Here is a 72,089-nt window from a genome sequence, read left to right on the forward strand (position 1 = left end):
CAACTTAGAGTTGAGTTTTAATTATATGCGTTTATTAATTGACTTTCATGCATCTGAAGAGGATGCGTTACGTAAATCTGTGAATGACTTGTATGAAAATATCGGAGTCAAGTACGATGTTACTGCTACAGACTTGAGACTAGATAAAGTGCTCGACATTTCTCTTTTTGAGAAGCGTTTGTTTGAGCAGAAGAAATCTAAAATCTTAAGGGACTCTAAGGACTTTAAAAACAATAATGTTTTCACTTGGCCTAGGTCTCAAGACAACGGGAGTTATGTGGGTCGTTACTATAGGGCTGACAATATGAATGCTGTTCCTAAAAGTCCAACAGAAGTAATGAATGTTAATGCTAATAAGACTGATGTGATAGAGAAAGCTACAGGAAATGTGGCTAGTAATGATGTGTTTAATGTTCAATCTGTTGTTACTGACACCTCGTCATCTTCGATTGTTGATACATGTAATGTACAAGATGTTGACAGAGGTTTAGGTGAACCTAACAATAGGCATGCTGGACAGCATGTATACGCTGATGTAATAGTTAGGAGGAAGGTACCGACCACCAATGTACCTTCTAGTAATCCGGATGTTCAGGCAGTATGTACCCCTTTCCCCATAGCACAGCAACAACATATGGGGAGAAAAAGATCTATGAGCAGGGGTCGTCAAAAAAGGAAAGGCTCGGGCAACGAACAACAAGGCCCAACATTAAAGAAAATGTGGGAGAGAACGGGGGTTCGTTGATTATTAATATTTCAAAGAGAAAACTTACTATATATGAGGAACAAGTGCTTGATAAAGGTTTAAGTTTCATTCCGACTAGCAATGGTGATTTGGTAGATTCTATTGTAGCTATCAAGACCTTTGTGAGGAACATACAGTTGAAATTAAACTTTGGTAATGATAATACAGGTAAGATGGACATGGGGTTCCGCACTAACAGTGTTTATGTACCTCAATTACATCCATTATTGGATGTATTTTCTAGACTTGTTGAGGAAGATATTTATACATACTATGAGAATGGTGTTAGATCTAGTTATAAACCTAACTTGAATTTTCATCAGAGACAAGCTCTGAATACACTAAGGACGGATAAGTCCATTGTCATCAGGCCAGCGGATAAAGGAGGCCCCATAGTAGTAATGGATGTCAGTGGCTATATTGATATTATGGGTGAACTCTTGAATGATGACGCTTTCTATCAACAAGCTAATATGGCCATGGTCACCGAAATGTTGTTTAGTGTATATAGTATGTTGGATGATTTATTACTGACTGAAGCGGTGTCCGTAAACTTGTACAATTATTTGAAAGTCTGTAACCCCAGATTACCCATCATACAAGGCCTTCCCAAAGTACATAAATCATTGTTGAGACCACTCATGAGACCTATTGTTGCAGGTCAAGGGTGGCTCACAGAACCTATGTCGGTTTATATTGAACATTTTGTTAGACTTTTAGTAGATGGAATCCCACACATCCTGAGAGATAGTAAGCAATTCTTACTTGAGCTATATGAATATTTAAAACAGATAAGTGATTTTTGTGAGTATATATTAGTGACTCTTGATGTAGTAAGCCTTTTTACAATGATTCCAAATGACATGGGAGTTGTTTATATGCAGAGGTTTCTACACTCACATTCTACTTACACTGATGAGATGATAGATATGTTGTGTCTATTTATGGAGACCATTCTGCATAATAATGTCTTCATATTTGGTGAGTCTGTGTTTTTACAGAGAGATGGCGTAGCTATGGGCACTCCTTGTGCCAATAGCTACGCCAACACGGTGATGGCATATTGGGAGGAGGACTTTCTATTCCGAACCAGCGGATTCATGGAAAAGGTGGAGTTTTATAAGAGGTTTGTGGATGACCTCTTTTTCATATGGCATGGGGATGTTGAGTGCCTGTTATCATTCGTTGAAGAGGTTAACAATTCCACCAAGTTCCTGAAGTTTATACTATGTTATTCTAAGGATTCTATTTCGTTTCTAGATGTCAATATCAACAGACTACCTTGTGGGCTACTCAATACTTCCATCCACAGGAAGCTTTGATACAAGAACACCTTATTACATCGCCAGAGTATGCACCCCAGGTATGTTTTTGACAATGTTCTGAAAGGACAACTCATGAGAGCCTCTAGACTCAACCCCAGTTATGATGGGTATCAGGAAGAGTTAGTTAAACTAAGGAATATGTTCCTCGATAGAGGATACACTGATCAAGTGTTTGATATATGCTACGGGATGTTCATAACCTCAGGTCTACTATAGCCAAACCATATTTTTCTGAAAGGCCTGAGAGTATAGTTGATAATGACACAACTGTGGCAGAGGTTTTAAGAGCCCCTTTATATTATACTAAAGATGCATTATATATTAAGAATTCCCTGGTTAAACATTGGGAGGTTCTTAGGTTAGATCATGAAATAAGTGAATTGGTTGGTCCTGAACCGAAGATTGTGTATAAGAACAAATCCAATTTAAGGAGTATGCTATGTTATAAGATGGTTTTAGGAAAGAATGTTAAATGTCGTGATTTTACTTATAATACCATACCATGCGGTAGATGCAATCAATGTGTGGCTATTGACACTGTTACAACTTTTGTTAATCCTAATAATAATCATGTTTATACGTTTAACACAGGGACTGACTGCATGAGTAAGAACATAGTGTATTTTAGCTAGGTGCCAAGCCTGTACTTCATTTTATATAGGTAAAACTAGCAGGACCCTGAGAGAGCGCATCAGGGAACATTTGTATCATGTCAGACTTGGCACGGATACTAATGCCCTAGCTAAACATGTTAAGATCTCAGGACCTCAACACACCTTTATGTTTTCTGTAATTCAGGAAGTGTTTGAGAGCAGTAGAGGAGGTGACCTGATTAATCAAACGTTGGAATGTGAGATGAGGTGGATTATCAGGTGTAAGGCCAATAGACCTCCAGGCCTCAACGAGAGGGTCAACATCAGACTTATTCTTAGGAAGAGGAGATGTTTTAGACCTAAGAAATGTTAGTTGCATATTTGATTGGTTATTTTTGCTACAAGCCAGGTTTAGGCCTATCATAAATTCATTTATCAATTTTAGCTATTTAGTATTCGCTCAGGAGTTACAATGTATTTGTTCTCCATGTTCAGCATACATTATGTTGTCAGAGTCATCAATTATTATTACTTTTACGTACTTCATACATATATATATATATCAATGGTTTTATATGCAAACAGTTTTTAAGTGTTTTTAATATATATTTTTAAATGTATGCATTTTTTAATATATACTCTCAAATGTATGTTACTTCTATTAATAGATGTTTCTTACATAAGAAGTAGTCTACAGCACTTTGCACATTCAGTGGTTGCTAAGCATTTAATCATGATTTGTACTTGACCAATAGGGTTTTGATAGTGACTATTTAAACCCTGCATATTTTGTTGTGTATGTACGTCTGAGGAAGCCTTTGGGTGAAAGCGCTAACGTTTTTTAATAAATCAGAACTGATTCGTATATACTTTTTGCAGTGTTTAATTACGTGGAAGTGGAGCTGAGCTGTGGCATTATAGGAGAATTAACAGTGGCGTTTTTTCATGGACTTTGATTCCTTCTGCCAGTGACCCTGCATTTCTTGGTGTGTTTGGTTACTATTTTTTATTTTGCGGGGTCCGAGCTCCATTGGATTGGTGCGTTTATCTGCTTGGTTTATACACTCAATAATGTCGGGTACATACTTAACTCTTCTGGGTAGCAGTAAAAATGCAGTTAACAAATAACTGCATCACAGAACATTCAGAGATTTCAAGCTCTATAAGTCACATACACTCCAGACTGTATAAATGGATTTTGACTTGGACTTACCAGTGGCCAGTACCGGCAATCTCACACAATCTAAAACCAGCCCTGCTCAGAAGTGTGCACTAAAGGTTGTTGCGGGTTGTATGGGGGGCTGGGGATGGCAAGGTCATAACCTCTTTAATTTTCATCAGAATTAAACCTTAGAGGTGTGTACAGGAGGTCATTATAGCTTGTGTTGGGGCTAGGGTCAGTGTCTTCCTTGTTTCTTTTACTTTCTCAAAAGGCCATGGAGATTTACAAAGAAGGTTACTATAGCTTGTGTAGGGGGCAGTGTACTGTTTAGGAACAACAAAGTAGAATACATTACTGTAATCATTATTTTTTCACTTTCCTCACAACCACACATCAGGCACATATACAGGGGTCTGCCTTTGGGGAAGGGTTGAAGAGTAAAGAAACATGCTATCTCTATGTATGACAGCAGTCACTTGAAATACATGACTGTGGCCATCTAAACCTTTGCTTTCATCTCAATCTAACACCAAAGGGATGAACAGGCAGTAAATTACTTTTTTATAGAGATTAGGGAGCCAGGTAGTATTCCCAGATTGGATTTGTGTATGCTCACAACAGTTGTCTTGTTAGTTTATTTTGAACTTCTAATTTGTCAGCTTTGAACATTAAGCATTAGGCACAATTTATGACTTCCTTGAAATCCAGATCTTTTAGTTCAGGCTAGCCATTGGATTAAAAGTTTGGGAAAATATTCTAAAATGCATCATATATATCTATAATCCTATGGCTTCTAGGGTCTCCAGCTTAAGTGAGTTATTTCCAAAATGGATATTATTGCATTGCCTTTGTCAGAAAAAGTATATTGAAATGATACAAGGAAAACTAAAGATGAAAAGTTGAACAGTCAGCAACACTGAATTTCTTCCCTTAAGTATAATTTCTTTTAAAGCCATTATTGAATGAAAAAGCTGTGTAAAAAGAAAAAAATGCACTTTAGAACACATAGAAAGTCATGGCTTCTTGAAAAAGATAAAATGTGAGAAAAGGAAGAAAAATGCAATGTGTATGGTGATGGGCAACCCTAGGATGGGGGGAAACAGAGGGGAGCACTGAAGAATGTGTGAGAGTATGTGAGAAGGGAATGAAACAGCAGGCAGTAACTAGGGAACCATTTCACCCAAGTCCATTCCTGTACATAGTGTTATTGTAATGAATCGCTGTTGTATCTAAAGCCCAATAACTATGAATGTCTCTCTTTGTGGTGGGCAAACCAGAGGGGTACACAGGTCTGTGTTAATGTAGCTAGAGTTCAGTCTAAGAAAACTACTTCTAGCAGCATGAACTAAAAGGTTCCCTAGGAGGGGTGACATTGACAGGGTGATACTTAAACTGGAAGTGTCCTGAGGGCCCCCATCTTGACATTTGCTGGTGGCCCCCAAAATGCTAACATTGGCCCTGTCTAACTATTACACAATAATGGTTCATTCTTACAGTAGCCGCATTTCTAAGTCAATTAGTACACCTCTGGAATTTGATTACTTTTTTTCTGTGATTGGCAACTGTGGAATTATCGAAAAAGAATCTCTTAATGCTTCTTTGATAAATATGCTCAAATCAACATATATGTTCTGTATAGTTACAATTCCAAAACATGCTGTATACTGGAGTTCCAGTCTACTGGTTTTAATAAAATAAAAAAAAACACAAAGTGTAAGCACTTTCATTCTTTCCAAACATATACTAGAACTTCTTAGGACACTAATTGCCATTACCAAAAACTTTCTTTAAATACTTTAAATTACATATCACGTGACAAGTGTTAACCAGTTATACCTCAATACAATGGCTTCAGTTCTAAAAAACAAGCCAAGTTAATACTATCACATAATCATAGTGACTTAAAGGCATCAAATTTAAACTGACAAACTAATTCATGTCTATCTAATATAGCTTCAACTTCACCTCCCTGCATATCTGTACCTACTTTTTCCCAAAAAAAAACATTTAAAAATTAACACTTTTTTTACTGTTTGGCCAATGTGTTATTTTTATCAGCTTTCTTTATAGCTCTGACATGCTTGGAAATTCTGACATTTATAGATCGTCCTTTAGTTTTCTGCTTGTTCTTCTGATCATGGTAAACAACATTTACACTTTCCGCAGTTGAATCCTCCTTCATTTCCAACAGCTGTAATTAAGTAAAGATTGTTAACATAGGACTACTGCCAATATTCTTGCATTGCCTGCACCCAAAACAAAGGTATGTTCCCCATGCTTTATTAATCTCACTCCTCAGGCTACTCACTGGAATCCTATTGTCTCATTCCAAAATATTTTTACTATTAATGTCCCTTTTGTGTACATATGTTGGCATCATCCCAACTACTTGCGATAACCCTTCATGACCTCTCAATACTCCACAGTGTTTAGTTGTAATATTTCTGATATTTATACTTAAATATACCAACTCCACAGTCACAACAATCTGAAGAAGGGAGAAATCTTCCAAAAGAAGGAAACTCACTGCTGGCACACGCTTAAAAATCATATTAGTAAGTGACCGGTATTGTTACCTTTTCTTTCTCTAGTTTGAAAGTTTTTCATGAACCATTACCACCCTTAGTCCCACGTGCAAAAATGTTCACACTCATTTTTAATGCTTCACAAAAATAGTCTCTATTAGAGAAAGGGGGGATCCTTTTTCTTTAACACAGACACATTTTTTTCAATGTCAGTTATGCAGAAAGTAGCACACTACCCTTGGAAGACCAGAAGGCCATGGGTTCTATACCCACTCCAGGTGATTGAATTGCTGATACTGCAATGCAGCATAAGGAGGGTGCTGCACTCCTGACTGTGTTAACCTTTGGATGAATCTGAAACAAGATTTTACTTTCCTTATACTCAAATCAGTTACTCATGACAAACTATTTTGCTTGGTGTCCTAAATATGTTGACAATGTGTACAAAGCTCTGTTATGAACCATTAGCCCCAATTCTACAGAAGTATCTTCAGACTAAAAGTATACTCTCACCGATGTCTTGTTATATTTAGAATACTTTTGTTTCAATTATCAGTACATCTTCCCTGCAATTTGACTTGAAATCTAGACTCATGAATTCTGATGCATTTTAGATTTTCCATATCAGCTATATTCAGTTCAGTAGTACCAGCAGTACCACAAAATAATTCATTTTATGATATTGTTAACAATGCATAAATTCTTTTGAACATGCCTGTCTTTCCTTTTACATATTTGCAAATTGTTCTTTCTACCACAGCATCTACAATACTGTAGGGGACTTTTCATATATCAGTCACACATAGTACACTTGGCTTGAAATCTTACTCTTCCACAGACTCTATACAGTTCAAGCTTTCTTTCTCATCACAGTTACTGTTACAATGCATTCTCACTTTATTTCTTGTATTTGCATTTTTATTTGACACACATTTTATTTTATATACTTTAATTTCTTCAGCTATGTGCTTTTAATTTCACTCTGTGTATACACATAGCTTTTGATAAAGCAGGCCTGCTTGTCTTAAAATTGTGTTCCTTGATTAATCATTTATTATACAAAAACTATTCTGCCTCTTATTAACAGGTCACTCAACTCACTAAATTTAGAGCCTTTGGTCTGATTCTTGGTTCTAATGCAAAGCAACAAATGGCAAAATCCTGAACATCAGAAACAGTGAAAACTAATACCCAAAATACAGAAGGGTGAAATGGTTAACTGCAAGTGTTTTTGCAGGGGAACAACCCCCCTGTATCATTAATGTGGGGGCAAGTTCTCCACATCCCAAACTTAAATATACCAACTCCACAGTCACAACAATCTGAAGACGGGAGAAATCTTCCAAAAGAAGGAAAGTCACTGCTGGCACACGCTTAAAAATCATATCGGCAGTGATTTCCCATGGAAAAACAGCAATCAGCATTATATTCCTCATCATCTTTTGCTTCAGGCAACTGGTGTCCACGGAATTTCACTTCTGCTATCTTAACTATATCCTGATTCTTTAGTTCATCAGAATAAGTTATGTTTCTGTACGATCTTCTGCCCTTGCAAAGAACAAATAATGAAAACATAGCAGGGACGTTCTAGAACCATGGGAATTCCTAAATGTCTACCTGTTTATTATTATTCTGCCTCTCTCCTCTCCATGAAAGGTAAAAATATTAAATACTTACAATACTTGTTCTCCAGCAGCACATAGTAATGTAGCACACTGTATTTTTCAAGCTTCTTGGTTATTCTGCTCACAATGGTTCTATAGCTTCCCATTTTCAACAAAATTGCTTTGCATTGAGGAAAGTCCTGGTGCTTACTGATGAAGCATTTTTCTAACTGAAAATGACTTATATTTATACACACAAACTCTCATAAACAAGTATATTTCTTCACTTCTGACACAATGTAATATTTGGATACTTATCAGAATAATCAGCCAGCAACAAAGACAGTGTGGATGTGCTTCCAGCTTCCATAAAGAGGTCCAGATTTCAGGAATTATCAAGCTATCATATTTCTTTGTTATGAATATAACCCCTTATCAAGTTCCTTATTCCATCCTTGGACCTAGGCAATGTTGTTCAAACCTTAAGTATAACTCAGTTGGACTGCGATAACCCTCTAAGTCTTTGGCTTATGGATGATGATGTTCTGTATCTGCAACAGGTGTAGCATTCTGCCTCTAGAGTATTGAGATGAACAGGTTGAAGTAGACATTTATCACTGGTATTCTGGACTTATATTGACTGCCAGCTACAGCTAGATATGCATTTAAAATCTGGATTCTCACTTACCTTGTCCTTCATAATCTGTCTACTGCCTATATAAAAGGGTAGCTGAGACCCTATGCCTCTGCTGGGCACCTCTGAGACCCTAAGCCCCCAGCAGGTACTTCAGGTCATCAGGTGCTGGACTGCTGATGGATCCATGAACCCATTTGGAAATCTCCAGTAGGCTGTCATTTGTTTACCGTGCTCTAGTTCTGTGAAACCAGCTACCTTCTCTTATGTTGGTGAGTGAGTCAGAGAGACCTTTTAGGAGGTCTGCCTCTGTGAAAATAGCCACCTTCTCTGATTTTGGTGCATTATTCTGTGTATTCCTTTAGTAGGTCTTTGATGTTCTACTATTTTAGATGTGTCTGTCTGGATTGGATCCTAGCAGGACCATTGTATCTATTTTTAGCCGTCATAATTTTCAATGATTTTTATTAACTGATAGTTTCAGGCAGATTTACTCTTTAGATATATTGCCATTCAATATTTTATTCTTCATTTTTGTATATTTCTAAAACTCTTAGGCATCAGAAAATTAAAACATTCAAAAATAAATAATATAAATAAATAAATCAATAAATAAATAAATAAGATCTTTAATCTAATTGCTTTTAGAGAGAAAAGTGGACCATATAACATGAATTTAAAGATAGATACTTCCATATGCTACAGTAGATAGTAAGACTGGAGAATTGGAGAGAAATATTGGAAGCCTTTGGCTTTATTTGTAAACCATCATTTTAGTGGTACAGAAAGATGAGAAACAGAGACCAGGGGCTTCACTTGTTGAGAAACTGTTGTGCATCAGCAGAAAGCGTAGGCATGACACAATAAGGAAAGAAATAATGTAGTGCTCAAAGGGTGGACAGGATGAGTCTCTCAGGTACAGTGGTAGAATACGAAGTAAATCTAAAACACATCTGATAAGCCACAGAAAAGTGGCTTAATTTACAGAAGGGTTGATACGCGGAGGATAAACATGAAAATAGGCCATTAGTAAAGGACTGCATAAGTGGGTAGAACTGACTAATAAAAATATTGATACAGTTTTAGTTCTGCTTAGTACAGGGATAAAGCCCTAAATATTATCCATATGTTCCAAGTTTGGTTATTGGCTATTGGCACAGGAGATGGAAGAATCAGGCGAGGGCAGATGATAGTAAGCAGCCGTGGCAGACTCAGTCATCCTATGGGGAGATTGCTGTGATCATGCATGTAAAGGCTTGTACAACACCAAACTGCTCAGGACTAGGGATGTGGGTGTGGTGATTCTACGATGGCAATGGTAGCTTTCATAGCTTGGGGGGTGGAAGTACACATAAACAAGGGAAGGGACTAGGATAACCCTAGCAATGCAGGCGCTTGTGTCAGCCACCAGAGGCAGGTTTAGGGCCTTAATACAAATGGCCTCATTCTTAGGATGCTGACAAGGGTAGAAAACACCTCCATGGCTGTGTAGATGATGGACTCTCTGGTTGGATGTTGCAACCACACTAGGGGTACCCAGTAAAGGAGAACAAATGGATTCAAGACAACTTTGGGGAAACTCTGAAGATTGGGGTAGGGCACAGGTGCAGAAATATAATAAAGAAAGTTATTGCTGAAAATGTTGAAAACATGAGTCAAAATTGCTTCAAGGGATGCTCAGTGGCTGGGAAGTTTAACCAAAGCAAAGTTATTTAATATCTGAGATGAAGGCCCTGAAAATAACTAGGTGTGTAGTAAGTGGCTGACTGACACACTCAATAAAGGCAAAATATATGAACAGCGAATTCCATCATTTGCCAAGTATGTTATGCAATACAATGACAAAGGCAAAATAATCAACCACACTGTAATATGTACAAATATTATTCAAATAAATATATACATATATAAACATACAACTTAAACACACAACTAATTGGCTAATATACACCAGCAGTACCTGTATTATGCAAAAAGTACATGCAGACTAGAAATGGCAGGTTAAGATAACAAATAACCTAGTCAAGCAGTACGTGTTAAGAAACCCAACTTGCTGTTACAACTATACTAATTTAATGTGTCTCCATGGCAAGAAAAGTGGGAAGCTTGGATTCCTGAAAATATGTAGCCAAATACATGGATACAACATAACAACATATATCCATTCAACAGCAGCTGAAAAATACAAATGCTGATAATGATGCAGAACAGACTTGTGAAGTTAAATGCAAACAGAATGATGCAAGCACTAACAGACACCTTGTTGCAGTGGTGCAGTGGTTAGCATTGTCACCTCACAGGAAGAGGTTTTCCTGTACAATTCTTGGCTGGGGTGCCTTCTGTGTGGAGTCTGCATGTCCTCCCTATGTCTGAGTGGCTTTCCTCTGGGTGCTCTGATTTCCTCTCACATTCCAAAGGCAAGCATCTAGAGTATTTCTCCCTGGGCCTCTGCTCAAAATGGGCTCTGTTCCAGTCAAACTTTCCCAGTAAACAAATGTAAAATAAATAATAATGCTATATTTGTCCTTGGAAAGAGATGCAATGTGGCAGAGGGAAAGAATCAAAAATATTAACTTATACTGTATCAGGACAGCAAACAAAAATTAAGTTGCAAAAGCTAACTCCATTGGCATCGAACAGTACAGCTATCACTACAGTTAGATCCAGCCTTAGGCAAAATGCAGCCCTAGGTGTAGGGCTCAGTGGCATTCCCATTGGTTCCCCCTATGCACTACCCTCATTTCCTTCTACCCCTACATACACCCCCAATTTCCCAGAGCTGTTGCTTTCTACTGCCTAGTACATTTCATTCCTCATGATTTTTCACACAACCACCTTAACTGCAGTCACTGTTTGATTTACTCTTCCAAATAGCTACCCCATCTCCCTCAGAATCTGAAGGGCAGTATCATGATTTACCCTAGTGACCACTTATGCAAGTTATGTCCCTGTAGTATGTTTCTAATTAAAATTCTAGTACACAAGTTCTAGGACTGTCATAATGAGCATCACTTAGATTCAGTAACATCCTTGAACCTCTACTGTATATTAGAAAATGACTTTTTACCTCCCACATAGAAAAATAAGGATATAAAGCACACATATTGAGTGCCCACCCCCCAAAAAATGCATGACATTAGCCCAAAACTGAATTAGCTTAGTTAAGAGGGGAAAAACTTACTAAATATTTCTTGTTCAAAAAAAGATTTTTCTAAAAAAAACTACCCCAGTAAACAAATACAAATAAATAAAAACATAAATACAAATCTCTTTAATCACTATCTGTTCTGCATTAATTTATTCATTTTTTGATACTCATTTTATCAAATACTGGGTTGGTTGGGTAGAAACTATTAGATTATTTAATCATAACCAAGCATCATGTTCCACAAACAAGCCAACAAATAATACCTCCGTTAATAAGGAAAGACAGGATTAAGGCAGCACATAACCTTAGATTATTTCTTATACATGCATTATCCGTTACGTGCTTTACAATTTAAGATGGTGGGGATACCTGGAGCTTATCACAGACTGATTTACAATAAGTAATTGCACCAGCAAGCTTATGTGCAAAGAAATATTGTGCTCCATCAATGCAGCAGTATTACCATTGATAATTAAGTTGGTGTTATTATACTAGATGTAGTATATTGCATCTTTCAGGTCACATAGGTAAGTATTTTACATAGATAAAGGATGTACCAAAAACTTAGCTGTTTACTGCTGCAGTAAACAGCTAAGTTTTTGGTAGTATACATGATCCACCCCTGCATGGTACAGTACTTCTTTGCCAATCTGTTTCTCCTGTAGTATCACATTTTGCTTTTGAACAGGTAGAACAGCTTTTAAAATAACTTCTCCAGAATATCCAGGCAAGGTTGTTGGAGATGTTTTGAGACCATGAGAGATCATTGGTTAAGGTAAATAAGCAACTGAGCTTTGAGTGCAAGTTTCACACTTTTCCTTTAAAAAGTAGATCCAATGTTTTCCATTTTTGTCTAATTCATCCTTTGGGACTTGGATCTGGCCCTGGCAACTTCAAATCTTTGGATCCAGGGCTCTTACTCCTCCCCTCCTCATAATTCCTTCTCAGCTGCCAAATTGCCTAAGATCTCATTTGCCACATCAACCAGATGGTTGCAGAGGCTCTGAGTTCACTTTTGGGATAATTGTTTTCCGCTTTCTAGTTCCATTAAGAATTTATTATACATTTATTATAACCTTTTCACTTTTTCCTCTGTTTTCCTCCATATATATATATATATATATATATATATATATATATATATATATATATATATACTATATACTTATATCTTTCTTCATCTTATTTTAATCATCTTCTATACTAGTAGTTATAGTTACCATAATTAACTATATTTTGTGTGTGCTTAAAGTTAGAACAGGCATTGTAATATAATTAAGATTTGTGGAGTGTCTGGATTTTCTTATAATGTTGGATAAAAGCTATAAAAAGTATAGGAAGTGTGGCCACAAAATTCCTTCACTGGACTGCCACTCCCTGTGCGCATATTGTCTAGGAGCAGTGTACCTGTATACAAAATTAAAGCCCCTGTGCTTCATTTGGTCACAAAGCTTTTCAGAGTAAAAAGACAAACTAATTTTGAAGGGACTCTTTCCATCTACTTCAGAGTCTTCTGTAGTTTCTCTAGCAGCTTTGACCTTGAGGGAGAAATAGAAGGATAAAGACAAAGATAAAGAATCTGTAAAATTGAAGGAGCCATCAAAAGACAAGACTCCGGAGAAGGACACTGAAAAACCCAGAAAACTGTCCCTAGATCCCAGAGTCTCAGTGGGTCTTGCACTGAAAATACCAAATTCCTGAGATCCAAAGCCTCATCCAGCCTTTTCACTCCTGATCCAATCAGCTCTAAACGTCATTCACCCATTCTGTAACAATGAGCCATGGCTTTGTCAATTGCTTCTTCCAGGTCTGCCCATTCTTTGAGGAGTCTCCTCAAAGTTGATGTCAGGATGATGTGGAAGTTCTTCAAAAAGCAGAAAACGTTGAGGGTCCTCCCAGCTCTGTCTCCTCTGATGGAGCCAGGAACTTCACCATTGACTCTTCATTGTTTGACTCCATTTAAAGTCTGTCCTTTAGAACCAAAGCACTCATCTGAAAATCTTTGGAGCAACTATGTCAACTCTGATAGTGTTATCCACTTTAACTCTGAGTATAACTCAATCTCTCTTCATGCTGAGCCTCTCAGATCAACATAAGAGTTGGAGCCAAAGCTTCAGAGCCAATATTCAAGGAGATGGTTTGTCTCAGAAGTTGTTAGAGCCATTCTTTCCTCTCTGAGCATCGGCTCTATATAGCTTGGCTGCAACATTGACCAAGGAGCTGGGAAGGGTTGGGGTTTCAGGGTCTCTTTCTGTACTAGCTTGTAGAGAGAATTCCTCATCTCCTATATCTTCCTCAGCCTTTAAGGCCTTCCATTAGGCCCTGTCATGTTTGAATGAAGAGGTGCCTCCATACTTTTTGGATCCGACCTGACCTCAAACATTTTCTACTCCAGAATCTGCTCCTTCTCATCAAGAGGGGCAATCAGTCTCCAAAAGGCTTGGGGAAGTGCTATCTTTGACTTCTTAGTCTAGTTCAGACCCCTCGCCAGATATTCTCTAATGACAGGTACAAAAAAAGCAGATGTGCAAACAGAAACACTTAGATTCATCTTCAGAATCCATCACAGAAGATTGGAGGAAGAGAAAGTTTCCCTGAGATCCCTCTTTGGAGATGTCTCCTTCAGAGAAATTCTAGAATTAGTCAAACAGAAAGGGAGTTGCTCCACAGATGTGCCTTCCCCGGCAGAATAAGTGTTCCTGGAGGCTTTTAGAGATGGCTCTTCTACATCCTGGATGGTTCCCCCAGCACCCTTATTTATCTATTGGCTGGAAGGAGCATGACACAGCAGACCTGATACCCAAGAAATCTGACAGGACTCTTGTGGCACTGAAAGACAGACTTCACTAGAGTAAAGGTCCTCCATTGTGCCATGGTCGAAGTGGCAGCCACAAAGAAGGAACTTTCAGAGAATAATTCATCTGTCCATCCCAATAACAAGGAGTCCAAGGCCTTGGACAGATTTATAAAATGGACATATACTTCAGAAATATTTTCCCTGAGAGCACTGACCTACATGGCCCATATTATTCATTTCCAAAGAGATTTTATGAAAGAGATCACCAATTCATTTTCAGGTAAGTTGCCAATGGATATCTAGAAGACAGTGGAATCCCATCTTTCTACCTTATCTTATATTTTGAATGTCTCCATGCAACAGGTACTTGTATAGCTTGGATGTGATCATGTCATTTTAAGGAGGGCTTTAAGATGTCCTTCATCAGTGCTCCTTTTGATAGTATAACATTGTTTGGCTTGAAAGTTAAGGACACACTAACGAGAAGCGAACAAGATGAGCAAGACTTCGATGGAATCTGTGTCTCCACTCCTCAGAGAACCTTTTCCAAGAATCAGCAAAGATGGAAGAAAATGTGTTTCTGAAAATTGCAAGGTCCTACCCAGGAAGCTTCTTTGAACAGATCTCCCCATGGCAGAGGAGGAGGTAAGTTCAATGAATGTCACACAAGAGGCAGAGGCAGACTGCAAAGCCAAAGACTTCATGGACCATTTTCTAAGAAATCCTTTCAGCACTTCTGAAGTTTCCCTGACTGCCATACTCTGGAGACAGTCAGGGGGCAGCTATCCTTACACCCTCAAACCTGGACGGCCATCACTTCAATTTCTTGCGCATTAAGGATAATAACCAGAGAATATTCAGTATCATTTTGTACACTGCCTTAGGCAAAAGCAGATTCCATTAGTACCACCCAATTAGTGCAAATCTGCAACAGCAGAAGTAAACAAGCTGTTGATCCTGTGTCTACTTCAGGTTCTTTTTAGTTCCAAAAAAGACAGGGGACCTAAGGCCAATATTGGGCCTAAGCCATTTAAACCAATACATAATGCAGACAAAATTCAGATGTCACAGTTCAGTCCATTTTGCCTGTACTCATAAAGGATGACTGGATGTGCTCTATTGATCTCCAGGATGCCTGTTTTCACATAAAGATACACAGACACTTCAGGACATTTTTCTGTTGTTGTCTGGCAGGCAATCATTTCCAGTTCAGAGCTCTGCCCTTTGGACTCACCTGAGCCCCCTGGGTGTTTACCAAATACATGGCAGCAGTAACAGCCTATCTCAGACTGCAAGGGTTCCAGGTGTTCCTGTACGTAGATGACTGGCTCCTCACCATTCCAACCAAGGATCTGCTAATTCTGCAAAGGGACCTCTTACTCCAACTACTTCACCATTTTGGGATTATGGTGAACATACAGAAGAGCAAACTGCTCATGAATCATAATCTAGAATTTATCAGATGCCACCTATACACTACAACTCAAATAGCCAGTTTACCTTTGCACAGATTCATTCAATCTGCCAAGTGGCATTGCAAGTATTAGTCAATTCATCCAGTCCAGCATTCTTAATTCTAAAACTCCTATGGCTGATGGCCTCAACCACCATTCTTGTTCCTCTGTCAAGGTTTTATATGAGGGTTCTACAATAGTTTCTCTCAGTCCAATGGTCTCAATGCTATCACTCCCTCAATACCCTGATCAGGTTATCCACAGTATGCAGAATCCACATAGAATAGCGGATCACATCATCAGCATTGACAACAGGTCATCTGTTCTCTCCTATCTCCACTAGGGCAGCAATTAACTGGATGCTTCCCTTTTAGCATCAGGGGGTCATTATGAGGGGAAGATGGTTCAAGGAACATAGACATCCTTATAGACCAATCTCCACATCAATGTTCTGGAAATGAGAGCAATCCTTTTGGTATTGTAGGCATTGTAACACTCTCTTCCAGTGGGTGTCCAGACAATCCAGACAGATTATGTGTCAGTGGTCTGGTACATCAACAAACAAGGGGCAACCATGTCTTACCCATTATGTCTAGAGGCCATGTGGGTTTGGCAATGGGCGATGTCTTCCCACTGCTTTCTGCTAGCAAGTCATATCCTGGAGACATCCACTGTATTAGCCAATAGATTGAGCAGCCACATCTTATTGCCTCATGAGTGGTCCCTCAGTTCAGAAGTGGCAAACAAAATCTTCCAATGCAAGCGAACAAAAATCCACCACAGCAATGCAAGGAAACAGTTACACCATTAACGAAGCGAAATCCTTTATTACAACAAGGTACAGACTAAGCGCTTTCACCAGTAAACTGGTATCCTCAGAGTCTCCAATGCTCTGGCCAACCTTGCTGTAATCTCTTTGTCTCCTACCTGAACAACAAATGCAGCAATTACTTTGCCGTGATCCCTCCGCAAGGACAGTCACCAAGGGATGGCTTGATCTACAATTGACCTGTTGGTCTCCTTTATGCATTCCATCCATTTCCACTAATTACAAAATTCATTAAGAAAAACGGAAGGGTCAAGGCTAAGGTGATCCTCATTGCCCTATACTGGCCTCAACATGTACGGTTCCCATATCTTTGGTCTCAACTGCTCAGTCCACCCTGGACTCTGACTCACAGGCCAGATTTGATCTGTTATCATTCCTGGCATCTTCTTCTGGATCTAGACTTCCTGAAATGAACCACCTGGTGATTCCAATTCTAACGCTGACCAGGGATACCAGGTTTACAGGAAATGTTGTTCATATTCTTTCTGCTTCACAAAAATCTACCCCAGAAGAGTGTATCAAAGTAAATGAAAATTATTTTTTTCCTGGGTTATAGAGGAAAAGTTTGGACCCTTTCTCAGCCCCCTTCCCTCTATTGTAGAATTCCTGTCTGAACTATTCCAAAAAAGTTTAAGTTTTTCAACAATTAAGCTCAAGTTTTTCTTCAACTGACAGCCATTTCCAATTTTCACATAGGCCACAAGACTCCTACAACTTTGCTAAAGGTGTCTAAGGCTTTCCTTAAAGGAACCTTTCTTCTTTGCCCTCCCATTTGAGATCCTAGCCCTCCATGGGACATTATAGTGGTACTTCAGACTCTCACACAATCTCCCTTTGAACCAGCAGGTTTAGTGGATCTTAGGTTCTTGACATGGAAAAATGATCTTTTTGGTGGCATTTGCTTCTGCTAAGAGAATTTCATAACTTCAAGTTCTCTCATGTAAACCACCTAATTTGTTTTTTCATAAGGACAGAATTTTCCTAAAAACAAATCTGCCTTTCATCCCTAATGTGGCATCCAAGTCCAACATAAACTAGAACATCAATTTGCCTTTATTCTTTTCAAAATACTCTAACAAAGGAGAATATGTATTACATTTACTTGATGTTTGTAGACAACTTAGATTTTATTTACACAGAGCTAAGAACATTTGGAAAAATCATGGCATTCTCTAAATCTAAGCTGTGAGAAGGAGTTCCCGGTATGACCCTTACAAGATGGGTATTAAGCTGTATATCTTTTGTTTATGAGAAGCTGGATCTAACTCTTTCTAAAAAAACACTGACAGCTCATTCCAGAGGTGCAGTGGCAACTTCTACAGGTTTTCAACATCATTTTACAACTGATGAGATTTGTACAGCTGCTACATGGTCTACAGTGCATACCTTTGTGTCCCACTATAAACTGAATGTACAATCTGAGTCAGATCCTAGTCCCGACCAGATGAAAAATAGGACAACACAAATCTAGCATTATGGTTAGTACATCATTTTCATTTATGTCATTAAAAGTTTTGCTTGGGAAACTGTATTTGTATAAGCACATACTTCATTACAATGCATTTTAAAATTTTTTTTGAATTATTATTGTAAAATCAGGCACAATTCTATAGACATAACTGCACACAACATCTTCAACTGTTCCTAGATTAACCTTTTATCCCTTGCTACTTTGTACAAGCACAGAAAATGTATTATATATTCTACTATTTTTCTACCAGTCTAACAGTCAGGGCAGAACAGTAAGGCTATGAGCTGTTAATGAGCTTTATTCTGTAGTCTCGATTTTGATTCTGTCTGCCTCCATTTGCTTACTGTCTGTCTCTGAGTAAATCACCAAACCAGACAGTGCTCCTGGACTAAATCTGAAAAAGATCCACTGAGATCAGTGTCCTAATCTGGTAAGCAAATTCAAACTGATAAAGAAAACACATATACACGGTTATCTGTTTAGCACACGTCTTTTAGGCTCACGTAACCAAGACAACCGCATTATCCTCAGAAATTCTCAGGTATGACTCTTGTGCCCCAACAACATAAACACAATTGGTACTGTTCTAAACACTGACTAACTATAATTTTTTTCCTTGCCAAATTGGAGATTCTTCTATCCTCTTCAACATCCAGAGATAAAACTACAATGACTGACACAGAGGTTGACAAACCCATTAAACACCCAGGCTCTCACTCCCCCTTCTGTCAGTGCCTATCTGCTTCTCCTGGCCCCCTCTGTTGATGCACCTACTTTCCCTAGCCCCTTGGAAATACATGTCATAAATATAAAACTGGTATTTTTGGATGTACTGCTGCCTTTAGTTAGAATTTACAACCAGTAAGGGTAAGGGATGACAACTGGGCAACAGTTTCCAAATCTGTTAGAAAGAATATGTTTGATTTAATTTGCTCTCTTGCTTACATAATGTAGAGGATTACGACTGAGTCAAAAATCATAACCAGCTTATGTATCTGAGAATGGATCCTAAGAAATTTACCTCAGAGAGAAGTTTGAAAGAGGAATTTCTTAAAATCCATTTCAAGCTCAACCTCTTATGGCAAGAATTATGAAAAAATGCAAAAAATAATGGTAGTGCAAAGGCTCAGAAATATGGACAATTTTTAAATATTGCTCTTCTAAATTTATAAAGCTGATAGAATAGTAGACTTTTGCATTATCATTTTCTGAATGGTATGAAGTCTATTTAGTTACATTAATCCTCAATGACTTGCCAGAAAACCACAAATTTTATGAGGAACAGGCCAAAAATATGAGGTAAATATCTGATGTTCTGGGAAAATCTGGACAACTGACATGTATTGCTTTGCAGCACAAACAGCACATTCCATGTGTTAAAAATAGCTTCAGCATATTTCTAAGATTTTTCTCTCTCTTCTTTAGTACCTAAACATGTTTTATTATCTTTGCAAGTTAAACATTTATGCATTATTTTAAAAACTCTGCAGGAAGATGTGGGGAAACTGTATAATACTGACATGCTTGCATTAAGCACACTAAATGGATAGTTCATCAAGAAACGTTTGAGCAAATATCCCATTTCATCAACAATGTATAACCTCCCTTCAGTTTAAGTGATCTTGGAGTAGGTTATATTAAGTAGTAGCATAGGGCGAAGGCTCCTGCATTTGTTATTGTTGGAGGTTTATCCCTACTTCACCCAGGTCTGTAATTTTATTATTGTTTGATTCAGAATTTCTGGATATCACTTCAGTGGGTCTCTGAGAAGCATATTATAGTTCAACTCAAAATATATAGAAGACAAATTTCTTGTTCCAGCTTTAGTGGGCACTTTTACAATTGAAGCTGTTATGCTAGAAGTTGTCCTAAATGAGCTAACAATGAGTTTCCTCCAATGTTTTATTCCCTCAGCATCCATTTGCTTATTGTGTGAATCTGGGCAAGTCACTTAATTAGACTGTTCTGTGAAGAAAATAAAAAAAAAACATTGTTTTCCTACTTAAATGCATTAATTTATTTTCCAAAGCTCACAGTTCCCTATTCATAGTCATAGGGGTGATGGAACTTATTCCACCGAGCATGAAGCATAGGGCAGTATTTTTATTAATGCTGTCTTCTGGAGCTTTCCTCTCTCCTGCCTCCAGTGACACTCAGCCTTTTCTTTTTTGTCCCTTTTATACTTCTTTCCTTTCAACGGTCTGACTTGTCCCAAATCACATACATTTAACAACTCTATGAAAAATAATTTAAAAAATTGACTTTTAATAAGAATTGCATAGCTGTCACAGTTGTTATCAGTGCATGAGCTGGCCACGTTGGTGGCTCCCTTAAAGCAGGCAAGCAGCTCACAGCAGCAGAGTTAAAACAGCAGCTTAAGCTAAGCCATAAGAATGTTACCAATTGCGATGGTACTGAACTACTCATCAGTTCACTCCCACATGACGACTTTTCCAGTAGAACAGAACTTCACAACAATACCACACATCCAATGACTATGCCTGCTGATTTTTTTATTTTAAAAAATGTGATCAGTCTATGCTCTTCTAGCTGAAACTATTCACAACACACATCGCTATGACCAAATGCACACAGAGGATGCATCCTCCCACCAGACACCTGATTGAAGAGCAGGTTAAAGTGGGGAATCTAATCTTAGAAGTATGACAAGGATGTCGGGAGGCATATGCATTCTACTGATTTCAGTACAATGTCTTTGGAAGAGGGGATAGCACTAGTACCAGAGCTGGATCCAGCACTAGACGACCAAGGCAGTTGCTTATGGTCCGCTGGCTGGGAGAGGGCTCACCAGCCAGAGATTATTTAAAAAAAAAATTATTTTTTAAACAGCGTCTGTTCGCACATGCCTGTTGCATCTGTGCGACCTGTTTACATCTTTGCCTTCCGCTCACTTGGAATTTAAATACAGGAAGACGTTTGGACTGTGGACCAAAGACAGACAAGTAAGAAGTGTGTGTGTGTGAGTGTGCAGGTGTGCAAATGCTCGCAAACTTCAAATATGAGAAGACATTTGGACTGCGGACCATGGACTGACAAGTAAGAGGTAGGTATGGGTGTGTGTGTGTGTGTGTGTGTGTGTGTGTGTGTGTGTGTGTGTGTGTGTGTGTGTGTGTGTGTGTGTGTGTGTGTGTGTGTTTGTGTGTGTGTATGTGTATAAGAGGTAGATAGGTAGCTGGCTGTGTGTATAAAAGAGGTAGATAGGTGTGTGTGTGTGTGTGTGTGTGTGTGTGTGTGTGTGTGTGTGTGTGTGTGTGTGTGTGTGTGTGTGTGTGTGTATGTAAGAGGTGGGTAGGTAGCATACCTCTCACCTTTGCAGATTTTTGCAGAATGTCTAAATTTTTGCCCCATATTTTTGTCTGTTCCTCATAAAATTTGTGATTTTCTAGAAAATCATTGAAGGCTGAAATACTAAATAATGACAGACATTTGAATTTCAGATTTCCTTTAGAGAAATGCATGCTAACACAAATCATGTTATTCTACCAACTTTCTAAGGTCACAAGAGCATTATTTAAAATCCGTCCTTGTTTATTTTAGGCTTTGTCCAGATTTCTTGCATTAAGAGACAGGTAGGGGTGTGCGTGAGTGAAATACTCTAGTTTTTATAGCAGATAGTTAGTAATTTGCTCAGGATCAAACCCTGTTCCTTAGTTACAGAGCCTGAATCCTTTACCCCAATTACCAAGCTGTATATTTTGAAGAACTGATTTTCAGGTGCATTTTCAAGGAACTGAATTTGAGTTACAGGTGAAGCATTTTTCTAATAATTGAGTTTCAAGTGCATTTTCAAGGAATTGTGAGCTTCAAGGGAAGGGAAGTTTATTGCTGCTCATGCTAAGTTTGTTTAAAATGTGCAACTGTTTTGTTTAGCAAATGGAATCACTATTGTGCTATAGAATTGAAAAGCTTAGTAGCACAACAGGTAGCATGCTTACTTATCATGCAGAAGGCTGTGTACGCTGTTCCATCAGCATGTAGATGGATTGCTATCAGTGTGCTGTGCTTTAAGGTGGTGGGGTGCTGAGTTAGTTCTCTTTTGGATAAGTTGCCTAGTAATTATGAACCTGTTATCAGCTTGCCATCCATTCCCTATTGCAATATTACCAGCTTAACATTTTTTAAATGTAAGTTAGGCAATTTTTTCTTCAAGGGCAGCAGGCACTAAATTTGTAGATGAAACACTGAAATATAAAGTTTGCTGGCAGAAACATCTTCATTTGTTACAGATGTCTTTAATGTGGAATTATTCAGATGACTTTTACTTTTGCAAAGATTGTGTAGAAGTAAAAGACATCTGAATAATTCTAATTGACTGATATTGGTGGATTGTACTGACAGGAGTTTATTCCACGGTGGTACAGCGGTAGCGTTGTTACCTCACAGCAAGAGGTTCTCCCTTTCAATTCTCGGCTTGGCTTGGGAGTGCTTTCTGTGTGGAGTCTGCATGTCCTCCCCGTGGTTGAGTAGCATTCGAAAGACATGCGTGCGTAAATGGGCGTGACTTCATTGAAGGTTGGGCGTTGAGCTGGCACTCGGCATTTCGTAAAAATCTACTGCCAATCATTAGCAGACCGGAGTTCTGCTGTGGTGAACCCTTACCGGGAAAAAGCCAAAAGACAAACAACAACAAGTACTGACAGGAGTTTGAGTGGCTTTTCAAGGTTGAAATGTTCTGAATAGGGCAGTTTTGTCATTATTGGTTCATATGTTTTGTTTTATTGCTTACTGGAAAAAATGCTCAAAACTATAAAATTAAAATATGCTCTAACAAATGGTGCTATGTTATAAAAAGGATATAATTTAATAGAATCAGGAATGTGAAGCAAAGAACTCTTGCATTTTTGTATGGTTCTAAACATGTGTGCAAGGGGCCTGTGGTTTGAAAACAGCCCAAAGGTAAACTTAATCTGTCACTAGCCACATGCATTTTCTTTGAATGTGGATTTCAATGAATGTGAGTTTCAAGGGCAAAGAAGTTTTAAAGCTGTTTTCATTGTGAGGCTGTATTGCTTTGTTTAGCAAATGTCTATCAGCGTTTCTTCTATAAAATTTGAAATTTAAGTTTTAAATTAAATCCGAATATCTGTAATCATTGTAGAAGTAAAGCAGAAAACAGTATGCACACTGAGAGGTATGAAAAGTGTTTATGGTATCTGAGGAGAAATAGCCAAGTAATGGAACACTGGAATAGCTGTGGAGGGGGTGTATGGGGGAGATGTGGTTGTGTATAGGGAGGGCCTCAATCCATTATCCTGCCTAGGGCCCCATTTGACCTTGATCCAGCTCTGACTAGGACCCTGAAGAAGTCCCTTGGTTTAGTTAAAAACAAATATTCTAAAAAAGGATTTGAGACTGCACTTGCATTTGCATCTAAATGGGATTTTAGCAAAGGGTGCATTTTTTCACACCTACCTCTAAATCAGCCCTTAAGTAGGTGATAATGAGGTGTAAATTATATTAGAGAATGCACGACCTGTAGATTGGGACCCTGACTGGAGAATGAACTTTCTCCAGCAGGGTGTTAATCTACAGGTAATGCCCACTGAAAAATGAGTCCACTGGAAATCAAGCTGTCGTGGAGCTCAGACTGAAAATAACATAACAATAGCTATTATTTTATACTTGCTAAGCAGTGCTTTTGCTGTTTAGTGAGTGTAAAACAATAAACGGTGAATAACCACTCTATCGACCACCATGCCACAAAACTCCTCAAAGCAGCCACTGGATACAAAAATTTTAATATTCCACAAGAGCTTTATTAAACATCCAAACAGTTTAAAATTGTCAAGCACTTTCGTCCCTACACACTGCAAAATGGGACTTCTTCAGAACATCCAAAAAAAAAGCATAAATATACTCTCTAACACTACCTAACACAGACTACTCAAGACATCTCCTTCTTGTGAGACCTCTCTCTTAACTAGCCACACACACACAAAAGCCCTCTTAAAATACGATCCGTGGAAGATGGAACCCTTTGCCTTATGTTTATTTACAGTTATGGTAAACAGGTCGATCAACCACTGGCAGCAGCACTGAGGGTTGCATACCTCTCAACCTTTTAGTTCAAGAACTCTAGATAAAGGGGCAATAAAGGCTCAAAAATAGAAACAGATTTTAATTATTGCTCTTACAAAATTACAAAGTTGCATAAATAACAGGATTTCTATTAGCATGAATTTCCTGAAGGAAATAAAGTCCGAAACTCAAATGTATGTCATTATTTAATGACCTGAATCCCCAAAGATTGGCAACAAACCATATATTTTAGGAGTAAGGGACCAAAACATTCATAGATTTATAGATTCATACACTGTTACTAAGCTAATGACCTGGGGGACCTTTGTAAGCCTAGCCAAGTTTTCCTGAAAGAATAATGATGCCTTGTATCCAAATAGGACATTGAGAACCAGGCATTTATATGCTAACTCTGTCCATAAGGGACATGGGTGCCATGCCCAATGTAAATTTCCTATTCCCCATGCATTGGTCTAGGTTGTGCTTACACTGAGTAATAGATAAACTTAGCTTCACATGGATGGGAAGCCTGTTCCATAGGAGGGGTAGTCTCTGGGACACACATCTGCCTCTCCAGCATGTTCTGTTTTTAAGTCATAAAAGTCCTGACTGCAGCCAAGGTGACTGAAGTTTAAACAATTTATCTGCTTGATAGGGTTGGCAAGAGGGATGAGCATGCCTGTCCTGGGGAGGAGAGACATTGTTAAATCTCTCTCTAAGGATAGATCTCATCGAAAAGATTCCAAGCTGGAGTGGGCAGGAGGACAACAATAGGCAAGACCACTTGATGGGCATGGAGCAGGGCACACACTCAGGCTACTTAACAGTGCCTGCCCAGCCTAACACTGATGTTAGCATTTAAAAGAGGGGCTTAAAACTAGGGGAAAAATGGCCATCTAAGATGATGGCACCACTCCCAGATCCTACATTACTTCACAGCTGAGTGTAAAATCCAGGACACTCCCCTATAAGCTGAGACCTTAGATATGAAGGAATAAATGAGTCAGCATATCAACAGGAGGGTGGCTTGACAGTCAATGAATGGCAATTGAAAAAAAAGAGAAAATAATTTATATGAAGCTGCAGCTTGGATGAAGGGGGGGGTGCAGCAGTGTGAGAGCTGTGAGTACAAATTTGAAAATCCTAGCTAGACTCCTGAAGTATGAAGATGGTTTTCTACTAATCTAATTTGGGAGCCATTGTCTTTGCCATTTACCTAGTGGTTGAGTGTTCACTCATTAAAAGGCAGTACCTGAGAGTACACTTTTATTGAGTATATGTTCTGATCATATGCAAATTTTGACAATTTATATATAAGTGAGGTGGCTTGCAGGTAAATGAATTCTGTCCCATATAAAAACTAGTCTGTTCCTATACAGGACAAATTTCAGGAGTCTGACTTGTGTTTGTGTCTGGGAGTTTCATTTACCTTCTCCAAAGGATGCTGTTTCTGTGGTTATGAGCATGTGTGTGAATACATGTGTCGGACTCAGTAAGTGACCAAATGGAGATTTGCATGGTTTCTCTTGAGTGATGGACCGGGTTGGGGGGTGGGGTGAGTATGAGTCTGCACATATGTCTAAGAGAGTGTGAATGATCAACTGAAGGCTTCTGTGGTCTACTGTATATTTATGTGTGTGTGTGTGTGTGTGTGTGTGTGTGTGTGTGTGTGTGTGTGTGTGTGTGTGTGTGACAGACTGCTTGCAATATGTGTCGGATACAAGTATATGTGTGTGTGAATGGGTGGTTGGAGTTGTTTAGTCATGTGGCTGCTGAGTGTTTGTCGGGTTCTAGGCATTTTAAGGGGAGAGCAAAAAAAGAGGACATTAGCTGATAACTGTACTTCTGCTGAACATGCACATGGACATTCAACTTGATGATTAAGTCACTCTTCAAAAAGCAGTGCTTCCCACAATTTAAAACACAGGCTAAATAAAGCTGAGACCCAACCCATTCTCCCTATTTTTAAATGTTAATCAGCAGGAATACTGTCAGTACAGTAGATCAGTGTGTATCTTTAACCTAGTCAGCCACTGTAGCATGTGCATATAAGTTACTGAGCATGTGCAAGATCAATGCCATTAGTTAGCCAGAGTGAATGTAGGCATGAATGGGGATGCACATGCAAGTGTGTTTGAAGTAAAGAGTCAGTCAGGAAACTTAAGTGCATGTTCTAGTTACAGCTCCTGATGTGTTTATGTACAACAAATATTTTGAACCTATACATCGCTTCATCATCTCTTTTGAATACACGAGACAAGCGACATGGTGTCAGAATTGGGGCCAAAGTTGAAGCAGCATACAAGCCATGAGGCATGAAGTTAGAAGTAAAGAAATACACAGTAGTGAACTCGCAAATAGGTCAGTGGTTATTCAAAAGTACTTAAATTCGTTTAAATGATTTTTCAGTTGCCAAGTGTGTGGTGAAGCATTCAAAATGTTCAAAATAATTATTGAGATAAACAAAATGTCTGAAATAACAATATTATGATAAAAGCATTTGAAATAATTACAGAAATGTTTGAAATAAGGATCCATGGTGGTGGTGCTGCGGTAGCGTTGTCGCCTCACAGTAATACGCTGTCTGGTTCAATTCTCAGCTAGAGCGTCTTCTGTGTGGAGACATGCGTGAATGGGCGTACCTTTGTTGAAGGTTGTGCATCAGGGCTGGTAACTCAGCATGTAAAAATCAACTACCAATCATTAGCGGACTGGAGTTCCGCTGTGGCGACCCCTACCCAGGAAAAGCCGAAAGACACAACAACAACAGAAATGTTTGAAATAATTTCCGAAGTCTTTAAAATGTATGAAAAAGATAAAACTGCATTTCTTCACAATGTACTACTTTTTCACATTAACTAAAGCTATTTGAAGTATCCAAAGTGTCCAGAATATTCACAGTGTTTGCAGTGTCAGAACAAAGCCATTTCAGAGAGATTGTTATGCATTTGAACATAATTACAAGCACTTGGTCTATGCTAATATTTAAATGAATTTTGTTTTTATGGCAGAGGGATTCTGTAGACCTGGACTGCTGGTGTTTGATAATATTGCAGAAAAAGTGGTGAGTGTTTGAGCAAGTATATGATATTTTCATACAGGCTGCATTTTCTGATAAAGACACACTTACAAAAGTATTTATACTTCTTAATTTTGCTGGCTCAGAAGCCATTGAGAGGGAATGTTCAATTGTGTATGCACCTGCCATGTATGCAGTGGAGGGGGAATAACACTATATTGTGACACAGGCTGAAACTTGGGAAGACCCTGAATGCTTAGAAATGTGTAACCCTCAAACGAATATTACAATAGAAAAGCACATATTTTACACAAGAAATCAAAAGCTTGGTGAAACTATAGCAAAATATTTATTTGGTGAAACTATAGCAGTATATTTATTTTATTTATTTACTTATTTTATTTTTTTATTTCAATATATATATGTTACTGACTTGAGAAATAACGCTAAAACGTGCAGATTTGATGATTTACAAGATGAGATGATAAAAGACAGGCTTACGTGTGGTGTTAATAATGCAGTGAGAAAGACTTTGCTTTGAGGCAGTGATTTAACATTAAGCAAAGCCATAGAGATTTGTCAAATATATGAGCTTACTGAAAGCACATGAATATGCTTACAAATGAGAAGAACGTGCATGCATTATCTACCAGTGTGAATGTTGATAGTGTACAACAGAAAGCTAAGATGAAAAAGAGATATAAACTGAAAGGTGTGGCAGTACCCAACTTTAACCATAAACCAAATGGGGCCACAGCAAACAATCTTATTGTTAACTGTCGTAACTGTGGAGGAAGCCATGAACTTAAATGAGAAAAGTGTCACATATGTAAAAAGTGGAATCATTTCAAAAGGCTTTGCCAAGTCCAAAGTAGCACATTCTTTTATTAAAAGAGAGCATCCAAAGAAGCAAGTAGATCAGATAGAGAGCTGCGAGCAAACTTTTTATGTTGATGGTGTCTCTGTGATCGATGAAACAGTTAATGCAGTAGACTATCAGTTGGTGGTAAAGAGTCAAATATTTTGTACTATACAAATTAATGGGATACCTGTAGAGCTTAAAGTAGACACTGGGTTCAAGTGCAATGCTATATCAGCACAAATGTTTGCCAAAGTACGAGCTGGCAAGAAACTCGATTCAGCAAACTATGCAAAACTAGTTGCTTATGGTGGCGAAGAGATTCAAACTGATGGTGCAGTAGTTCTCACATGCAATTCTGCTGGAAACAGCTATAACTTGCAGTTTTATATTGTCAAAAGACACATGCAGTCACTGTTAGACCTCAAAGACAGTTTGAGAATGGGACTGATTTCATTCACTAAAGGTGACCACCATCTAAGCATGAACAACAATGACAGTTTTATATGCAGCATTTTTTGTAAATATGCTGATATTTTCAAAGACGAGCTTGGCAAACTCCCAGTCACATATTCCATGAAGTTAAACCATGAAGTAAGCCCAATTGTCAGACCAGCATGGAAGATTCTGGAAGCAATGCAGAGTAAAGTAAAAGCAGAACTAGACAATATGGTGAATTAATGAATGAATGAATGAATGAATGAATGAATGAATGAATGAATGAATGAATGAATGGTGAATTTGGGTGTAATTGCTCCAATAGAAGAACCAACTGAATGGGTATCCTCCATGGTCATAGCTCATAAGAAAAGTTCTGATAATATTCAAATATGTATTGATCCAAGAGACTTAAAAAAAGTGCTTAAACATCCTCATCATCCAATGTGCACAGTAGAAGAAGTAGCTGTTCTTATGCCAAATGCTATTATCTCTTCAGTCTTAGATGCAAAAAGTTCATTTTGGCAAATTTCTCTGGATTGCAAATCTTCATTGTTAACCACTTTCAGTACACCATTTGGTACATACAGATTTTTGAGAATGCCATTTGGGATAAATTCTGCCAGAGAAGTATTTTAATGTGCGATGAAACAAATTTTTTCTGGTTATCCGTGTGCTATCATAGTAGATGACATTATTGTAGGGGGCAATGGTGAAGACAAACATGACAGAAACTTAAGGAAAGTTCTAGACCATGCACATGAAGTCAATCTTAAATTGAATCCTCAAAAATGTAAATTCAAACTGAAAAAGTTACTTATGTGGGTCATTTGTTTACCATTTCTGGCTTACAAGCAGATCCATCTAAGCAAGCAGCAATTCTTAAGATGCCAGTTCCAGAAAATGTCACACCTTTACAATGTTTTCTTGGTATGGTCAACTATTTAGGAAAGTTCATCCCAGACTTGAGTGAGCTTTCAGCACTGCTACATGAAATGACATGCAAAAAATGTAAACTGGTCCTAGCTGGAACAAAACCAAAGAACATTTGATATTCTGAAGAAGAAAATTGCCAGTCCACCCACGCTGAGATATGATTTTCACAAATCTGTAACTCTTTCGTGTGGTGCTTCAAAGTATGGTGTTGGCACAGCATGTCTTCAAGAAGGCATACCAGTAGCCTATGTGTCCAAAACTTTAACCCAAACAGAAATGAAATGTGCATAAATTGAGAAAGAGCTTTTGGCAGTGATATTTGCATGTTCAAAGTTAAATTATTATATTTATATAATATCTATCCAGATAGAGACTGATTGCCAACCTCTAGTGACAATTTTCAAAAAAGCCAATGCATATAGCCACAGCACGCCTGCAATGCATGATGTTAAAATTGCAAAAATACAGTTTCAGTATTGTATATACCAAAGGCAAATATTTATACCTGGCTGATGCTTTGTCATGAGCACCCCGATAAACAACAGAGCAGCATGACAATGAGAAAGCAGACTTTGAAGTCATGGAAGTCAGACATTTTTTGTCATCACATCTTGATGAAATTAGAAACTACACAGTTTCAGACCCAGTTCTCCAGAAGCTGAAAAATGTTATCAGTCAAGGATGGCCAACACAACAAACCAGTCTACCACTTGAAATGCAGCAGTATTTTCCTTACTGAGATGAGCTCATGATGGAAGATGGAATCATCCTGAAAGGTCCTAAAGGGGTAATATCTAAAGCATTACAACAGGAATATATCAAAATTTTGCATTATGTTTACCCGGGTACTGATTCAACCAAAAGAAGGTAGCGAGGCATAGTATTCTGGCCTTCTATGTCAAACGATATAGAGAAGGAATCTCTAGAATGTTCAGTTTGCAATCCTACTAAATCGCAACAACAGAAAGAACCACTTCACCTAAACTGGATTCCTGAATTACCATGGTCAATGGTTGCTACTGATATTTTCAAATGGAATAGTCAGCATTACTCAGTGTTAGTAGACTGTTATTCAGATTGGTTTGAAACTAATTTTCTTGTTAATTCGACATCCAGCACAGTCATTACTATGTTGAAGAGACATTTTTATGTCCATGGTAGTCTGCACAAAGTCATTTCTGACAGTGGTGCACAGTTTACAAGTCAGCAGTTTATAAGACATTTGCTGAGTCTTGGGACTTTGCCCATGTTACCAGTAGTCCTGAGTATCCACAGTCCAATGGATTAGCTAAGTATGCAGTTCAATGTGTGAAACATTTGTTAAAGAAATCCAAGAGAGATGGAACACATTTTCTCCTTAACTTAATGTCAGAAACATTCGTCGAGATAATTAGCTTGGTTCACCTGCTCAGAAATTAATATCCAGACAACTTTACAGATCAGCAAACAATTATTAGTACCAAATGCAAACAACAAAATGGTCAAGGTGGGGGTGGAGCCTAGAAGATCAACTGAGAACAGTCAATTTTGAGAGCTTCATAAACTAGTATAATAATATAGGAAAATGTTATTGTTTTCAAGTTTAAAATGTCAGAAATCTATAGATAAATTACTAAACTACATAAATATCAATTTTGGTGGAGATATACAAAAATTTTCCTGTCAGGTAATTTGGAGATATACTGAGTCACTGACTATGAACAACTCAAGGAATTCTCATCCAGATGCTGCTTTGAAAAAATAACTGGAACTGATGACATCTACCATACAGGAACTATCTTTGAAGATGGATGGCTTTAAAATGACTTAGAAAACATCAAATTAAATGCTCAAAAACAGACTGATACTCTTAAGGAACTATTACAGCAACACCATACAAAATAACAAATATGGAGACTTCTCTAAATGACATTCAACTCAAGGAATTCTCATCCAGATGCTGCTTTGAAAAAAGAACTGCAATTGATGACATCTACCTTACAGGAACTATCTTTGAAGATGGATGGCTTTAAAATGACTTAGAACACATCAAATTAAATTCGCAAAAACAGACTGATACTCTTAAGGAACTATTACAGCAACACCATACAAAAATAACAAATATAGAGACTTCTCTAAATGACATTGAAGGGAGACTCATAGAGGAAGAATTCCAGAAAGAATTTCTGCTTAAACAGAATACATGGCTGCTTAACAAAATAGATGACTTAGAAAACAAGTAAAGGAGAAACAACATAAGGATCTTTGGTCTGCCTGAAAACACTGAAGGAGATAAAAGTATTTCATTCTTAACAACCTGGATTCCTGAATTTTTAGACTTGAAAGCGGGACTTTCATTTGGAATTGAAAGGGTGCATAGAGCACTGAGAAAAACTGGTTCTAAGTCAACAAATACTCCACCTAGACCCATAGTTATAAAATTTCTTTCATTTCTGGACAAGGAACTAATATTAAAATCTGCTTGGAGAAAATCACTCTTAAAATACAATCAAAGCCTGATAAGGTTTGACAATGATTATTCTTCCAGAATACTAGGACACAGGCAAAAAGTTTGGCCAATAATAACATTTTTGAAACAAAACAACATTAAAGCACAGCTAGCCTTTCCAGCCAAGATAAACATACTTTTTGCTTATGAGATGAGAACCTTTAATGGCTTAGAAGTAGCTACTATATTCATCAAAAGCAACAACATAGTTTCTATCCCAGAAGAAATGAATGGATGGCCCCTACTCTTAAAAGAATAAAAGAAACAAATCCTTGGACTGATACTAGAAAGAAGAAATAAAAAACTGATTCCAAGATAGCTGTCCCAAAAAAATAACTCTTACAACTACATCTCTCAAAGTATTAACTGATATGGTACATCGCTTGTCATCTGTTTTTATTTAAAAAAGGAGGGTATCTTAAACAACTGAGAAACAGTAATGATTTATTCAGAATGTTCAAAGAGTCCAATAATTCTTCACAAACAAAGGTAGGTCAAGATTGGTTACTATTTACATTATATATATAAGCCAAACAAAGCAACATATAATACAAACATAGAAGTTTCTAGTCCCCTATTTGAACTCAAGGAATACTTATCTTGTTCATTTTTCATTGCTTTTACTTATAATAATTTAAGTAATTAATTAACTGATTCAACAAGGTACCATTCATCAGAGTTCAGACTCAAATGTAACAAATTAATATCATATATAATAGCAGTAACAGTAGAGTGTTTTGAAAAAAAATGCTTTCATGGAGACTAATGTCTTCTTCAGTTAAAGTATGATTTAGAAATGTCATGTATATCCTGGTTATATAATAGTACCAAGCTCTTACTACAAATGTCATCATTATTCTGTCTAAATATAGTTAATATCAATTATGGCAGGTATCACAGCAATGAGTGCTGTTTTATCAATCCTGATATGGTGTGCGTGGATGCAGCTGTGTCTGGCAGCTAGTACAAATGTCATTATTATTCTGTCTAGACATAGTTAATATCAATTATGGCAGGTATCATAGCTTCGAGTGCTGTTTGTTAAATCCTGATATGGTGTACATGGATGCAGCTGTGTCTGGCAGCTAGTACAAATGTCATTATTATTCTGTCTAGACATAGTTAATATCAGTTATGGCAGGTATCATTACCTTTGAGTGCTGTTTGATTAAGCCTGACATGGTGTGTGTGGATGCAGCTGTGTCTGACAGCTGTTGTATGTTGGCATTTTCGTCTCCGGGAAGCTGTGGGTTGTGGCTTGTGATCAAGGTTTACTGATGCTTGTGTTTTAGGAAGAGACATTTGGTGTTTCAGCCTGGATCCAGGGGTAGGGGGTGGATAAAACTGTGATTTGGGTTATTTTGGCAGAGAATAGTTTGTTTATACATCTGCTGAGTGAGAGCTGTGAAAGCTGGAAGAATGTGTTATCTCTTGTTGTGGCGGCTTGTTGGGATTTTTTTTTTATCTGTTTGCTCTTCGTTCTTTTCCTGGTTGCTGCCTCGCTGAAAGGGAAGGAATTTAGGGTTGAAGTTGCAGTGAAGTGAAGTTTTGCTTCAGGTGCATTGCAAGCCTCTGGTATGCAGTACACAGACAAACTAACAGAAACAGATGCGCCCAGGTAGCTATGGTAATGGAGACTGAGTGACAATAATGCTTAATGGCTCTGAGGACCCCCAGAGATGATTCTTTGCAATTAAGTTTTTGGTTTAAAAAAATATATATAATAAAGTGGCTGTTTTAAACCACATGCACACATATTGATTGTCTCCCAACACTTTGTTTAGCTCATTCAGTTGATTCTTGATAAAAAAAAATAATAATAATAAGCACAATTTTATATTTAAAATGTATTTTGGTCCAAACACATTAAGGACTTTCATAACAGTGGAAGCCTGAGTTATTGTGAAAGACTAAGAGCACTTGGTCTTGTGCAGTACCCTTTGCAGTCATCTGGGAAGTGAGCTTGCTCGGACGTGTTGGGCATATGGGGATAGTAGATTCTAGGGGTGTTTGGGGTTGCCGGGAAGTGCTAGAGAATCATCAAATTTCCTTCGTGGAAATATCTGTGGGAATGGAAGGTGTGTTAAGTGGTTCACTGGCAGAGTGGCCACTGCATGGAACAGGCTGGTAAAATGGAACAGGCAAATATTGATTTGGATATTTTAAGAACAGCCTGGAAACACACCACATGAACTAGTGAATGGTATTCTGGTATAACTGGATGGGCATTGTTGTCCGTGCTTGAAGTACTGATATGTGTGTATGTAAGGATGGAAATATGCTTATAACAAATAAGAAACAAGAGAGGTCTCATAATTTAAAGTCTATGGACTGTATAAACATGCTTGAAAGGGGCTAATAATAAGAATAAGCATTACAGCTTGTGGTCTCTCAAATAACTAAGCAACAGCCAAAAAAAAAAACACACAATAGTTATGTAATGTATGATTTTAGTAACTCTAGACATAAAATATATAATCGTCATATAAGATGAAGCAATATGCTGAATTTAGATATTAAAGACAGGATTTAATAACATGGGCTTGTGTATAACACTACTGTCTTAACTTGTCATAAATGACATACACTACATTGAACATCAAGGGGAAGCATGATGATTTTCTTATATAAGCAAATATGCATAACAAGTCATATAATTGCTTTAACTTGAATTGTAGTTTTTGTAACCCATCTTGACCATATATAATACTTAAGCGGTTACCAAGGTAACTAATGTTTTATACATGACATCAAACTGACAAAGTTGTTCAAGAGAAATGATAGAAGCCTGAATTTGAAATGTCACAGAATGTAACAGTCATATTCTGAACAAATAGTATGGGCTTGTGTATAATAACACTACTGTTTTAACTTGTCATAAATGACATACATTATATTGAACATCAAGGGGAAGCATGATGATTTTCTCATCTAAGTAAATGTGCATAACAAGTCATATAATTGCTTTAACTTGAAAAGTGGTTTTGTAACCCATCTTGACCATACATAATACTTAAACTGTTACCAAGGTAACTAATGTTTTATACATGACATCAAACTGACAAAGTTGTTCAAGGGAAACAATAGAAGCCTGAACTAGGAATGTCACAGAATGTAACAATCACATTCTGAACAAATAGTATTAAATTGACAATAATCACTCAGTTTAACATTTGCTGATTATACAAAAGAGAATGTTGCCATTTAAATCTAAAAACTTTTAGTATATGCCATAAAATGGCAATTTATGAATATGGAAAGGGAACTTGTAATCATTAATCACAATAAGTGAATTTGTTGTTTTTAACCTATAATTTCACTCATTTTATAATAAGAAATGACAGATATGAAAATCCTTATGTATAGGAAATGGAGGGAAGAGGGATGCACTGATAATTAAAATGCATTAACTTTCACCAATGTTCACATAAAACAAATGTGATGCTTTAAGTAAGTTAGTAACAAATAAAGTGACTACTTAAATGCTGCCAAACAATGACATATAACTTCTGATATATCCAGTAAAATACATTGTATTATACACATTAGGTATAAATATTATTATTACCATCTATTTATATTAAGAAATAAGTTTTTAAAGACTTCAATAAGGGTGAATATGTCAAATAACTATGCGCTATAATTTTTTATTGAGGTTTTATATATGATACATCCTGCTTTACTATGACTGAATTGCTTGTCAACTATCTTTCATGTAAATATTAATTGCTTATACAATTAGTAGACATTTATATTGTATTAGAATTCTGTCTAATCTACAATAGTACTATATCTGTTCAAAATAATATAAATATTGCTTATTCCTATTACACTTATTCTCCATATGATAATTCAATTTATGGAGCTCAGATGTTCTGGATTGTCAAGGTATGAGTGATAATCTGATGGACTTAGGGTTATCCATCAGATTAGGAATGATTTTCATTCCACGGCTAGTGCGGATCTTAGTTTTGCTAACATTTATTAATTTAAATTTGTTATTTCACAAAAACATTTTTAGTATGCCTGACTAAAACATTACTTTATTGGTAAACACTAAAAGTATAAAACTGATAATTTCCTTTAAAAGCTCAAACATATACTTTATAGTTATCAGAGGAAAATGTTTAATAGTCACAAATAAAACAAAAAAAATCATAGTCAAAATAACCTAAGATGGATTTAACTTTATTATCTTTAAATGCCAATGGCTTAAACAATCCTAGCAATAGATCAAATCTACTGAAATAGTTACAAATGAACAAAGCACAAATTGTCTTTCTTTAAGAAACTCAGTTCAAAACAAATGACAATTACAAATGGCATCCTAAGGAATATATGATATTGGCACAATCCACCTATAAGACAAAGAGAAAAGGGGTAACAATTTTATGAAAAACAAATGTGATTATCCCATAAATCATTTATAAGTATGAACATAAAGAAGGCCTTATGGCATTAGTAATAGTTAAATATAATAACAGAATATGGACCCTAGCCAATCTATAATGGTTCCCAGGCATTGGAACAGGAACTGTTAAAAAAACACTTGGATTTCATTTCCAATAATTATAAAGGCAACTTAATATTATGAGGAGATTTTAACTGTATATTTGATATTTCTGAAACTACAAAGAAAAGACAGCTGCATATATCTGTTGTATCAAAAGCTTTAAACAAGTGAATAGAATCATTTCATCTTGTAGGTACTTTCAGATTTAAAGAAGATAAAGCTTTGTTGTTTTCCCATCAAGATCACAGATTTGGTACACAAACTAGAATAGATAAAATATTTGCTGCCCATGACTTACAATCTAAAATCATTAATTTCTCAATCACTCCCTACCCATTTCAGACCACAATTTATTGATACTAAAACTTCAAAATGGGTATAAACCATTAATCTTTAACTCCAGAATTCCAGCATATATAACTAAAATTAAAGAGTTGAAACCCTGGTTATTATCTGAATTACAGTTCTTCCTATATATTAATTACACCACAGAGATAAATAAAATAATGATATGGGACTCATTAAAAACTTACATATATATAGTAAAACCTTAACTTGGTATAAAAGAAAAGTCAGAGAATGGGATTCTTTATTATTAGATATACAATCCAAACTTTTGTCAGTAAAAGCTGAAAAAATCAAAATCATTTGGAGATGAAAAATAAAGTAGAACTATTAAACAATAAATACAATGAAATTCTAACACATAAAACTAGTTTAGCTTTAGAAAAACTAAAAATTAATACCTTGACCCCTTCTCTCAAATATCTGCATAATTTATCCACAAGAATTGAAATACAGTCAAAAGATAATAACATTAAAAATATCTTTCATGAAAAGAAAGGGAAAAAATGTCTCAGATATAGGTGACATTCTTGATGCCTATAGAAATCACTATATGGAACATTTCCAAAAAGAAAATATACATATCAATCAATTAAATCTAGATGAAAAATGTTCTAATATTAAAAAAAACAGAACAATTAAAACTAGATCTGCAAGCACACATATCCTACAAATAACTTACAGATACAATAAAAGAGGGTAAAAATAATAAAGCTCCAGGTATAGATGGCATAATTATGGAAATATATAAACTTTTTTCCTTCAAAGATACTATCCCTCTTCCATAAAACTCTATTAGAAATTCAGTCACAAGCTTTAATACTACCCTCTTGGAGGTATTCCTTAATCACTACAATCCTAAGGGATAAGAAATCACCAAGCCTCTGTACCTCATATAGACCTATATCATTATTAAATAATGACTATAAAATATCTATGACAATATTAACTAAAAGAATGAAAATACCACTATCCAAAACAACAAATAATGATTGAACTGGATTTATATATCATAGACACACACATGACAATATTAAAAGGATATTTTCTCTTATAGATTATGTTAATAAAGAAAATAAAGAAACACTCATAATTGGCTTAGATATAGGGAAAGCCTTTGAAAACCTAAATTGGGACTATTTATTAAATATCCTAATGCTATTTGAATTTCCTGCATCCTTTGTTCATCTCCTAAAGAATATATATACAAATAATTTAGCGTATGTCAAGTTACTCTTACCTCTGAATCTATACATATAACAAAAGGCACTAAACAAGGATGTCCCATGTCACCGATACTATTTGCTCTGGCTATTGAAATATTGGCAGATTCAATTCGTAGCAATATAAAAATCAAAGGAAGAAATGTTTATGAACAATACAATTCTAAAGTAATGCTATTTGCTGATGACATATTACTAACATTATCTAATACAAAAGAGACATTAAAAGAATTAGATATATTAATTGACAAATTTCACATGACTCCAGGACTCCATTTCAATAAATCAAGATCAAAATCTTTATTTTTAAATAAACGAAAAAAGAAAAGAACTGCAGACTAAGGGGGATCACATCATAGGGAAACATGAATCTACCTTAAAATATCTAGGAATTGAATTATGCAAGGATAATAATGAATTAGTCTAAAAAAACTACAATAATATCATCAATACAATTAAAATCTCTGGAAAATGGAACAAAATGATATTAACATTTGAATATAGACTACAGTTAATAAAAATGATTTTACTGCCCAAGATCCTATATATAGCCTTGTGAATACAACTGTTACCAGAAAGGAATATACTTAAAGAAATAAATTCATGCCTAATAACATTTTTATGGTTTCCCAAAAGAAACAGAATAGCTTTAATACATCATATGAGACCATGGAAACAGGGAATATTAAACTTTCCTGATATAGAAACATATATAAAAGCATCAATATCTAAAACAATCTCAGATTGGATAAGTCCAAATTACTCTGCAAATTGGAAGAATTACTAACTGTAATACTAATAAATGAATTTGATTTACAAAGATTTTTCAAATAACAGGTAAAAACAATTTGCCATGGCACATATTATGTATTAGTATACAATAAAACATAACTACACCCACTAAAAGTCGTATGATTCATTATTACATTGACTCATTTAGGAAAATTATTAATGCAAATATAGATTTAAAAATCTGGTTTTATCTTTTAACATCATTTGTAGTCATAAAGAACTTTCCACATAAAATATATAGAGAAATTATTAATTCCTGGGAACAGAAATGATTTATTTGTTGGCTCCAATGTATCAAAGAACTAAAAGTTTTAGATATTCAAGAAATAAAAACAGCATACAAAATTCCACAAAAGGACCGGCTAACTTTACAGGGTATTCTGTCATATTCACAAGATTTAAGTAGAATAATTAACAATTCTTCATTTAAAGAAATACCTAAATTTATGAAATACATATATGAAATCATATATAATGACTTTGACATGGGAAACAGTATTTCAAAATTTTACAAAATATTGATAAACTATAAAACAACACCCAAAACCTCATATTGGAAATATATAACAAAATGACACTCAATACCGTTAACTGAAGATATTAAAACAAATATTTTATTATTGATAAAATATACATCCTTTACACAATGCTGGAAAGTTTTTAATTGGAAATGCTTGCACAGAGCATTCTTAACCCCAGACAGAATCAGTAAAATTAGTTCTTTCATAAAAGGAAAATGTTGGAGATGTGAGCAAGTACACAATGCAGATTGGAACCACATTTTCTTTGATTGTGTTAAAATTAAGCCATTTTGGAATGGTATTAATAACTGTTTACAAGCTTTATTTAATGAATCATTTTATTTACCTAAAGCTCTTGTATTATTAAATGTGAATGAAGGTCCTCATTTGAATAGGTCAAACATGTATCTAGTATGGACTATACGTGCAATTTCAAGGAAGTGTATAACAAGAAGATGGAATACAAACACAATACCAGTTTGGAAGACTTCTACCACCTACTGAAGACCACAGCATTATTGGAAATTAAAATTAAAGAACTAAGCATTTATCCAAAGTCATTTATCAACAACCCTTGGGGAAAATTCTTATTGTTAATTGACACTATACAATAATTGATCAGACACTCTGATAATGGATTGGACATACTTATAAAGTAACTGTATACATTAAGATCTGTTATAGTATCAGGCTAATGTAAATAGTGTACATAGTTATTTAAGATGTTATGTATAAATACTATGGAATTCATTCAAATGTATTTGAAAAATAAAAAAAAAATTTTTGAGGAAAATAAAATGGTCAAGGCTCAACTTTTGAAAAAAAATGTCAGTCACAAAAGTTATACTATGACAAGTCCAGAAAACCTCTTAGACCATTAAGACAAGGAGAAGTTGGAGAATGCAAACATCTAAAGGATATGACTGAGTGGGTATTGTCAAAAATCTTTGTGAATAACTGAGATCTTACATCGTACAATCTGAAGGAAAGGATTTCAGATGGAATCGAAGACATATACTCCAGTCCCTGAACCAGTGACATAGCAGATTGCCTGTGCCAGACACTCTGTTTCTCAGAGTGACTCTACACTTGTTCAAATTCCAGAGGACAGTGTACTTTCTTCAAGTAATCCTGATGTAATCCCTGAAGTTCCAATTGAGAAAGAATCCCCAGAGACTGTCCCTGTTGCTAAACCCAATCATAATTTCTATGTGACCAGATCAGGTAGAAATTTCCAGGCCCAGTCCGAAATACACAACAACTTGGACTTGAACTTATTTGTTGTTGAAATGTTGATGTGATATCTATCATGTAAAATGTTTTGTTCTCCTATTGCATGTAGAAGAATTTACTGAGGGAGGATGTAGATCAGTGTGTATCTTGAACCTATTCAGTGACTGTAGCTAGATAGCACGTGCAAGATCAGTGCCATTTTGCACAGTCAGCCAGAGTGAATGTAGGCATGAATGGAGATGCACATGAGAGTGTGTTTGAAGTAACGAGTCTGTCAGTTAGCTTAAGTGCATGCTCCAGTTACAGTTCCTGATGTGTTTATGCACAATAAATAATTTGAACCTATACACTGCTTCATCGTCTCTTTTGACTACATAAGACAAGCGACAAGTACTATATCCTTCCATACTAATGTAAATTTCTATAAGATTTACCTGGAAATATTCATTCATTCATTCATTCTCCAGTTGTGAATCAGCTGGACCCTATCCCAGAAAAAACATGGAAGCACAACATTAGGAGACTTTCACTACCAGCATGCTTTTAGGATATTGAAGGAAATTGAAATGCTAGGTAAAATCTCATATAACCAAATGGAGGATGTGTAGAGCTTGTCGAAGATTCCATGGCACCGATGTTGTACGTTATTTAACATACATCATCATGAATGTGATGCTATGTGAGCATGATATATTTACACAATGGCAAAATAAAAAATAAATAATGATTCAATTAAAATTTAAATAAATATAGGATGAAAATGCACCTCATCTTCCCTCCAAAATGACAGTACTCTAAGCAGCTGCCTAGATCATTTATACCTGAGGCCAGCCAGGACTATAGACAAGTCTGATTAACAACTTGGGCAACTACTGGAGCAGGCATAAGGAGGATGGGTGTAATTATTCTTTGGGAAGGGGATTTCGATTATCCAGGGATACAATCCTTTGGAGGAGGAGCAGTGATGCAAAAAATGGACCAGGGGCAGGCATTTAACCACAAAGCCACAAAAGTTGTACCCCTTACTGTGGATGAATGAAAGTATGTACTCACAAGGGGAGGCCATAATGTTTTCCAAGGTGACACAAGTCACATGTCCCCTGCTCAGAGGAGAGGATAGGGCAGTACCAAATATGCCTTATTGCCAGGATGTCACCTCTAAGGCTGCCTGCATAATTGCCTCCCCTTAGCCAGCTCTGGCCCCCACTTGGCATACTCAGGATGGGGAGGTGAATGGAGCAGGCTCATAGGGGAAGCCTAGTGGTCACAAGATGCAATTTTAAATGTAAATGCAGAAAAAAAAGAGTTGTTCAAGCCAAAAATAGGCTACTATTAGAATGCAGACCAAAGAACTAATGTATAAATAAGTCAGAATAACAGTTAAGTAACACTTTATAATAAAGTTCAGAGCCAGAAGGATGAATAAAATGGGTAAAGCATCAACAAATAAAATCTTTGAAATGCTTCTGCACATGTAAAAGAAGGTCTTCAGTTGCTAGGTGCACATAGCCATAGGTGTAATTACATATCCATGCAGAAAGTTGTGTTTCATATATACGTGTGTGTGTGTGTGTGTGTGTGTATGCGTGTGTGTGTGTGTGTGTGTGTGTGTGTGTGTGTGTGTGTGTGTGTGTGTGTGTGTGTGTGTTTTTGTGTATATGCATGGGATCCATGTCAACTTACTGAAAAGCAATATACTAAAAGTTGTAATACTGAATGTACAATCTTGAAATGTCAAAATACTGAAATGTTAAAATCAAAATACCTACTCATGTACATATATAGAGAGCTGGAAATGCCCCTCCCCCCAAAAGGAGCCATTTTAGTGTTTGTTTCTGAGTTTCACTAACAAGGGAATGATATTATTTGTTTATTTTTCTGTGTATTGGTGCAGTGGACATATATAGTACATGTATGCTATTACTTGATATTCTGAGTTCAACATTGTAAAGTTTCAAAATTTTGACATTTCAGGATTTTGCATCCAGTATTATGACTTTAATTATACCACTATTCAATACGTTGGCACTTACCCAGATACATAAAAATATAAAATAGTTCTGATTGAATTAATCACACCAATAGTGGCCATACATTATTTGGCCTAAAATAAGCCACCAGAATTACATTTGCCAATCTGCCTGAAGCAGATTAAATTGATAAAACCACAACTGTTATCTAAGAAATTATTGTTCTATGCACACCTATTAGTTAGCATGCATATCAGAAAACTAACTTATCATCAAACTTGGTAAACTGAATCTGTAGTATAACTTTTCTTGCCTTACAAAGAATTGTTACAACCTAAAACTATTATCTGACAGATTAGTGTTCTACGCACACCCATTAGTTAGCATGCATATCAGAAAGCTAGTTTATCATCAAACTTGATAAACTGAATCTATAGTATAACTTCTCTTACCTTACCAAGAATTGTTACAACCTAAAACATAGATCAAAAAAGAATGGCAAAAGTATTTAACTGTAGGACATTTAAGTGAGGCATACTATAAAGAGTTAAACTATTAATAATTATACAATTCATTCCCTTTTTTTTCTGTCTCCTCATCATCTCCTGCAACTGGCAACAGGCAGTCCTATGGAAAAAACAGTTGCCCCCCCCCCTACTACCAGTAGCCATAGGTGCCCCTCAGGGATCCATCCTTGGCCCCTTGCTATTTTCACTGCTCACTAACCACATAGCCGCGTCCTCACCTTCGGCCTCAATAGTACAATACGCAGATGACACCACTATTATATGGGCCGCACCCACCTTGATGGAACTAAAAAGCATCACCCAAAATAACTTTTCCCTAGCAGAAGAATGGTTCACCAACATCAAACTTATACTTAATCCAAAGAAAACCAAACTTAATATCTTTAGTCCTGGAAGGTCTCCTCCTGTATACAGTAACTTTGACATAAAATCCAAAGATAATACAGTAATTACTCCAACTCACACAAAGCTATTAGGAGTTGAAATCGATAATAACCTGAAGTATGACACATGTATTGCCCAAACAATCAAGAAGGTCAACAAAAATATTGGCCTCCTTTATAGGAACAAACAGTTTATGTCTAAAAATACAAAAGCCATGATTGCAAAAACCCATCTACTATCCATCCTCATGTATGCCTCCCCTATCCTAACTAACCTTCATAGCTCAGAACTAACCAAGATGGATACTTGCTACAACAAGATTGCAAAGTTTGCTACCAAAGCCAACTATAGGTCTCATCACTGTTTGGTCTTCAAGCAGCTGAACTGGCTTGCGTTCCCTCAGCTCTTCCTCCTCAATCAACTCACAATTGCCCACAAGCTCTACCACCACCCTGAAAATAACCCTGCCCTTCATCAACTTATTCACCCCTACACCACATCCAGAATCTTAATATCCACTTATCAGAACCACATAAATGTCATTAAACACAGAAATGAGGCAGGCAAATCCCTCTTTGCCTGCTCTATTGCCAGAATCTGGAATACACTCCCAACCCACATAACCTCCACAACCTCTACCTCCCAATGTAAAAAACTTCTCAAAACCCACTACACAACAAACTGGCTCTACCCACGTCACCCCCCCATTTTAAGCCATAACTGTTCTCTTTTTTTTTTTCAAAACAGGTTTATTGTTTTAACATACAAGAGAAATATCATAACAATTTTATACAAGTAATTAAAAATAGATATGATTATAACATTCAACAAAACAACTAAAGTATTTACAAAGACATCCACTACAATCAGATCAATTAGTTAAACTAAAATACCATGCTATTGAAATTAGGATTTTTTTAACAAATTTTGTAAATTATCCCATACAATATAATAAGATGTTTTTCTAGTTGTTCTTGACCTAATTGTGTTTATTTCCATATGGCACACTATATTCATAACATTTTTAAATTCATTGAACAAAGGAGGTGTATCTGAAATCCAATTTCTGGTTATTATTTTCCTAGCCACTGCTAGAATAGACCATAACAAGGGAAGCTTAACCTTTTTAACACTTTGAGGTACAGGTGTGTTGAATAATATAAGAGATTTAGAAATAATGAAATTATCTGTAAAAAGAGCCTGCAAAAATTCATTAATTGACTTCCAGTATTCTTTCAATTTTATACAGTCATAAAACATATGAGCCCAGTCAGCATTAATTTCTACATTACATCTCTTACATAGATTATCTTTATTATTTATTTTATTCATCATCAAAGGTGTATAAAAAGATCTATGTAAAAATTTCCATGTATAAAGTCTCCAGACAATGGAAGACGTGGTTCTATAGGCAGATTCCAATATATATTGTTTATCTTGTTGATTTGGTGGGTCCCCATTAATAGAAGTGAAATAATTCCAGTATGTATCTACACTGTAAAAAGTTTCTTATCTGATCATTTTATGTATGTATGAAAGTTTACCTTTATCAGAAACTTTATGTTGTAAATTTAATATCAAGTAATCAATCAGTGTTGGAATAGATTCTTTAACTGTTATAGACATTAGATCTATTTTATTAATGAGATGTTGTCTAAAGGTCTGAACCTCTAACCAGCAAGTTTCTCTTAGATCAAATTCTTGTTTTAAGAAATCTAGATTTTTAACTTTATTATCAGATATCAACTGATACCAGTACTTTAGATCATTATCTATAGCTAAATGAGTTCCTTCAGAAGTAGATGACAAAAGCATACCCTGAGTATACATTACAGGAATATAATAAAATTCCATTCCCTATACTTAGGGTGCATGAATATAAAGTTACGATAGCTAATAATAATATTTAATGGGTAACAAACCATATGTTTAGGTGTAATAGGTGAAGTACAAAATTCCTTTAGTAACCATAACATGGAGTTATTTACAATCATATTTTTATGTGTTAAGGAGATTTTCATGAAGTGCATACTAATTAGCTCCCAATAATCTTTCCATTTTGCGACATATGACTGATCTATTAATAAAGTAATAACTTTTACAATAGAAGAGATAGTATATAAATTAAAGTCTGGAAAAGAAATACCCCCTTGAGACCAGCTATTAGTATGTTTCTTTAATGCAATCCTAGGTCTATTAGGTGCCCATAGGAAATTTAACATTAGTGTATTCAGTTTCTTGATAATTATTTTTGTAGATAGAAGTATTATTGATTGTATTAAGTATAAAATCTTGGGGAATATTATCATTTTAATAATTGTAAGTCTCTCCTCCATAGTAAAAACATATTATTCCAGGTATTAAAAAGATTTTGTATATTAAGAAAACAAGTATTATAATTATTATATATAATAGATTTAATATCTTTAGATAGTATTATACCTAAATAAGTTATCTGACCTGAATTGGGTACATATTTAGTAAAATCACTAATGAGAATATTTTTTCGTGTATATATAGGTAGTATTTTAGTTTTTTCTTCATTGAATATTAAACCAGAAATACTTTTAAAATTCATCATTTTATCAAATAGAGACTGCATAGAAGAATTAGATCCTGCTGATGTAATTAGAACATCATCTGCAAAAAGTTGAATTTTGGATGTTGTATTTTCATCTATTTCAAAGCCTTCTATGTCAGTACTGTTTCTGATCAAATTAGCCCAAGGCTCCATTACTAAAGTGAATAATAGTGGAGAAAGTGGACATCCTTGTTTTGTACCTTTAAAATGGGTATTTTTTGTGAAACATATGTTCCTACCTTAATATAAGCCAATGTTCCTTTGTATAAATGCTCAATTAGATTTACAAATGCATCTGAGAAGTTTGTGCACTTCAGTAAGGTAAACAGATAGTCCCAACTTACTGAATCAAATGCTGAACTTATATCAAGACTAATAAGTGTTAAATCTTTCTTTATCCTATTTGCAAAATCAATTAATGTTAAAGTTCTTCTTATATTATCAAAAGTATTTCTATTTACAATGAAGCCTGTCTGATCTATATCTATAATGCCGGGATGATTGTCTTCAATCTATCAGCAAAAATACTCATAAACATTTTATAATCAACATTAAGTAATGAGATGGGTCGATATGAAGTACATCTAGTTGGATCTTTATTAGGTTTTAAAATTGGCGAAATAAATGTATATTGCCAAGATGGGGGGGGTTATTAACTCAGTTTGGGCCAAAATAAAAACCTTATGTATTAATGAATATGTACTTTTAGAAAGGATTTTATATATCTCTGGTATAATACCATCATTACCCGGTGCTTTGTTTGATTTAAGCTTATTTATTTGTGTAATAACCTCTGTATATGAAATACTTTTGTCCAATAGTTTAATCTGTTGTTTATTAAGCTTTTATTCATGTTTGTGGTTATAAACTCCTTTATTTTATCTTTAGGTTCCATGTTAATGTTATTATGGTTAATCTTGTGAAAGTGATTTCTAAATTCATCTAGTATTTCTGGTATACTAGAAACATTCTTCTTTTCCTTAGAGAAAAGATTTCTTTGATATGGTTTTGTTTATTCAACCTTTTTGTTTTATTTTTAAGTCTATGTAAGTATTTGGGGCTTATTGAATAAGACAAAAACTTGTATTTCTCTAAAGTTATTTTAACTTTTATGAGTTAAAATTTCTTTGTATTTCTCATTTAGTTTATTTCTTCAATAACTTTCTTGTCCATAATATTTTCTTTATTATTATGTTTATAAGAGTCGAATTTACTTTGAATATCTAACAATTCCTTATCCCAAGATTTCCTTTTATTATTATACCATCTGATACTTTGTCCATATAGATATGATTTTAAGGCATCCCAAACATAGACAATGGAGACTTCAGGAATATTATTTATGTCTAACAAATGTTTTACTTCTGAAAGTATATATTCTTTATAGTCTTTTAGTTGAGTTAAGTATGCTGGTATCCTTTTGATCTGAACAATATGAGTATTTTTTATCATGAATTCAAAAACAATTGAATTATGATCAGATATAGGACATGAAATGATTTTGGAATTAATTAAATCTGTTACCATCTGGTTAGAAATAAAGACCCTATCTATTTTTGAATAAGTTTTGTATCTGTTAGAAAAAAAGGTGTATGGTAATGATTTTGAATCTATCTGATTATTAATATCATTCAAATGATAAGAATTAGCAAAATCATTTAAATGTTTTGCATTAGATGTAATTCTTCTTTTTCCTATAGTGGTAGTATCACTTTCATGTAGTATACAATTAAAGTCACCAGCTAAAATAATATCTCCTATAGAGAATGATATGATCTTATCAAGATGATGTTTCACTGTATTAATACCAATTCCAGGTATCCAATATACATTAATTAAAGTGTAAGTCTTCCCATTAATTTGTATTGTAACCATACAAAACATTCCTTTGTCATCCTGATAAGACTTAATGGTTTTAGGAATGGGCATACTTTTATTCCATAAAATAGCCACTCCTCTTTTTTCTGAGTGTGCTCTGAACTAACCAATACTGTATATTTGTTTGTGGCTAGTTTATCAATATCTTTTTCAAGAGATGGGTTTCTTGCAGGAAGACTAAGTTGGCCTTATGTAAATTAATGTATCTTATTAGGCTTGCCCTTTTACACGGATTATTCAATCCATTAATGTTTAAAGAAATTCCTTTTAAAGATGTCATTTGGCATTTTTAAAACTTAAGAATCTTATGATCAAAATAACAAATAACAACATAAGTAATGTTACATCTCCTCCTTTAGGTGTACCTTTAAATATAGCTGTATTTATTGAATCTCTTATGGGATTTTGTATAGGATTCAATTTTGTTTGTAGTGACAATGAGTGTACAAAATATATTGTGGATGTCAAAACTATATACATATAACAATGAACAAGTGAAAATAATTGTAAGGATTAAACCTTGCATCCAGCCTGGAGTTAAAAACTCCAACTTAGAGTAGTATTTACCACTCAAGTTAACCCCTACCCTAAGCAGCAGTACCTCAGCTACCACCTTATCAATTTAATACTGGTTATATTTAACTTAAATTAACAGCTTTCAATTCAATTATCTAGCAAGACAAAACTACACATTTGATAAAACAGCATCATATAAACTAAAATAAACTTTTTTTAAAAAACTATTCATACTACTATATACATCTATGTAATATAATACACTTGTATTCAAATAGCATTCAAATAATCTTGATATTAGGAACCAAGAGGAGAGAGAAATAAAAGACGTGAAAGAGGGAGAGAGTGAAAGAGAGAGAGAAAAAAAAGGAAGGCATATTTACATATTAATTTATTCAAAGTATGTAAAAATAAGTTCTAACATTCATTTAAATCAAAAACTTTGGCTAATATGGTTCAGACATTACATATATTAAGATGCATCTATTTTCTGTCATGTAAATGCAGTCAACAGCTTCCAAAAAAGCCTTGAATTGCTTGTATATGAGCATTTTACTCATACTCATTATTGTGAATAGAATAAAATATTATATTTATAGAAATTGTTATAAATCATACTGCATAGTTATGCAAATTCTCAGAAACACTTGCATTATTGTAAAAAAAGCCATCTGTAGTTTGTATGTCTATACTACTGCTTTAAAATATATCACATGACAATTTCTTCCAGAATAGAGTTATAAAGTTATTTATGCTTGTCAATCAGATGAATTAAATGAGTTATAGTAATGTATATGTTTGGAACATAAGTTTTTAACACAGATTAGTATGCTGCAGTCAAGTAGATTTTCAAAACACTTGAATAAATGTTTCATTTTCTATGCCTTCTAAAATAAGACATTTACTTACTACAAGAAACTGCATCATTTAAAATCATTATAACTGACATATTTTATGAATTATAACATAGATATTTAAGTAATTATATAAAATAACTCACATTTAAATGTTAAAGAGTTCATTTTCCTTCACATAGTCGCATTTGCATCAGTTCTACTTCCTGGTAGAGTGTTCTTCCTGAATCTGCAATGTGTCAGTGTGATATCTAGGTCAAAGGTCAAATTGACTGCTTTCAGCTTCTCTGTGAGAATTCTGAGAGTTGAAGCTTTTAAAACAACTCGAGGACACTGTTCATAAGGCAGCACACATCCCAGATTGTCTCCCTTAACATTTTGGCGGGAAACTTGTTAAAAACTAGTGACAAACATTCATTTAGCAGTGTAAATGCATCAAAACATGACAAAATTTTCGCGATGTATTTTACAGGTTATTACAGCCTCTATGCAAGTGAAATTAATCCCAAAGTTATTAATAAGTAATAAAACTCAATATTTTTGTCCCAACTCAATTTTTATGCAAATCTTATTATTTACTGTGTCTATATGATCAAAAGCATTTCTATATATTAATATGAAAAAAAAATAAAGAGAAAGAATAAAGAAAAGAAAAAGAGAGTAGAAAATAAAAGAGTGTAAAGCAGAAATAGAAAAAATGTAAGAGAAAGCTATAAGAAGTATATACAATGGAATATTACTTACTGTTTATATTAATAGAGTTAAAAATAAAACATATTATTTACTATTATTTAGTTCTAATTATTATTAGTTAAAGCATGACAGATTATTTACAAACAAGTATAAGCAGTATAATCAAGAAAGTATAATTAGGAATAGCATTTGAAGAACATATAAACTTTTTACAAGGAATAAATATGTTATTATTCCATTTATCATATTTTCATTACTCTTCTCTCCTTGCCCTCCCCCACCCTTTACCCACTACATAATCTAAATAGAATGTCATTGTTTAAACAAAGAAAAGAAGAAAAGGAGAAAAAAAGAGAAAAAAAAATGTATCAAATTACTGACCTTACTTCTCTTTTCAGAAAGAGAAACAAATTGAATAATAGCTTGTTATTAGTTCCTCAGATATTTTGACTGGTTATGAAACAAAACATTTCTTTGCACACAGAGAATAACTTGGATTAAATCTTTTTTCAGAATATTTGTGGCTTTCTGGAAATGCAGGACCTACATTTAAAACGATTAATATTGGAGTAAAATGAGGGAAAAAAAAAAACATAGAACAAATCATTTGTTTTTTAGTCTCTTCTTCTTCTCTGAAGTCTTCCACGAAGTTTCAGTTGCCAGTCTCTTTAATGAAGGACTAGCCCATTCCATTTCCTCTATTTTATCCAAAATCTTATTTTTTGATAAACAGTAAAGCAGAGTCTAAGTCATCAAAATTTTAGGACCATCAGGAAGGAAGATTTTAGCTTGGCAGGAAACAGAAGGTATGTTTTAAACTGTGCTTTTTAAGCTCCCTTATTAGTGGCAGAAAAACTTTTCTTTTAGCTATTACCAAGGAAGAATAGTCATTGTCAAAACGCACAGTTGTCTCATTAATCTTAACAGGAGCTTTAGCCCAAGCAGATTTAAGAACCATCTCTTTATCAAAAGATGATAGAAATCTAACTATAACTGATCTAGGATAGTTTTTGTTAGAGTTAGTATTAGCTATAGATCTATGTGCTCTTTCGATACCAAAAGAGAATGCTTCTGGTAAGTCTAAAGTTTTAGGGAGCCATGTTGTTAAAAAAGAAGTAATATTGTTACCTTCAATATTTTCTGGCAGTCCAAAAATCCTAATGTTATTTATTTTCCAGGTCATCCAGCTTTGTTTGTAAATGTGTATTTTGTTTCAGCAGAAACTCAATGTTGATTTCCTCTTCTTGGATTCTATTTTCCATGTCATTCACAGCTTCTTCTATGCCTGTCATCTGGATCTTCTGTTGTTGCAGGTCTATATGTAACAAGTCTATTTGTTTTGTAGTTTTTTCTATGAAGGTATCTATTTTAGTATCCATTTTATCCAACTTAGCAGTAAGTTGCTGGATTATAGTTATCAGAGACTGAAGTTCTTTCTTGATGCTGGAGTCTTGAGAATTTGTCTTATTGGAACTCATTTCAGACTGATAAACTGACAGGAAAATTTCCAAAGTGATTTCTGACAGGAATATTGTTAAAATTTCCTTTCTTTTTTAGATATAGTTCAAGAACTATATAAAACAAACATATTTAGAAAGAAAATTACTTCAAAAATTAATTTTTTAAGTAATTAATTCCTGTCAGTGTAATGAAATTGGTGGAGCTGAAGAAATCTGCTGCTATCCTGTGTTCATCCTTGGCCACGCCCCAATAACTGTTCTCTTTTGCTGGGATCCCCTAACAAATAAAAGTTAGCTCACCACCACCCTATATCTACAGTATACCCTAGATCTAGGCTCCTGCCCAGAATGCCGCTAATCTTGATCTACTAAACTCCTCCTGTATGTTCTGCTGAATATCTTGCTTCTTCCTGTATGTTCTACTGGAAATTGTTGCTGTATGTTAATGAGAAACTGCTATAATAGAAAATGTGTGACTGTTGAACTATATTGTATTTTTAACTTTCTCCCAGTACGCATTCTGTTATATTACAAAATGTGTGACTCTTTATTATATGTAATTTGGAGCTTTTCTCCCTGGGCCTCTGCTGAAAATGGACCTGTGTCCAGTCGGACTTTCCCGGTAAACAAATGTAAAATAAATAAATAAATAAATAATCTCCCCTAGGTGACCAGTTAGTATTTTTTGTTACCTCATTATATCAGCTATTTGTTAGCAGCCTCTGCAAAGTAGCTATCCTGGTGGGTGAGGGAATTCTATGTCCTAACACCCTTCCTATAGTGAATGGATAACAAAAACAGGACCTATAATCATGGTGCATGCTTCTACATACCTGATCAAGTTACAGCACTGTGAACCATTTGATTGGGGCAGCATGTTGCCCTGTCAGCAGACTGTTGTTAAGCTTAGTCTTCCCTCCAGCATGTGGTGCTGGACAGAGTGGACTTGCCACTGTCCTTCCCAGGCATAAGTGAGTTGACATTAGCATCTTACATCCATGCCACCTTAAGCAACTCCTCTAGCACATGGACTCCTTGTCTGAGTCTCTCTCCTATAGAGGCACAATTACAATTTGCCTAAGCTTTTGCAGGGGTCAAGCTACCTGTAAGTCTCATGTGGACGTTCTCTAGAGGTTGCATAATGGTTAAGGTCTTTTTACCTCACAGATACAAAATACAGGGTATTATTCTGACTTTAATGGAAAAGCTCATTCAGACTCTGCCACAGATTGCTGTAAGGAAAAGGTTAGTTTGTTGTTGCTTTCTTGTATTTTGTCTTACTTCATTGCCTTCTTCTATTTTGTATATTGTGGTTTATTTTCTTTAAACTGTGTTTCACTTGTATTCTGCCTTTAACTGCATATTTAAAGGAAAACTCCATCTTCTCCTATAGTTTGACTCAACTCTTAGCTGCTTTTCTCCCTACAATATGGTTCCAGTATTGTGAACTCCCAGAAAACGTCTTGTACTTTATAAAACTTTAATTTTTGGAAATTTCTTGGAATCAAATGAAGGAAAAGACCACACACTTTTTTAAGCTTAACTTCTCACATAATTTGCAGAAGAATTTGTCTCTGCCTGCATGACATACCTCAGACACAGAGAAATCTGTAGTTTACCCTGTCAAGTACTGCTGACAATCTTATATGGATAATTTGTCCTGCTGATGCCAAGAGCTCAGCACCTGCTGTAAAAAAAAAAAAAAAAAAAAACAGAGTTGTAAAACTGTTTTCCTCTGTTTTTATTGTGGAGATGAAAAACCTTATACTGATTTGCAGCTGCTCCCAATGTAGCCATGCCTTTTATACCAAAACAGAGCAATTAAATCATTCAGTGGTCCAAAGGAGTTATCCTCTTTTAACAAATTTACATAAGCCTCATCACATTATTGAAATGCTGTTTTTTAAACTTTAAATATTTTTTGTTATACTACTTTACATTTTAAGATGACTTACATATAGTATCAAATATGTCTATGACATTTGGAGAAAAGTCAGAAAATATTTTTGTTATGTCATTCTCATAAAGTATCAACACATTTACCATTCTCATGCCTTCCCACCACAATAGGACAAAACTGCCCAAATCATATGAGACAGGTGGGAACCCTATCAACTAGGCACACTGACACTGTTTCACAGAAGTTATTTTATGCTTTCTTGGGACATCCTTTCAGAGGAGGATGCATATGTGGTGCACAGATCCATGAGAAGAGATGTCTTCCACTGACTTAGTGTCAGTCCTTACACATGTGGAGAGCACGCGCATTTTCTAGTCTAACAAAGGAAATGGAACTATTGCCAACAACCATGATAGATGGCTGAATTTACTTCAGCTTGCATATGCTGTATGCCCTTTCATTAAACCTTTAGGAAAGGAACTCTAAAGTATTTTAACTATCTATCTATATAAATGAATGAATGAATGAATGAAAAAAAAAATGTTTCCACTCCGGCACTGAGAAACATAATTGCTTTCAAATCTTTTCCTTTGCTGTCATTTAAACACAAAACCGTAAAGATCCCTCAGAGCAGTGACAGTTTTGACACCTGTGGGAAAATTGATGGGGGGAGGGGACTGTCAATTCATCTTGGATTACAAAAGGATACTTTGAACAAAAGCCTGCAGTTTAGCTGCTTTTTGGTTGCAGCTGTATAAATCCTTAGTATGTTGTAAAACAAGCTCTGAGACACACAGGAATGAGGTTCATTCCAGGAAATAACAGTAGTCCTGTTACAGAAAGTATATAAGATGACAGTGAGTGACACTAATCCCACTATATGTTAATGGTATGGGAATACAAGACTACTTCCTTATGTCTGGAATGACTCATAGAGGCAGACATGAAATGGATTATGAGAAAGAAAAATGCCTGAAGAAAACCAAGATTACTTTGATATGTCTCGTCCCACTGGCAATCATTTTGCAGAAAACATATTCAATTTCTATATGAAGCAGTCAGAGTGATTTTGACATATTTTCATTTTGTGAAATCACTCCCCTTCAGCTATTTAAATTTATTGACCATTCCACTGTGTTCCATGGAGCTAGAATACAAACTGTCCACCTTCTTCCAATCTAGCTTGCTCTTTTAAAATAAGTGGCTCCCACTTAGATTGCTAAAGCTTAAGTTAACCCCATTTTCACGTCTAACTGCTTAGCTCACACTGCACCACTTAGGACATTAACTCATTTTTCCATCTTATATTTAAAATCTGTAACATCTACTCCAAGTCCACCAATTATTGGAGAGCTCATACTCTGCCTGTCAGTAGTCATCTTGGGATAAGTGCTTCTGTTTTGATCCTGGTGAGAGAGGGAGCATAGGTACATTATTTCCTGGAGTCTGCTGATCATTGGAAAACCTAATAACCAATTTATAGGTGCCAGCCTGGAATTTGTGCTTATATTTTGCTCCTGGTGACAGAAAGAGCAGAGTACATTGATTTCTGTTTCTGACTGGGCTGTGAATGTTTGTGTTGGATATTCCTGATTCCTGTGCTTGCTATTCAAGGCATCAACCAAGAAAAGTCTACAACAAGTCTACAGACCCCTCAATCATCTAGGACAAGACTGTTGATCACCAAAAAGCCTGTGGTCTGCATCTCATCTTGGGAATTGGTCCTATTGTTCTGCTTCTGCTGAGTGAAGAAGGAAAGAAGCATTGTATCCCAGCAGCATGAAGATGTGGTGAGACCAGCACTAGTAGTAGCCAGGCAGTAGCCATTCAGGCAAATCCCCTCTTTTCATCATTCTTGACAATGCTAATTCTTTCTTTTCAGTAAGTACTGCTTGATTTGCTGCTGTCTAACTTGACTTCAGAATAACTGCCTAAATACTTTATCCATAATTTATCAGTTTCTACTTATCATTTCTCCTCAGGTGCTTGGCAGTGCCCTGTATAGACTCAGACACCTTGAGTTAAAATTTTTACTGTAAAATCTCCCTTGATATTTCACCAATACCTAGTTGCACACAGAGCATCAAGTTTGCAGTGACAAGCACTGCCCCCAGAGGTGCAAATCAGATACTCCTGACATTACTTTATATTTTCATTCCACCCATCTAATCAATAAAAAAGGGTCTGTTGCCATGGATATGAACTTTTCCACTATCTCCATTGCAAACTTGGTGGTTATGGGCATACTGAGGCAATGCAGAAATTCCCTCACGTTTACTAACAACTAGTTAATTCTCAAACAAACTGATATAGTATGTGAGAGATGTATTTACACAATGTCACTGGAGACAAATCTGTCACATAAAAGCATACCTAATGTCAGTCAGGTTGACAATAGCATATGTACTGCACCCATCACACACAGTTCAAAGCAGACACATAGACCACATATGAAGAGGCACTTAAATGTAGCAATACTAAAGCCCAAAAATTTTCTGTATGAAGTGCACATAACAAATACCTTCAGAAGCCCCAAATGCACTTTTTCAAAACAACACCCACATCAATACAAACAGCCACATCTCATGGAGTATCTATGTCTAAGTCCATAAAGCAAGCCACCACACAATACAACATTCTGGTCATTGGAGACTCCATTGTAAGACACACTGATGCCCCTCTTACCAGGCCGAATAAGGAGAAAGTCACAGTCAGTTGTATATCAGGTGCCAGGATCCATCACATTATGTGCCCACTCAGGTCATTGGACCACAAATACCAGTATGACTCAGTCATAGTCCATGTAGGCTTAAATGACTTGAGACATACCTCCCTAGACTATATGAAGAGAAACATCATGTAGCTCTTGGAATATGTCTCCTAGGCTAATATGAGTCAAGCACTGAGCAGCATTTTACTTTCTCCAAGGATGACATGATGACTGACTTTAATAATTGGCTTAGTTTCTGGTGTCATTCTAAGGGGTGCAACATTTGTCAGCATGAAAGGAGATGGTTACTAGACAACACTGCTTTGCCAGGGATGGTCTGCGCCTCTCCCCTCTAGCCTTTTGAATATTAGCTAAAACATTGTCCTCCCCCACAGTGCCTAATTTAGGCAATGCCAAACTGAAAGTACTTCTGACATAGCAAATAAAACCAAAAAAATCTGCATAAATGTATTACTAGTCAATGCCAGGAGTCCAAAAGACTCCATTCCCTACAAGCTCTCCCCACTCTAGAGAATGCTGACATCTGTGCAGTCACTGACACATGGTTTAAAGCCACGGAGACCACACCGGCAGTGCAAGGCTATAATGCTTTTAGACCAGCTACTACACAGACAGGGACTAAAGGTGGAGGTGTCACAATTTACATCAAAAATAAATATACCATAACAATAGTCAAGCAGGACAATGCACTTTAATTTCTCTATATTAAAGTCAGCATAGGCATACCACTTCCTTGCAAGCTATAAGTCCCCCTCTATTACCCAGGAAATCCATAACATGTATTTAAACTTATTGGAAACCCTCACCATCCAAGCCAATACCATATCCATGGGTGACTTTAATTACCCCAGCACTGACTGGGAATTGTATATGACACTAAACATACAGGCAAAGAGATTCTGGGATTTTGTAAACATAAATTCCATGGAACAGACTATCAAATCACCAACCAGGGTTGCAAACATACTGGATCTGGTCCTCACTAATATGGGAGAGTGCTGCATACCCACTAATGTATTGTCTTCTTTGCTAAGGTCAGTCAACAAAAGGTGTCCTTTGAAGTAAAATAAAACCTGGAACCCCAGCTAACTCTGAAATATTCATGAACTACTCTAAGGTTAACTTCCTACTATTAAGTGATAACCTGGCAAAATTTGCAAGCGCCCATATACCCTGAGAACACTGCTGCTTATGTGGAACTGTCAACAGAATCCCTATTCAAGCATGCTAATAGCTGCACTGAGGTAGCTGTACCCACCAGGAAGCAGTACAGAATGAACTAAAAAAACAAGCCACCCTGGTGGAATCACAACATCAGTAGGCCATATAACAGAAGGAAGATAATCATGGCAAAAATTAGGAGGTGTTGTGCCCAGCAGTATACTAGCACACTCATCAAACTAATCAAACATCTCAGAGGACAAATAAAGTCTACCAAAGTCAAAGTTGAGGTAAGTTTGGCCTCGCAGGCCAAGGGCAACCACAGTACATTCTTTAGCTATGTCCACAACCTTAAAGGCAATACACAATTGTGTGCAGAGCTCATTGTAAATGGAGCCACATATACTGAACCAGAAGATATAGCAAACCTCCTGGCTGACAAATTCAGCTCCAACATTAACCCTCTCTCCCACTCAACCTTCTCTCAGGAAATAGCATCAAACATAACTCTCCCTACTATCACTAGGGAACAGGTCCTTAATGCTGTCTCTAAGGCCAAGAACACTGAATCAATGGGTCCAGACAATATCCCAGGATGCCTTTTTTAATTTCTCCAAGATTCTTGGGTTTCTAATACCATGACAGGAATGGACCCCATTCCTAAGTGAAAGTATGATTAAAGTTCATAAAATTAGTACTAATGAGGAAGATAGTATTGTTTCAATCTCTGATGTTATCCAGAAGTGCTCTTCACAGCTCCCGCAATGTGCCCAGCAATGACTCCCTCTGCAATTCATACAAAGTTACATATATTTGTAACATACCTAAGTTAGATTGCAAATTCTTTATATAAGACCTGTTGCTCCTACTACTACTAGAACTGCCTGAGTATCCTTCTTCCACATTGCACTCATTTCTACCTGCAAATCCTGGTATTTTATGACTTTATGTCTCTCTGTATGTAAGACACTGTAGTCACTGTGTGTAGCAATTTCAATGATTAATGCTACTTTTGTCTTCTTTTCATGGACTACTATATCTGGTTTTCTCACATCTATTTTTGAACTGTTGGTAATGGGTGATCCCATGTGATATAAACATCATTTTCTGCAATGCTTTGTGGCTTATGTTTCCGTGTTTTTCAGCTACTTCAATACCATAATATTTGCACAATCCCCAATGCAACAGTCTTGCCGCATTATTATGCCTTTCAGTATACAGTCCTTCTGCCATTAGTGTATCACAACTAGCAGCAAGATGTGTGACTATTTCCAGTTCTCTGTTACAAAACCTACAATTGTCTGTTTCTCTCACGTGTTCAGTGGACTTGGTAAACCAACATGTGCTATCTTGGGCCGCCAATATTAACCTTTCATATTTTGGTTTAAATTCACCTCTTCTTAACCATTCCTATGTTCTATTCTGATCAACATGAGGTTGTTCCAAGAGTTGCAACTATATTTATGCATTTTCCACATTTCTTGCCTTCTCATCTGATCCTTCACCTTATATTCTTTCTTTTGTTTTTTGGCACATTCAGTTGCTGCCTGATTTTTATCTACTTCTGGTTTGATTTCCATTCCTGCTTGACGCCGATATGCTTCTGCAAGAGTAAGCATGGAAGTAATCTTAGATTTATTCTACTCAGATTTCAAAACTTTCACTACATTTGGGTCTTGTGATGTCAGCAGATATGTGTGCAGTCCCATGATTGCAGATCTATACATGTAATCAGTTTCAAGGAGGCCCATACCTCCTTCATAATGGGGAATATATTGTCTTGGTATGCACTGATTTTTATAAATCATTTGATGAGCCTGAAGCATCCTTCTTGTTTTCCTGTCTAATCTATCCAACACATTTTGGGGCCAGTCATTCACTCCAAAACTATAAGTTGGGACAGGAAGAGCAAATTGGTTTATAGCTTGAATTTTGTTCCTAGATGTCAACGCTGTTTTCAGGATTAATTTAAGTCTTCTAAAATATTCTTTACTAAGTTTTATTCACATTTGTTCATGTTTTATTGTTGATCCTTCATCAATTCCCAAATATTTATACACTCCCTCCAAGTTCTTTTATATCAAATTCTTATCCCAAACTGATGTTTTCTTGGTGCTGCAGTTTTCCTACTTTAAAGGTTGCTTTTGCATGTTTATCAAGACTAAATGACATTCTTATATCATCTGAAAAAGTTTTGAGTACTTGCGGTGGTGCTTTCAGTTCTTCATCTGATGAACTATAGAATTTTAAATCATCGACAAAGAGAAGATGTGAGGTCTTTACACTTTGTTGTTTTCTAGGAGCCAGATTATAGACATGACCTAATCTGTTAAGTAAACAGCTTAATGGGTTAAGGACAAGACAGAATAGCAGCAGTGTAGGGAGTCACTCTGAAATATCCCCCTTTTAATTTTTATCCCTGGAATAATAATTTGTCCTTTATCATGGCTTAATTGCAAAGTAGTTTGCCACTGTTTCATGGTCACTGTGATGTAGTTGATTAGGGCAGGGTGTACGTATCTTCTAAATTTTTAGGCACTCTTTTATCCATGAATGTGGGATACTATCAAATGCTTTTTTTATAGTCAGTCCATGCTATGCTTAGATTATTCCCCTTTTTACAGTTCTCCATTATGACTTTATTTAGCAACAGATGATCCTTTGTTCCATATGACTTTCTTTTATTACCCTTTTATTCTATTGCCATGATTGAATTTTCTTCTAAATGACTATAAACTCTGTCAGCATCAATTCCGGTATATAGTCTATATGTCATCAGAAGACCAGTTATTAGTCTATAATTTTTAGGATAACTTGCAGGTTCACTCTTAAGTAGGAGCATTGTTTTTCCTGTTGTTAACCAGGTTGGTGTCTGTTCAGGGTGTGTATATAAATAGTTCTTACTCATGGATAAATCTTTGTGCAAAGATGTAAATACTTTTAGCCAGAAGTTAGGTACTGCATCTTGGCCTGGGTTTTTCCAATTGGAGGGTTTTCTTAACTTTATCTCAATCTCCCTGGCTGTTACTTCATCCCATTTCATATCCTGTAACTTTGAACTTCTTATTCTTTCTTTTACTTCTTGTTTCCATTTAGCATCTTTGTTATGTTCCACAGGATCCTCATAGTTATTTCTCCAAAATGTAACTATTTTTTCTTTTGTGGGTGGTCTTTCAATTCCTTTGGCTTTGTTTCCCAATTCTCTATAGAACTTTTTGGGATCATCAATAAATTGCTAATTTTGTACTTTTCCTTTATGTTTATCTGTGTATCTTCTAAGTTTTTCTGCCTGTGCTGAGATTTTAAGTTTATTATTTGCAATAGTACAAGATAGATCCATTATAATATTGTGCATTGCTTTTATCACGTCCATCTTTCTGAATATTTTTGTTGATCTGTTCCCTCTTCTATACTCTTCTAACAGTGACGCTTCTTGTTTTAATTGCTTTACACTTTTCTCTATTCAATACTTCCATGATGGTATTTGATTTCTCCCCTTCCTTTCCCTTACTACCCTGTGTTCTTGTGGTAGAACTTTATCAGTTATTAATTTAGCTGCACAGTAATATATCCTGTTTACTTCTGTTATATCATATGGATCTCTCTGGATAGTCCTAATTACTGTGTTCATTTGTTATATCAAACTTCTGACTTTTTGGGTTTTATTGACCTTCTGTATCTATTTCTTTCATTGATCTTAATATGTCTATCTCTATTAAATCAAGCAGCTCTTCTCTTAGCTCATTTTCTTCTAAACTAAGGGCACATTCTTTATTCTCCATTTCCTGCGAACATTCTGTAAAGAGTTCTATAGAATCTTCCTGTGGCACATTCTCTTCAATTTCATCCTGTGTCATCCGTTGCTCTGTCATATGGGAACTAACTGGCCTATCACTCCTCAACATTGACTGCAGCAAGTGCTACAGTTAACTGTCCCTTCCCATGCTGTCCAGCTTCAAATGAATGTTTATACTGGTTTTCTGTGGAAGGCTCTAAAATATCATCATATGGCAACTGCCCAGTTGCTTCCTGTTCCACTGGTTTCTCCTTAATTTGGATGTCTATTGCTCTGTCTGCTGTGGTATTTTCTAAGCTTGATTTTCTACACTGAATCCTTCACTTTGCAGGTACTCCATAATCTCAGTTTCCAGTTTTTAACTTATCCATTACTAATCTTCGTTTCTACTTTCCTCTTTATCTTCTTATTTTTTGTATTGTAAAATCTTCCATGTCCAGATTCCTTTCCTGTATTTCTCTTCAAATGTCTTTAGTGCTGCTCTTTTTGTATTGATTAATTTTGCTTTCTCCTTTCCATAAATATCACACCATATTAAATCTCTTTTTCTTTCTCATATTCATATTTCTTCTTCAGATGTCTCCTGATCTTCTTGCTTCTTCTTTCTTTGGGGATTCATTCCATCGTGCTGTGATGTAACCTGTGTTAGACCTACACCAAATCCTTCACTTTGCAGGCATTCCATAACTTCAGCTTCTATTTTTTTAACTTTTATTTTACTAATTTTCTTTTCTACAGTTCCTCTTTGTGACATTATTTTTTATTGTGAAATTTTCCATATCTGGATACCGTTGGTTGTATTTCTCTTTGAATATCTTTGGGGCTGCTTTTTTGTATTGATTAGTTTAGCTTTCAACTTTGCATAAATATTGCACCATATCAAATCCCTCTTTCTTTCTTTCCCATGTCCATATTTCTTTTTTATACTTTTCAAAAATCTCTAGGTTTTGTTGTTTATATTTTCGCACTTCCTCAGATGCTTCTTTTTCCAAACAGATCAAAGTTTCTTGGTCTATATAATGTTTTTCACAAATCTGTTGTGTTAATGAACACAAATTTTTATTTGAGGCTTCTGAAAGTTTTTCTTGTGGAAGTATTTTTCTTTCCACTAATTTCCCTCTTAATCTTTTTGTATATCTTATGTCTGGAAATTCTGGGCTTTTTGCATAACAGTAACAATACATAATTTCTTTCTTATCCTCAATAGTCCACTCTATCATCTTTACAGCTCTTCTTTGGGCTATCAGTTTTTGTGATTTTTGTGGACTGGTGATTTCCTTCTACAACAGGGGGCCATCTGCCTCTGGGCCTGGCCTAGCCCCATTGTAGCAATGTTTCCATATTTTGAGGATTCTACACTATCATTTTTCCAGTCCTGGCACCATTGCGCCTACAAGGATTGGGCACTTTTTCATCCTGGGTCTTCTGCACCCAGCTATCTTTTTTTATTTTTGACCTACTTCTGTCCATGATATATGCTATATAAAATACAGTCATTATATCAGTGTCATCTTGGTGAGATTTTGTGAAAAAACAGGGTCCACCTTGTGAAGGTACTCACCAAGACTTGAGGATACTACTCTCCTTTATTTGCTGACTTATCATCTCTCCATTCAGACCCCATCCTTCTGTATAGCATGAAACATGACCTATCAGGCCCTCTGGAATTGCTGTTTGACTGCAGTCGCCAAACAGGCTTCATACCTCATGAGCAGAAAACAGCAACAATAATCTCTCTGCACAAATGTGGGCCATCAACAGACCCTGTAAACTACAGACCCACAAGTCTCACTAGTGCCATATGCAAAGCTATGGAAAGAATTATTATAGAAATGATCAGTAATGACATAGGAAACCTCCAGACACTGGATTCAACCTACTTTGGTTTCATCAAGGGCAGGTCATGCCTTCTCAAACTAGTGAACTTCTTTGAGAATATCACCAAAGCAATGGCTGAGGGAAAAAGTGTTCATACTACCTACCTTGACCTGGCCAAGGCATCTGACACAATACCCCTCTAGGACATTGCTGACACACTCAAGAGGCTAGGTATAAATCCTTATGCCAGCTGGCTTACAGGCAGGACAAAGGAAGTTAGAACTGAGGAGTTCACCTCTACAAGGAGGCCAGCCACAGGTGAAGTCCCTCAGGGATCAGTCCTGGACCACTCCTTTTGGCAATTTACTTCTCTGGAATCAAGGGCAATTTCAATGGCCTTTGGCTGACTAAATTTTCAGATGACTGCAAATCAAGAGCAATCATAGAATCCCCCACTGACACAAATGCTCACCAGAAAGGGCTGACACAGGCAAATAACTGGTGTCAGAGCTATGGACTAAAGCTAAATAACAAGAACTGCATAATAGTATCTTTCAGAAAGTCATCCACCACTGGTAACTATCATATTGACAACATAGTCCTAAGAGTTGACCCAGTAGTTAGGGACTTGGGGACACACATGGACAGTAATCTAGCCTTTGACCATTATGTGTCAATAGTAGTGAGAAAATCATTCTATGTTTTGCAACTTTTAAACAAATTTATGGCATCTAGATCCAAGGAAGTTATTGTTTTACTGTATTCGGCATTCATCTGACCTATCATTGAGTACAATGTCCCCTTTGGTATGTAACTAACCAGGCACATCCAACAACTAGAATGTTCACAAAGATTCCTCACTAAAAGAATACAGGGTGTAAGTGACATGTCCTGTGCAGACCGCCTCAGGGCCCTATCCCTGTATTCTGTCTCCTACAGGCTGTTGAGAAGAGATCTATGCTGTCAGGCCCTGCACTGATGGACCTCTTGCATATCTACAAAACAAACAGCACCAGAATTACCCATTCTAAAGACTTAAACCTTGCCTGTGATATAAATAGGACCTGCTGGAGAGAAAGGTATGTATCCCTGAGACTACCCTTTTTCTGGAACAGGCTCCCATGTGAAGCAGAGTTCCTCCCTAACCCAATTTAAGTATAACTTGAACAATTGGATGGGAAACAGGAAATTCATCCCTGGTTTGGCACCTGTGTCTGTAATGGACAAGGCAGTCTGTAAATAGTTCATCTTCCAGGCCCCTGCTTGTAAATGTTTCATCTCCCAAGCCTCTGCCTACACATATCAAGGATACCAGAACTTGTCAGAGATTTGAGATGAATGGCTAGGCTTAAAAAGGGTCCTGTGGTTGTTAACCTAATAAACACCTATGAACTTAAACCTATACCCCAACAGTGCCTATATTTTGTTTCTAATTCTGGGATTGTTCTACCTTGTAATAGAATCAATCTATGTTAATAAGTGACATTTTGAGCTTTCTGTATCACTAAGGAGTAGTTATCTCTTATAAAATGTGTGGGAATCCAGTTAAGATTCCCCCTGCAGAAATGTTAAAAATACCTTTAATGCATATACTGCGATTAATCTGCCAAAGTTACTTACACAGTATATTACATTGACAGATTATTTGTAATGTTTTAAAATAAGTGGATAATAGTATGTAAGATAAATGTCATAACCAAAAAAAAAATCAGAGTTATTTTTTGGCAAGCAAGTACTGTGAAAGCCATGGTCTATACAAAAGTCCCTGGTTCAGAAACTAAATAACATAACAGAGACATGTATATAAGGCAGGATTCAGAGGTATGTGTTGCTCTGCAGTGCAAGTGTTGCATTGCAAGGTAAAAGATGCACAGTTTGCTAAGCCATCCATTAGAATGTAGTAGGTATAGTATAATTTATTATGTTATATCCTTAACTATAGTCTTTCTTCAGGGCTTTAGTGTTCTTGGGAGTTTTAAGCTAAATGATTCCCCTGGAATAGTCCTACAATAGTTTTAAAACAGATTTGTGCTACCAAGCAGTTCTGAAAAGACTTCCATGCTCTCTAACAGACACTTCCTTCACTCTTCTTTCTGTGGTTTAAATAGGATGTCTTTTACCTGAACTGCAGGCATAGAGGTCAGTTTTGTTTTTTCAGTACAGTCATTAATCACTGCTGCTAAGCTAACTGCAGAAGTTTTTGCTTCCTTACTTGGCTTCACAACAGTGATATAGTGTGCCTTTTCGAGCCTGTACCTACCATTTTGTCTAGCTCTGTATCATTCACTTTTACTGTTATTACAAATACACCAGGCCATTTAGCCATAACTTTGTTTTTTGCCGAGAGAACCAAACTAACAACTAGTCTCTGGCTTTAAATTCCATGGTCCTCATATTTCTATTATTGTATACACATTTTTTGCACATTTACATTACATTTAATATGGCATGATGGGACTACCCTGCTTCCCTGAAACTGAGGTCTTCTCTGAAAGATAGCAATCATTTCTGGTTCTGAAATATTTCAGCTGTACATTTGGCTAAAAAATATCCTGCCAGCACTAGCTTCCTTCTTCAACTTTAATGTGTACAGAAGCACAAAAATAACTAGTTTTTTTTTTTTTGCTAGTACCAGAAATCCTTTCTTCCACAGAGAATGCTGTGCAAATATTCTGTATTTTCCATGCTTCTTAACTTCACTTCCTTAGAATATATGCTCTTAGTGAATTATTCCTTCTCTTATCACTTTTTTCTCCCTGGTTTGCAAAATTTTCAGGCTGAAGTTTCTCAGCATATAAACCCCTTCATTCTACTAATTCTACTTTTGCAGGGTGCTCTGTCACAGTAGACCTTACTATTTTAGTGAGCAAGTCACTCACTTTTATAGATTTTATTTTTCCAGGCTGGTTAAAAATAGGTATATGCCAACATTATTTCAGTGGTTTAGGTCTCCCTCTGTCAATGTCCTTATACAAATGTTTGTACATTTAGGGATTTCTAACATTATGCTTTGAACTTTGTTGGCTCTATACTCTGTAATGAATGTGTCAGGTGGTTGCTCTTCCTATCCTTTTTCTAAATTAAACAGAAGCACATCGGAGCTTAAGCCGACAAAATCACTTTATTAAGCACTTTCATCCTTGGTGCAACAGGACTTCTTCAGAACTTTTTTTTTGTTCTTCAGTTTGTGGTGTTCTTATTTAAACAGAAGCACATCTGTAGGCTTGTTCACTTGCTGGTTCTCATACCCACACTGATAAGATGGTCTGCTTGGTCAGTTTAAAGAACTACATTCATTCCATTTTTTCCAACTCTTTTAAGTGGAAACAAATTTTCTCCATTTATCAGGTAATGTGTTAAATTGCAAATGACACCAACAGAATGAATTATCTTTCCAATAATATTTCTATTTCTGTTTCTATTTCTATTTCAGTAATGGTACATTCTTTCTTATCTCCAGGAAGCATTACTTCTTCAACTACTTTGGTATGAAGAGTTACCTTTCAACCTCTACACTGTCCCTTTAGAAGCAAGACCATGTTGCCTGAGTCTAGTATTCCTTCTAGTTCTCTGACATTAAGACATAGAACTTAGCCTAATCTCACAGTAGGACAGTAACACAGTGCAGCCTTAACTATTCTAGCAAACAATCTATAGGCATCAATAGTAGCATTCTTTTCAAAGAATAATATTTGCACAGATGCAACAGTGTTGTTATCATTAGTACAAAATCTAGCTATGTGACCTTTTTTCTAGATTTAAAACAGAGTACATCTGCAGCTGTTGCTTTTTGTTTGTTACCAGCATTTGACATAAGTTTTACTACAGGTCTAGACTGCACAGTTCCATACATAGTTTAATGGTATAAGAATCTTTTTTACTAGACCAACAAAAGTTTTGAATATTTATTGTCAATTTAGCCCACACACACTTTTTTAAAGCAGTAAATAAAGATCTTTTAAATTGTAAGCTGTTATTATTTATACCATTTTATTTTTGTCATAATAACATTCAGGATCTAGCCATAAGGTAATTACATGCTGTAAGTCAGATGGCTGTGATCTTTCCATTCTGTTATGAGAAAAAAAATCCAGCTATGAGGTTTTGAGCTTGTTTTTCTGAGGCAACACCTGTTCTAGCAAATAAAGCCTTTCTGACTAACATAGTCCTGGTAAATAATCTAATATATGTCCTTGAAAGCTATTAATGGTTATCCAGTTAACTGGGCTGATAAGATCCTGGCCTAGTTAGCCTGATCCCATCCCATCTAGTGGGTATACCAATTAAAGGCAGTAATATATACCTTGAGGTCCTCCTCTGAAGTACATTGTTTTAATGGTGGCCCTGTCCTTGTGTAGCAGCCATTGACTTAGTTACCATGACCATCCCCTTGGGTGTAGCTGCTATGATCTGTAGGAACTACTCTACTGTGGCCATCTTGGCACATGGATCTACACACATGTGCATAAAAAATCCCATCGTGCCACAAAATACACTCTGTATCTCTCCCTCTTGTATTTTCAAAATTACTCTCACATTGGTAGTTAACTGGTGTAGCCTCAAGACTTTGGTATTAATAAGTTGTGCCAAAATTCCTGCTGCAATCCACAAATGTGGATGATTATAGCAGCTGAGATTACTAGTCTTATAAAAATATAGTTTATCAAATGCAAAAAAAAATTAAAAGGAAGTTCTTCCAAGCAAAACCAAAGTCACGTGGTTTGATAAAAACCACATTAATTACCTTCGAGTACCTTCAGTTCAGTCTTATGCTCAGACTTACACTGCTGGGAAACAATCTCTTTTGGTAGGTCTCTCTCAATTCCTCTGCCATGAACAATTTCCAGTTTTTCCTTACAGGTCTTCCTTCATAGTAGTTGATTTTTTCTCTCTATCTATCCCCCAGAGCTGCTGCTCTGAAGACTAAGTCCCCTTTCACAAAGGACAAATGTTCAGTGGTTGATCTTTTTTGCATTATACTCACTAACTGATTAAATATACACAATCTCTCTAATATAGCCAGGCTTCTTTCTGTTCTTAATGAAACAAGTACAACTTAAGAGAAACATTACTCCGTTAAAGAGACATCATTCTGTTTACAGTGAACTCTGTATAATACCGCTACAGACTTTTTATACATTCTTTGGGTCACTTGTACTCTTCTAAATGGTGAGAACACATATACACACATACTGGAAAAAACCCATGCAGATATGAGAGGACTATACAGAAGTCCACCCAAAAAAGTAACCAGGGATCAGAACTGAACCCTAGCTTCTGAAACTGTGAGGAAGAGATCTTCCCTCTAAGTCATTATGCAAAATAAATTTGTAATACATCCTCCGGTGAAAAAGAGCACAAGCTCAGGCATACTAACCCAGTCAACAAATATCAAATACATAAATAAATGGTTACACAATGAGCCGGACCTGGGAGTAAGGCCTGAGCAGTTAACAGGATGCAATTAGGCTGAGCTCAACTCAGTTACCAAAATGGGTGGCCATGCTGGATGTTTTGCCCAGAGCCATAACTAATAAACCAAAAAGTGAAAAGGTCCCACACACCAACAAATTTGTAGAAATGACAAGAAAACCCAGCCAAGCTAGAGTTTTCACTGTGTGGTACCTTAAACCTCCTGTTATAGATGCCCACAGGATATTTGCAAATGACCCCTTAGGACATCAAGTGTTTCAGCTATATGGCTTCTGAATGTCCATGACTTTTTCCTTTTTAAGTCTTTATGGAAAGATTCAAGCCAACAAAGCCAAATGCCACTAGCTGTGGACATGCATGTCAGCACAGCATAATTGGACTGTTTAGCTATACTCTAGAAACAAAGGGTCATTAAACCCAGCTGATGTCCATAACCATTAAGGTGTCTGCAAAATATCCCAACTAACAACTAAACCAAAAAGTAAAAAAGTCACACAGACCAACCATTTAGTAAAAATTACAAGAAAAACCTAGCCGAGCTAGAGTCTTCACTGTGTTGTACCTAAACATTCAGAAGCCATATAGCTGAAATGCTTGATATCCTTATGGGGTCATTTGTTTATATCACATAGGCCTCTATTACAGGAGGTTTAATATACCACACAGTGAAAACTCTAGCTTGGCTAGGTTTTTCTTGTAGTTTTTACAGAGTCATAAGTAGGACAGGGCTGTTAGTAGTCATAATCAGTAGGCACTGATAGACTATGAGTAAAGTACAAGCATTGATTTATGATGCCACAAGGACATTGTGGCTCAATAAATGAATGCCATTACTGCATTTGTATTTATAATGATGCTCAGTGGGTGGTAATAACTTTTTTTGCTACTAAACTTTGAGGTTAGGGGCACCTGTTTGCCCAGGACACCAGATGATCTAGTTATGCTTCTGATTTTTACCTTACCAAAAAGGACCGGACTGCAGGTATTGAAAGAATAGTAATTGTATTGTGCTAAACTGTGCTGTCAACAATATTTTAGATGACAAAAATGTATCACTGCTGCTGATTTTAATGCATATAGTAGTTTGCGAACTGGTAAAGCAGCTTGATGACATCACTTGAAATGTGGAAAATTGTTTAAAAGTCTAGCCACTTTTCAGGATTGCATGAATCAGTTATTGTAGAATATCTCAGATTTCATTAACAAAGTAAAGAAAAACAAAACCATTGTTGCAATACATAACATAACTGTGTGGATTGTCTAAGCATTGTCATTTTCTGGAGAAGGAGGTGGTATATGTACTATGTAACAGGCTTGTGTGTGTTGTGTACTGGAAAGCTGAATAAAGTAGCTTTTGAAAGCTGGATCTAATCTTGGAAGAAGCCCTAAATATAGACGTGAGCATGAAAAAGCTGTCATATGGTGATACTTATGAGTTACAAGATATGTGTGAATGTTTGGTAAATAAAATGCAAAGACTCCCAAGTAACAACATTGTTTTAGATGTGGGGAATGTCCATTAGACCAGATCATTGTCAGTTTAAACAGAAAGACTACATAAAGTGCCATAAGAGGTGTCACACTGAGAGAATGAGCAGCTGGAAAAGTAGCAGAACAAGTTATGTGACAGATATAAAAAGGAAGGCATGCCACAGATGGAAGATGCTGAGGATGACCTAATGAAAGTGAATGTGATTAATACTCTGACCTTCCGATGAACTTTAGCCTGTACTTGTGGTTTGATTCTCACACATGTATTTCTACATGTATATTGTGTGATTGTGAACAAGCCACTAATATTGTGTGATTGTGAACAAGCCACTACAGCAGTCAATGCTGCTGGAACATCACAGAAAAAAAACTGCCAAGCTAACAACGGAACTTTAAAATGTTGGAAAAACTATGGCATTTCTAAACTGCTTTTATGTGCTTAAAAATATCTTAGCTAGATGGGTAAGGACTAAAAACAATACAGTTTACCTCATGAGTACCAGATTTGACTGAATCTTAAGCTGGAGCTGGACATAGGGATGCACTGTCAAGGATTGCCACAAAAGATTACAAAAATGTGTATCTCTATATGCCTGTAAAAAAAGATGCCATACTATTGCAAAGTTTCACAGAGGAAAAGATGGTTCTTGAAAGAAGTATAAGGACAGGAAGAATGTACTGGATCTACATTTTATATGCTTTTTCTGTCCCTGGTGCCTGTTGCCAATATTGCCCCCACCACTACTACTCATTCATTTCACATTATCAGGGCAAGAGTTATTCATGGCCAGGTTATCATTCAGACAACCATAAGGAGTATTATGAGGCATAGCAGCTTGCATGAGGGTCTGGTATGCCTACCACTACAGTATGCATGCTCCCACCAACGCCACATGAAGGATACCTCATAGGCACAGCTTGGAAGAGTGAAACATATGTCCAGCACATTGATCTGTATGTCTTTCTCCAGTATGTATTGGCATTGAAATGGACTTAATTGCCTCACACCCATCAGGATGAGTAAGCTAGCACTGTTAATTTATTGCCACCCTCCCTTATTAGCTCCTCCAGTTCCTGAGTTGTTAGTCAATCTTGGGTCATCTGCTTTACAGTCAGAGTTTATATACCTTTGCACCACGGAGCTAAAAGGTTGGACTTTTATGTTCATGATAATGAAGGGCCACTCTGCTTGGCAGAAGTAGATCAGAATGGCTGAACTTAGCTGGTACTCTGAGAAGAAACTGCAACTCACAGGCCAAGTTGAAAAAAAGTCTATTGCAGATAAGATACTCTGGAACAAACTTCCCATTCACATCAAGTAGAGCACTTCACTGGCCCTCTTTAAGAGAAATGTTGACGAGTGGATGGGCAATAAGAAGTTCACCCCGGGGATCACTTCAGTGGCCTTGCTTGACAGGGGCACTGGGAACTAACTTTGGGTGGCATGATGCCAGGGAATCTTCTTGGGCTAGGCTTATATAGGCTCCAGGGCCATTAGCCTAGTAGACACCTATGAACCTATGAACTGTTAACTAATGCCAAACAACTATTTCCCAAAGAAATTGACAAAACAATTGTATTAAAGGGAAAACATGAACTTGAAGTTAATGCCACTCCCTAGTTTCACAGAGTTGTGGTAGTGTCCTATTATACACTCAGGGTTAAGGCAGAGGCTGCAGTGAAAAGGATAGGAGGTGTGGGAATCTAGCAGAATGGAATGAGTGGATACATCCAATACTTCTATGCAGGAAAAAAAGGCAAGTTTTGAAGAAGTCATCTGCATAGACTTCAAGATACATACTCAGAGCTGGAGGCATTTTTGCATTCCTGATCAGAATGGAGCAGATAGCTCCATGCAAACGGTGTGGATCAAGTATATAATCAAGTGAAGTTGATGGAACATTCTAAGCCATTCTTAACTATTCCAAGTTAGTTACTAGACTTGAAGTCCAGAAGACCATTACGAAGCCTTGCACAAAATCCCAATTTCCTCAAAGCACTATCTGGTTAAGTGACCTGCTCAAGATCACAGAGTAGGTAAATGACAGTAGAAAGATTCAAACTTTGCACTCTTGGCACAGAAAGCAGCATATTAACAAATCAGAGCTTTAATCCTCTACACAAACTGTCAGACAAAAGCACATAACAGATTATTAAGATAACAGACTGATTTTTGTAGCAGTATCTGTGCTGACTACCTGGT

The sequence above is a fragment of the Protopterus annectens genome, chromosome 2.part1 (genome assembly GCF_019279795.1).
Source record: "Protopterus annectens isolate FY-2018-M chromosome 2.part1, PAN1.0, whole genome shotgun sequence".
Taxonomy (NCBI): Eukaryota; Metazoa; Chordata; order Ceratodontiformes; family Protopteridae; genus Protopterus; species Protopterus annectens.